Source organism: Ichthyophthirius multifiliis, assembly GCF_000220395.1.
Source record: "Ichthyophthirius multifiliis unplaced genomic scaffold scaff_1120509250386, whole genome shotgun sequence".
Classification (NCBI taxonomy): Eukaryota; Ciliophora; class Oligohymenophorea; order Hymenostomatida; genus Ichthyophthirius; species Ichthyophthirius multifiliis.
Genome location: NW_004086788.1, coordinates 54,780 through 112,446, shown reverse-complemented (window position 1 = coordinate 112,446; position 57,667 = coordinate 54,780). Strand labels below are relative to the sequence as shown.

Sequence of the window (57,667 nt, the reverse complement as noted above, 5' to 3'; positions counted from 1 at the left end):
ATTAAAAATATAGATGAAATTATAAATCTATAAAAAATTTGTATTAGTTTATTAATATATTAACTAGTTCTACTATTGAAAGTAAATATAATTATTATTATTTTAGGGAATATATGATTTAATTTATAATATGCCCATCTAAATTATCATTATTTTAAAATTTTCCTCGAACATACTGATATTTATAATAGTTCTTGAAATAAAAGCATTTTTAATATTATAAATTTATATTATATTTGTTTCTTGAAAAAAAAATAATACTTTTTTTGATTAAAAAAAGCAATTATAAAATAAATAATACTTAATAACAAAATACTCCACAACAATTAATATTTTATTTTATAAATTTAAAATAAAACATTAATTTAAATAAAATAACATAAATTTATATTTAAAAATATTAAAAAAAAATATATTTATTTTATTAATAAAATGTCGCAAACTAAAATGTAGCACACTATAGAAGAATATAAATAAGCATCAAAAATATTAAAGAAAAAGATTATCTAAATAGTTAATGAAAATGATTAAATAAAAAAACAAATAAAAATTATAAAATAATAAACATAATCAATAAATAAAAATGAATTTACATAATTAATAAGTGAAGCAATGATCCAAAACAATAGAATATTAAAACAAATATAAAATAAAAAAGAAATAAATATATAAATTGAAGAAAATAAAGATTTAATAAATGTATAAAAAAAGGATTAAGAATATAAACCAATAAAAAATGAATAACTATTAAAATAATTCCATTAAAAATTATAAAACAGAGGTTTAAATTATGAAATGTTATTTAGATGTACGGATAAATAAAATAAAAAATAAATTGAATTTGAGAAATTTTATTAATTATTGATTTAATTAAAAACAAATTTCACAAATGAATAATTAAATTAAATTGTTTAAGTTTTCGATGAAAATTGTAATGGTATTATTGAAAAAGAAGAATATTTAAGGTGTTTAGCTTTATATAATTTAAATAGTGAGTCTAGATAGAAATTAACAATCCAAAGAAATTAAGAAAAAACTGTTTTCATGAATCTTGTTTTACGTTTAAAAGAAATTTATAAAAACTAAAATACAAATTTTTAGCAGATATTTAATTCAATATGTAAAAAAGAAGATTAATAAATTATTAAAGTATAAGATCTTGAAGAATTTTTAACTAAAAGGAATATATTTTTACAAGAAATGGAGCTTTATTGTATTATAAGAGCTTTAGATCCATAAAATTAAGGTGAAATTAAAAGGAGTAATTTCTTAAGGGAATTTAATAAGTATTAAGAATTAATGAAAGAAGGAGAAAATTCAAAAGAAAATTAAATGAAAGAATTTTTAGATTTTTTATTAAAATTCAAAATTGATCCTATCAATTGGTTCAAAATTTCAGACGAAAAAAATTTGAAAGAATCCTCTAAAGAAAAATTAATTGAAAATGCAAAAATTTTAGCTCCAAATATTGATTTGGAAAAAATTTAACATTTTTTGAATGTTATTGACGATAATAATAATGGATTAATTGAAGAAGCTGAATTTTATACTTTCCTTACTGTAGATGAGACTCATGATTATTTAAATATATTGATTAGTGAAGGATTAAAAGTAGAAGAGAAAGAAAAAAGGAAATTTTGGAAAGGTTTTAAGATTTCATGTAAAAAAATGAGCTCAGCCCAGAAGAACTTTTCAATAGAATAGATAGAAACGGTAATGGAAATATTCAAATTATAGAATTAAAATTTGGATTAAATGATTTAGGACTAGAGATGAAATAAATTTCATAAGTTATTAAGCTTTTCGATAGTAATTAAAATGGAATTATTGATATTGAAGAATTTTTGTAATTTTTTAAAAATAGTTAGAAAAAATAACAGGTAAAATTTTAAATAAGCACTAAATAAGAAGAAGATTAAATTAATATTATAGATGATAAAAATAAAATAAATTCTAATTAATCTATTTCTAAATAGGTTAATAAAAATAAAAAAAAAGAAAACTCTAAATAAAATTAATTATAAGATAATGAATAATAAGATGACGAGGAAAATTAGTTTTAAAAAAATGGCGATTATGATTCAAATATGCAAGATAATTAAGATAATTAAGGTAATTAAGAATACTAAGATAATAAAGATAATTAAGATAATTAAGATAATTAAAATAATTAAAATAATTAAGATAATTAAGACAATTAGGATAATTAAGATTAATAAGTCAATATAGATAATAAAAATAACTAAGATAATATAGATAATTAAGATTATTAAGATAATATAGATAATTAAGACAATTAAGATAATTAGGAATATTAAGATAATACAAATAATATAGATAATATAGATAATATAGATAATTAAAATAATTAAGATAATTAAGATAATTAAAATAATTAAAATAATTAAGATAATTAAGATAATTAAAATAATTAAGATAATTAAGATAATTAAGATAATTAAGATAATTAAGATAATTAAGATAATTAAGATAATTAAGATAATTAAGATAATTAAGAATGTTAAGAATACTAAGATAGTTAAGATAATTAAGATATTTAAGATAATTAAAATAATCAAGATAATCAAGATAATCAAGATAATCAAGATAATCAAGATAATCAAGATAATCAAGATAATCAAGATAATCAAGATAATTAAGATAATCAAGATAATTAAGATAATCAAGATAATTAATATAATCAAGATAATTAAGATAATGAATATGATCAAAACTTTGATGAAGAAAATAATTCTTAAAATTAAGATGAAGTATAAAATAATTTTGAAAAAAATGATGATGATTAAAATGATTATGACTAACATGATATTTCCTAAAACAATTATTAAGAAAAAGAGGAAAAAAATAGTGATAATTCAATATAAGAAGATGAAAATAAAATAAAAGAAGATAATAGAATAAGAGTATAAAATAATATTTATATATATATATATTAAATAAAAAAATATAGAAATAGACACTAACTAAACCTATAATAAAAGATATAAAGTAAAAAACAAAGTAAATATAATTCAATTAATATTAAAAAAAGTTAATAAACATTAAATCTATTAGACGAAAACGAAGTTAATCCCAATAAATAAAAAAGTGTTAAATTTAATCTTTAATTTCCTAATGCAGATATTTAAGACAAAATATTAAATGAAATAGATACAGATTTCAATAAATATTATTAAAGTCTTACCTCAGCATACACTGATACATAATTTCCACCACAATTAGATTCATTAACAAAAAATATTAAAGCCTTTCCAAAAGCAAGTTAATATGTATGGCTAAGAGCTAGATAATTCTGTGAATAAACTCCTTAAATATTTTATTAAGAAATTTCACCTAATGATATTAAATAAGGTATTTAATAAAATAAAAAATTTTAATAAAAAATTAAAAAGGAGAATTAGGTGATTGTTATTTTTTAAGTAGCTTAAGTGTTTTGGCAGAAAATCCAAATTTAGTTAAACGCCTTTTTGTTACGCAAGAGTATAATGATAAAGGCTGTTATTCATTGTGGATGTGTGTAGATGGAGAATGGTAATAAATAATAATTGATGATTACTTTCCATGTGATAAATAATCAAAATAGCCTGTATTTTCACGCACAAACGGACCTGAGTTATGGGTATTAATAATGGAAAAAGTTTATGCAAAGATCCATGGTTCATATGATAAAATTGAAGCAGGTTAAACAATAGAAGCAATAAGAGATTTAACAGGGGCTCCAGGGAAGACTATAAAAAATGAAAATGTGGAAGAAGTTTGGGATTTTATATTAAAAAATGAGCGTAAAAAATATTTATTAACATGTGGTTCTTAATCTGATGATAGAGGAATGGAAACTAAAAAGGAATCAGGTATAGTATCTTCACATGCTTATGGAATTCTAGATGCCTAAGATATTGGAATTGCAAGACTTATTTAAGTCAGAAACCCTTGGGGGACTATGGAATGGAAAGGTGATTGGAGTGATAAAAGTAATAAATGGACTCCTGAGCTGAAAAAAAAAGTCGGGTTTTAAGACAATGATGATGGAATTTTCTGGATTGATGTGAAGGATTATATTAAAGAGTTTTCAGAAACTAGTGTAAACTTTTTAAATGAAAATTATTTTTATTCTTCAAGGAAATTTTAAGATGTATAAAAAGTGATCTTTTGTTTTAATGTTAATAAAAAATGTCATGCTTATTTTTCTTTATAATAAAAAAGCGAAAGGCATTTTGCAAAAATACAGAATTCAAATTATAAATATTCTATTATTAGACTTATTATTTGTTAACTTGATAATAATAAATAACCTTTTAGTTATTTAGGAGATTCATATAGTTGCTTTAAAGATGTTCTTTTATACATATATTTTTAGTTAATTATTTCTTATTTTTTTAATTTATAAATAGACTTTCTTTGATCATGAAGTTCAGCCAGGTATATATGCTGCTTTTATAGAAGTAGATTGGCAGTAAAAGTAATGCTAAGATTTTGTTTTTAGTATATACTCAAGTTCTGAAGTAAATTAAAATTAAATTTGTTTGTATTTTTTTTTTAAAGATTGATTTAATGAATGGGTATATAGAATAAGGTTAAGGCTATTATGAATTTATGAATAATTGTGTAGCTTTAAAAGAATTTAATTCGATGAAAGAAAATAAAAGAACAGTTTATGAAGAGTGCAATTAAATAATTAGAGATTGTGCTTCGTTTGGAGGTTATTTGTTTTTTTGTTATAGAAATTAATCTAAAGATTTTGTTTTGGATGAAGAAATAAATCTATAAGGAGAAAATTTGCAAATTTTAGAAGATAATAATCGAGATGTATTATAAGTTGATAAAAAAAAAAATTCTTTTAAAATTAATTTAAAACCTGGTTAAGTTCAAATAATTAAATATTTAATACAAAGCAAAGGAAACGGTGCTTATAGTTATGGTTTTGATTAAGGATATATTATTAATTAAAATATTAGTATCGATAAGATTATTTAAGATGCAAGAATTAGTAAAGAAAAGGGACAATAAAGAGATGATAAAAATATCTTTTTTAAAAGCATTAAATATTAAGAGGGAATTATTCTTTTTTATATTAATGAAACTAAAAATATTATATATAAGGAAGAGCTTGAATTGAATTTAAATAATTTGGTTGTAGACAACAAGCCTAATAATTAAATTCCAATATAAATAGAAGTAAAACCAGGATAAGTTGACTATGTTATTTTAAAAAATATTGATAAAACATAACCTTCATCTTATTCTATGAGTTTTGGATATTAATTTAATAAAATTTGATACTTTTAATAAATATATTATTTTTAGTTTTTTATAGAAATATTTTAATAATATATAATTTTTTTTTATTTTATTTTAGAAAATTAAAAAAATAATATTTGTACCAAAAATAAATTAAATATTTTTTTTTTATTTAAGTAAAACGAAAATAAATAATAGAAAAAATGAATTCTCTATATTTTAATTCGATATTCTCTTTAAATAATAAAATTTAAAAAATATAATTTAGTTTTTATTTTTATTGTAAATTCATTTAATTTCCTTAAATTTTATTATTTCATATTTCTAATTGATTATTTAAATTTTCAAATTAGTTAATATTATATAACTCACTACTGATATCCCTTGTTTGTTAGTTTTAGTTAATTCTTTAAATAATATTATCTTATAAGTAATTAACTTATGTACTATTTTTAATTATAAATCTATTTAATATTCTTAATTCTTTTACTCTTTATAAAATAAATACTTATTATATTATTTATAATTAATTTAATACTTAAATAATCTTTTGTTCCTTTTTTTATATCTATTTTATATATATTTTTATATATAAATTAATTTTATTATATACATTTATTTTTTATTATTTAAATCTTTTCTAAGAGAATTTTAATTTTTCATTTAATCTTCTAAACTAAATTATTATAAAACTTAATAGTTTTAATTTTAAAATTATTGTGTTAACTGTTAAAACATAATTTCAATTTGCTTGATTTACTTACTTTTCTTCTTTTAAAATTTATGAAGATTTTTAATTTTATTTTATTATTATTCATATGATTAAATTTCAAATTGATTTTAATTTGAAGTTTCAATCTAATTATTTTAAATTATATTAAATTTTATGTTTTTTAATTTCCTCATAATTTATTATTTTTCTAATTAAAATAATATCTATTATTACTATTATAAAATGCTAATTTAATTGATAATGTTTTAATGAAATTATTAATCGTTTTATTATTTATTTTTAATGATGTTTTAAAAAAATTGCCCCATTTTTAATTAAACTTATAATATTTGATTTATATTTTTTATATTATTTATAAATATAATGTAAGTACTTTTATTTATTGATTAATCAAAAATTTAGCAAGATTTAGTCATTAATTATATTATTTTATACATATAATTATTCATAAAAATTGATTTACAAATTATAAGAAATTAAAATATATAAAGTTTATTAAAAATTATAATTGAATAATGATAATTATTTAAAATATTTGATTAAAGAAATATTCATTTTATATTAAGAAAAACTTAAGACAAAACAAATAAAAATATTCTTTAGTATTTATAAATATATATTTAATTGTAATTTACTTTATAAAAATTATATTTTATATTTATAAAAATTAATTATTTTATTTAATTATTAAATAAATTTATGAAATTATAAAGAGCTTAATAAATAATAATTAAATAATTTATTGAAATAAAAGTTAGATAAAATAGTTAGTATAAATAATACAATTTACATTTACTATTCTTCATAATATAATTATAATATTAATAAATCATTTATTCATTTTAATATATTATTGTTTTCATCTGAATTTTTATTTTACTAATTAGAATTAAACTTTAAATTTAAATATTTTACATTTAAAATCTAACCTTGTTAATTATAAAAACAATATATTTTATTTTTATTTATTTTAAAAAAAAAAAACTTAACCTAACCTAAATTTATAATAAAAATATATAAAATTAATCTGTAATATTTATATTTAAATAAATAAGATAAATATTAACAACAATAATGATTTTAAAGTGCTCTTTTGAATTATTTTTTTATATATTTTTGTTTATATTTACCTTAACAATATCACTTTTACAGTAAAAATTATACTTATCATTTCCTTAAATTCCTAAAGATCATGCTTATGTAGTATAAAATTGGCTAAAAGAGCCGATAATAGACATAATAGCAAGTAACTAAGATTGTGATGAATATTTAGTAAATTATAATTATGCGGGAACAATTGAAGGTTGTGATTGTTAATAATCTTCAAGCAGTCTTTATGTTTTAAAAATGTTCAAAACTAAATGCACGACTCATTAGTTAATAAATTAATGCTAGTAAATACCAGCAGTACCAGGTTCAAAATTTAACTATTGGAATATAGAAGGTGAAAAAATGCATTTTTGTATAGTTAGGGCAAAAGGATTTACTTATGCAATGAGTAATTGTGAGAATCCACAATATAAAAAATGCGGAAAAGAAAAATAAATATGTCTTCCTGCAAATTACAAATGTCCTATAAATTAAATTTTTTATGGAAAAGACAAGCCTTCAGAAAGTTATATTTAAATAATTTAATTAAAAAATAATTTTATATTTATAAGCCGTGAAGAAGAGAAATAACTTTCAATTGTTTTTGGAATTGTAAATGAAGGAAAAGGTGTGTGTAAGTATTTTTAACAATAAGAAAATGTAAGTGTAGATAGGAATGAATATTTTTTAAATTAAAAATTCAAATCAGGTTGTGAAAACGAAAAATCAAATAGATTTTTTTTATTTTCTGAATCAAATGAAAAGGATTTCTTTGAAGTAAATAATTATTCTTCATTTATTTTAAAGTTACCTAATTATGGTAATAACGATAAAATTTTTTATGGATTATATTTATAACGATATATTGAATGGAATTCTAATATTTTAAATTGTAAAGATATTATGATCGATTTTATTAATTTGTAAAAAAACTAAATGAAATTAAAAATTTATGGATTTTTTGTTGCATTATTAATTGGTTTTTATTTGTTTTTTATACTATTATTTTTAGTATATTCCGAATGTTTTTTTATTAGAAAATTATTAAAAATTAATATATCTCAGCATATATTTGTTTTATTTACTTTATTCTTTTATTGTCTTTTGTTGTTAATATTTCTACATTTAGTCTTGTTATTATACAGGGAAATATTTTAAAAATATTAAATGATAACTTATGCTCTGATGATGAAACAAATAAATATATTAATAGTTATTTTTATGATTACATGGAAACTATTTTTATATTTTAAATTATAATCTTTACTTTTTCTATTATTTTAATATTGTTGAGTATTTTTATGTATAAAAAATATTTTGTTCAATTTAAAAATAAGTTTTTAGTTGTTAATGATATTAAAATACGATAATAAGATAATAATAAAGAAAAAATATTTAAGATAATAAATAATAAATTAATGTATAAAACATAGAAGAAATTGATAATAACATATAATAGAAATAAATTATAATTGGTTAGAATTCTGATTAAATAAATTAACCATAATTTTAAGTTTAAAAAAGTAAATTTTTTTATTTTTCTTTATTGAAAAAATAAAAAATAGTTTAATTAAATTCAACAACATAATATGAAAAACAATAATAAGTAAATTTACAATAAAGCATTAATCCAAATAGTCTAATAAATAATAGTCTACAGAAAAATTAAAATAATGCTGATTATTATTAAGCTCATAATAATTCAAATAACCAATAAAATACAAAAATACAATAAAATCCTTTAAATAAAATAGATGCTTAAAATTCACATAATGCAAATCAAAATATTTATGATAAAAGCTACTATGAAAATGAAATTCTTAATTTAGAAAAAGAAGACAATGAAATAAATAATTAACTTAAATATTAAAACTAAAGTAAAAATAAAAATATCTTCTAATAAAGCTAATTATAAAAAGATATTATTAATGCTAATTTATATGAAAATTAATAATAAATAAATTAAATTTAAAATCCTTTAAATAATTAAGTTTCTGTGTCTACTTTACCTCAATAGTTTAATTTAGAATAAAAAGTATAAGAAATTTAAAAAAAATTTGAAGTAATTAATGCTAATAAAAGCAAATAAGATTAATACTAACTTAATGATGATGATGATAATTATTATAATATAGATTTAAATAGAACCAAAAAATAACACAATAGAATCGGAGGAGGATATAAAGTTAATAAAAAAAAATGAAAAACTATTTTTTTAAATTTAATATTTTTAAAAATTTATTTAATAAACAAGCTATTATTTACAACTAATTAATTTATTCTATAAATTTGTTTTAAATGCATAATATATTGTCTATTTATTTATTTTGATTTTTTTTATATATAAATAATGAATTTATTTATTAATAAATCATTAAATAAAATTCATTTTGTCTGCTATATTTATTTTATTTCAATAAAATAAAAATCTATATATTTTTTTTTTTTTTTAAATTTAGAAGGAATTTATTTTATAAGATATTTGTAAATCATTTGTTTAGTTTAATTAAATTAAATTTCATTTATTGATTAGTCAATTTATTTTTCAATAATTTTTTAATTTTAAAGAAATTATAAAATATTTAACAATACTATAATTTTCTATTAAAGTTTATGATTATTAGGAAAACTATTAACTTATGTTTTCGGATAATTTTCGTTAATATTATTTGTTATATAAAAATTCAAAATTTAGACTAATTAATAAATCTTTTATTAATTACATTTTAAATTTCATAATTTGTATTATTTAAAGTATTATTCATTAAGTTTTCACTTAGATTCTTTATTTTCAATTTTATTTTCTTATTATATAATTGCATTTTTATAATTTATTTAACTTTTATTATTATTAGAATTGTTATTTCGATCTAGTTATACATTTCTTCTTTTATATTAAATTATATAATTTATATTCATTTTTTTAATAATATTTTTAAATATAAATATAATAAATAATTATTATGAAAAAAATATCATTATAATTACAAAAAGATCATTTAATAATAATTTTTAGATAAAATTTATATATTGTCAATTTTTTTATTTAAAATTTTAAGTATAATAAAAAAATATTTAAGTAAATTTTTATAAATTTTATTTATTTGGATATACTTTTCCTATTATTTATATTTATAAAATATTCTCTATATCTTAAAAAGTTTCTTAATTTTATTTAATTTCATTTTTTTCTTTTTTGTATTAATTTACATTTATATATTTCTAATTATTTTGTATAATTTTTTTTAAATCTTAATGTCAATACTATTTTATATTTTCTTTAATTTTTGTTCTTCTAATTTTAAAATATACTTTGATCTAAATTAATTTTTATTTGTTTCATCTTTTCTTCATTTTTCTAAAATATATTTTTTTAAATTAGCTTAAATATTATATATTTTAATTGCTATTATTAAATTTTTTAATTTATCCAAATATTCGTTTATCAATATATAATTATTTACTAATATTTATCATTATTTGAAAATGAACATAATCTAAATTATTTTTATTATTAATTTGTTTACGATGAGTCAAATAAATTTTTATTTTTTTTGGAGGATATATTAAACTATAATAAATATTATAGAAAAACATAAACAATTTTAATAAAAAAGTATTTAATAATATTAAGATTATTAAAAATTAGTTTTTATTTCATATAAAAACATTATATATATAGATATGTATATATATATATATATATATATATATATATATATATATATATTAATAATTCATTATTTTTAATTAATATTATTATACATTATTTTAAAAAAGAATATATTTATCATAATTCAAAATCAGAGTCAGAATTATGAGCACTAAAAAGTTAATTTTTTTTAAATAATTTAGATTTTTATAAATTCTTATTTAAACTTAAGCATTATGATATAAAAAGAGTTTCTTAATTTTACACATTTTAAAAGCATTGTTTTAAAGAAATTTTATTTTCTATTTCTTATAATTTTATTTATTTTAACAATTTTATGCTTTTCCTTTTTTTTTCAAATAATTACGAATTATTTGTAAAAAAAGGAGTATCCTTTTATATTTGTAAACTTTTAATAGAGTTTGTTATTTACTCAATATATAATTCATTTTATATATTTTTTTTTTAATTTAAAATCAAAGTAAACTTAAATTTATATAAAAATAATTAATAAAATATATTTTTTTTACTTTTTATAATAACTAGTTTTCTTTGGTTTATTATTAATCTAATATTTTTTCCAATTAATTTTATAAATCGTTTATTTTATCGTTTTGATTTTTAGTTTTTACTGTAAATTTTTCAATATCAATCTTTTTTTATGTTTTTTAATTTTTATAGTTAAAATTTAAATTTTAAATTTGAATTTAAAATATAAAAATTAAATAATTAAACACATTGAAAAAATATATTTACATTTTTTGTTCTAATGATATTTTAAAAATTATCGAATAAATATTCTAATGCACATTTATTTAAATTTTCTATACTTATATCTGTTTCAATTAAAAGATACTTTAAAAAAAAAATATTTTATTTTTAACTATATATACAATACTTAAGCATTATTATTTATTTTCTCAAATATTTTTAATTTTTTTTAGTTTGTATATTCATCAATTTCTATACTAACTATTATATTATCATTATATTCTGTAAATATTTGCTTTATTTTATTAAAATAGCTTTAGTTCCATATAATTTAACTATTTAAGTTTTCTTAACTTACTTTTTTAAAAAATAAAAATTTATGTTATTTTTTTATGTTATTAGTATCTATTTTAATATATATACATCTAGCTTTTAAAACTTAAATTCCTTTATTCTATATATTTTAAAAAATTTTAACTTCTCCTATTTAAAAATATAAAATTTAGGTTTTTTTGATGTTATAAATTATAAATTAAGATTAATTACCGAATGCTTTCAATTATTACTAGAAGTTTATAATAAACTTACTCAAAATACATATTTTATACCCTTTAAATAAATATTTGTTTTATAGATTAGAAAATATTATTTTTATAGATTTATGATTGTATAATTACCATTTTTTGATTAAAATTTATTTGTTAAAAATTCGAATTTCTTATCCATTTTTAAATTATATATTTTTTTATTTTTTTCAAATTAAATTAAAGTTAAAAAACTAAATTAATATTACATTACATAAAATTATTATAAAATAATAATGTTTTTTTTTTTTTTTCATAAGATAATCTTAAGAAATTTATAAAATGTTAAACTACATTTTATTAAATGAAAGCAAAAAAATTATATAAATTTTTCTTAAAAAATTATTAATTAAAATATATTTATGTAAGTAAATAAGTATAATTTTTTTTATTAATTTTATGAATTATTTTTAATTGAATAATATTAATTCATCTAAACAAATATGCAGGGGTTATATATTTTTTAATTTGAAAAGTGTTTATAGTTTTCGTTTAAAAAGGAGAGTTGAATTCCAAAATTTTCTTCATTAAAAAATAATATAAGTATATTTGTTTATTATAATAATAATATGAAATTAAATATAAACTTTAAAATTATGTATATTATTATAATTTAAATATTCTATTTTTTTTTACTTTTATTCCTTAATATTTGCTAGTAATTTAAGAAAATTAACTAATTTCCCTAAACGGAGTTCTTTATTTATCAAATTTGTTATAATTAGAACTATTAGAGTTATTTAAAATATATCTAATGTTTTTTGTTCTATTACTACTTATAATTAATCTGCTATTTTTATTCAAATGAATTCCTCCATTTTATTAAATAGCTTCAGGATTTAAATTCTCTTTATTTTCATCAAGGTTAGTAAAAGAATCTAAAGAAGTATTTTCTAAATTAGATTAAAAATCATAAAAATCTTATACTCCCTAATGTTAATTCAAATTATTTCCTTACCCATCAAACTAAACTTCTTATATTTACTTTTCGATTTTTTGTAGTCTCTTTAGAGAAAGAGTGCTTTAGCAAGATGTCCATTGAATTTTGGATTTTTTGACTTTCTAAGGGGTTTTTACTATATTAAAAGCATCATAAATTTATTAAAAACTCATATAATTATAAGACATTTTTTTTTAATATTTATATTATTTTATTTCAAATATTATTTAGATTTTATTAAATTAATAATATATTTATTATAATTTTAGTTAAACACACTATTTTTTGTAATATATTTATATTAAACTTTTAGCATTTTAATGCAATTTATATTTTATTTTTATAATATAATATATGATATATATTAAATATTATTTAAGTATATTATATTCAAAAAATAGTTAGATTTATTATTTAAAATTAAAGAACTTTATAATTATATACTTTTTATTTTTTCGAATAAATATTAGATAAATGAATACATAAATTTTCATTTTAAATTGAATATTATAAAAAGTAATAATTAATATTTAAATTAATTAAATTAAATAAATATTTTATATTGAGTTCAATTTTATTTTATTAAATAATATATTTATAAAATAATATATATTTAAGATATTTAATACAAATGAAATAATTCTTTAAAGGAGTTTTAATTATAAATCATACATAAAACTAAGATAGATTAGATTTTTAATCTTTACAAGAATTAGCCTAAGAAAAAAATTTAATAAAAGATGAAAACGGTATTATATTATTTTATTAAAAATTAAAAAAATAGAATTTAAAGATATTATATAGCAATTAAATGAATTATGTATCTAATTAATCAAATAAAACCCTTAAAGCTTAGATTAATTCAATGAAATTTTAAACTACTATGTAATAAATAATTCGTTTATTACTATAACAAAAATATATATATTAAAAAGGGTTTTAAAGACGAAAAAACCTAAAAAGAAATAAATTAAATTTGGGAGAACGAAAAGGAAGTTGTTTTAGATTACTTATTAAAAAAACTAATAATTTTAGAGTTTTAGAAAAAATAGAATGGTCTTTAAATAATAGATTTTATTCTAAAAAGGCAAAAAATATAAATTAAATGACTACTATTATTGCTCTTAAAGTATATTTTTTTTATACTTAAATAAATATTTAATTTATTTATTAATATATATTATTATATTTTACAAAAGACATAATTATATAATGGGTAAATTCCTAATTTTGTTAGTTTTGAATTAAATTAAGATGAACTAGGATAATTTTATTAAAAAATTAATTAAATAGATGAAGAAATTTGTTAATTACTAAAATGAAAAATAATTTAATTTATATATTTATAGAATTAAATTTAAAAATCTAAAAATCATATTTATATAGACATAATTACTACTTTAATATCTATATATTTTATTTAATAATTATTCTATTTTAAAAATTATTTTTTATAATTTGTTAATATTATTTATCTAATTTAATTATATTTTATTTATAAATCTTAGATTAAAATCTTTAATTGAAAATATCTTTATTTATTGCTTCTAATATATTATTTAGTTGAGATTTAAACATATACATTTAAAGCATATAACATAAAAGTTTTTAAAAACAATAATTTTTATAATTAGGTTAATAAATAATATAGTGATTAATTTCAGGTTTAAGTAAAACATAATTTTAATTATTAAATTATTTTGATGCTTTATATTTTAAATAAAAATATAATAAATATTAAAATTAAAATTAAATAAAATTATTTACAACTATTATATTTATTAATTAGAAAAAATAATTTAATATTAATATAATAAATGGATTAATATAAAATAAATTAAAATAAATTAAAATCAAATCAAATCAAATAAGTTATATATTTAATATTAATTTTAACTTATCAAGTTATATATAAAAATTGTTAAAATATATTATAATATTTATTTCACGTATCAGCTACAATTACTTATTTCATATTCAATTTTCATGTTTTTAGATTAATCTCCTAAATGTTAGAATACTAGTACTGTTAACTAGGATGCTTAATAATTGTTAACTTAAAAATTAATCTTATATAAAATGCCAGCCACGATTTATATTTAAGCTGACAAAATATTTTCTAATTAAATATTTTTATTCAAATTACATTTTTAATGAAAATTTAATTTTGCGAATTCTAATGCATCTTTAAATCCTTATGGTGGATTTTCTAGATTAATATCCCTATAACTACCTAATAAAGGCTTTTTTCTAAAATTTAGACATTTTGTAGAAATAATAAAAATAGAGAATACAGTCATCAATATAATTTTCATTTTATTTTAAAATATTTTTTTTTGTTAATAATAATAATAAAAAAAAATGAAAAATAATATTGTCAAAATTTATATTATTATATAATTTAAACTAATTAAATACAATAATATTAGTTTATAAAACTAAAATAATTATATATATTTATTTTTTATTGATTTATTTATTATTTATCATTTTAATTTATACAGTTTTATTATTATATAATGATTGATTTATATTTTTTAATAATAGATATACAACAGAAAATACATATTTTTTTTATTAAACAGGCTAATGATAATTATAATGAGATTTTAGTAATAATTAAATACAAATATTAACATATAAGTTTATTTAAAAAAAAATATTCATAGTTTATAAGATCATATATATAATAATATTATTATATTTAAAATATTTACATTATTTATATTTTATATATATATATATATTTATTTTAAAAAATATTCTGAATAATATAATTGTTCATATTTTTTTATTTTAAATAAAAAAAATCTTAATAAAAATATATATGAGTGTATAACAATAAAACATTATACTTTTTTTTTATACATTAAATTTAATTCAAAAGTCAAGTGTTTTATTAATAGGGTTCTTTTAAGTAAGGAATTTTTGTGAAGTCAAAGTGTGAATATTTATTTATACTTTATTTTATGTAGTAACTTTAAAGAAAAATTAAACTATTTTAATAATTATTTAATTTAAAATAATAAATAATTTGTTATTAATATAAATAATTATTTTAAATAATATAATTTCTATCTATATATAAAAATTAAATAAACAAAATAATAGAAAAGCAATAAAATATATTTTTTAAATATTAAATTAAAACTATATTTTATATATATATAAAAAAAAAGTTAATTAAAATATATTGCACTATATTAAAAATATAAATAAAATAATTATATAAATATTGTTTAAAAAAAAAAAATATATATATATATAATTATATTACATTTCTTATAATTTTTATAATTTTAATAAGATAGTAGATTTTTATTTCAAATGTATTAAATATATTAAATATATTTAAATGTAAATTTTTTTGAATTTAAAAATATTAGAAATTAAAAAATTAAAGAAAGATGTAAAAACAATAAGTAATAAATGAGAATAAAAATAATTTTTTAAATGCTAATTCATTGAGAGAAAAAAAGAAAGAGAAATTAAATTCAATTAATAAGAAATTTTTATAAGTAAACTTCGAGACAATATATATTCTTTTAAAATTAAAAGTAAATTCATATGAGATGTGTATTTTTCAATTAATATTCAGTTTTTTATTTTTGATTATTTCTAATTTGTATGATTAATCTGAATTACTAATTAAAAACTATGATTTAAGTTCAAATTCAAGAATTCTTTATTTACTAAATTCCATAAAATATATAAATGTAAACTATTTAATGTAATTATCTGAATTCGGCTTTTCCGTAATATCAATTGGAACTATTTTTTATATTTTGTCTGTTAATTTTTTGTATTGGGTTTGTATTTTCGTCAGAATTATAAATAAAAAGATTAAACAAAGAAAATATTTTTATGGAAAATTATTTTGTAATTTAATCCATTATTATACTTTTGTTTTATTTAGACCTTTTTGTTAAATATTATTTACAATAGTATTATGTAGTAAAAGTGTAATGAGTAACATGGATATTAAATGTTCATAAGAAGACATTTTATATGTATCTTTATTTCTTTTATCGTGTTTTTGCTTAATTTTAATTTTAATTAATTAATGGTGGATTTGTGTGTACTTTGTTAATAATAAATAATAAAAGAAAGATGTTATGTGTATAGGAAAAGATCCTTATTTTGTATTTAAATATATATTTTTTTAGTTTTTAACAGTTTTAACTAATACAATAAATATAAGTGATTATGAATTTATGATTTTTGATTTATGTTTTAAGTTAATTTTTTCTTCTGTTCTATATTATTCTCTTTGTTTTAGATTATCTCGTTTTTGCTTTGCTAATTAAAATGTTTAGTAGTTATTTAATATAGGATTTTCTATAGTTCTTTCTTAGTATTATGCTTTTGCAACTGATGAATTAGCTAGAGTGTTAAATGTTTTTCCTTAAAAAGATGAATATATCCTTGAGTGGATTTTCTTTTATTTTTTTCTTTTTAACTTTATAAATTCTAAATTCAGGTTCTACTTTATTGAAAAGAAAGTTTTAAACCCTTTAATATAAAATTTATCAAGAAATTAACTTTTATTAAAAATATGCTTTTTGTAAACTTTAGTTAAAGAAAATTTAGATGTTTTAACCGACGCATTTTTTAAAGGAATAATACATAATCATTTATAAGGAAATTGTTTGCATGATAATTAAAGTGAAGTATGTTTTTGTTAATTGTAGTAACTTTATATTGCTAAAAATAAGAAAAGTTGTGGAATAGATAAGGCATTTAAAAAAAGTAATACTATTTTTTTTACTAAATTTTTGATTAAAAGTTGGTTTGAAATTAATTTGTAAAAAAATCAAAATAAAAATTTTGATTTATATTTAGATTATGCAGAACTCATTTTTTTTAAATTTTAAAATATTTAATTTTGTCTCAAAATATTGGTTTTGCTCTAAAATAAATTCCTTTTTCCAAGAAGTTAGTTTAGATTCTTCATTTTATATTAATAAATCCTTAAATATAATCGAAAAAAGAATAAAGAAAGCTATAAAAGCAATTTAGAGATAGAGTCAGTTGTTTAAGTTGAATAATCAATGGAATATATTTAATTTAAAATAAGATCTACAGTTTTGAATAATATTTAATTTTGGTAATATTTAGAAAGAGCAAATATTAATTATAATGAAATTAATTAAATTATTGAATTCACATTTTATTAATTGCTAGAACTAAAATAAAAATGGGTTGAAATTAGAAAGTATTTAAGATTTAGAAAAAAATGGATTTTTTATTTTGCTTGGTATTATTTCTATATCCTAAATAAAAAAGTAGCGTAAAAAACATTTATTAATTTATTTATTTTTTTTTAAAAAAAAGCTCAAAATCTATATGTTGGAGAAATTTTAAGGGACAAAAATTAATGAAAACGATATTTTTTCAGAAGAAATTTAAAATGATTTATAAGATGATATTTAAAGTATTGGCTCAAACTTAAAATTTGAAGAAGTAGAAAATGTTAATATCAAAAATTCTATTGTTGCTTTTGATAAAAACTCTTTAATTATTAATATTGATTAAGATTATAAAGGAAATATTAAAAAAGTTAATAGAACAAGTATTAATATTATTGGCTATTCTTAGAAAGAATTAGAAGGAAAAGTAAATATTCTTTAATTAATGCCAAGAATTTTCGCTGAATATCACTATTAACAAATGTAAGTTTTCACAATTACAGGTATATAATTAATTATATTTAAAAAATGGATTATTTTAATGTTAATATTTTTTTTTAAAAAAAAAAAAAGGAAAAACTAAATCACTTTATTCTTAAAAAAAAATCTTTTGTTTAAATAAATTAGGATATATATTTCCAGTTTGGAAATTCGTGAAGTAATATGTAACTTTAAATTGTAAATGTGACTATATAACTATGATAAGACCGGTAAACTCATATACAGGAAGATAATTAAATTATATTATTTTAAATGAAAATTGGGAAATAGATTCTATGTCTTAGATATTTTATGAAATTTTAGGTTTTTATTTATATTTTTTATATTAAAAAACAATATAAAATTACAGGAATTAATCCATTACAATATTAAAACCCAGATAATAAAATCTGCTTAAACCTACTTATTTTAGCACCAAAACTAATTTAATTTACTAAGTTTTAAAAGCTTTAGACAAAATCAGATGATAAAATATTCGCAGCAAATGATGTTAATAGAGAATAATAATAAAGCAATCCTATATTTAATAAAAGAAGAAATAATTTAGCAAGTTAAGTAAACAAAATTGATACTTAAAAAGGCTTTAGCAAAGAATAAGTTTTAGATTAAAGTATAAAAAAATAATTCGATGATAAACTATAAGTAATAGAAGAAATTTAATAAGAAGTTGATAATAATTCAACAATCTTTTTATCTCCACAATTATAATTAAAAGATACAAATTTTAACTAAGGTAAATCAAGTTTATTAGCAAACAAATCTGAAAATACAGAAAACTATAAACAAATAGATAATACTATTTAAAACTAATCTTTCGGATTACTAATTAATTAGAATAAAAATGGTTTGAATGCATTTAAAAAAGGGATATAAAATAATAATAAAGCGAAATAATTATAATATGTAATGAGCTAAAGTATTGGAAATCATGATGAAAATAATTTTAATGAAAATAATAAAAATAATGAATAGAAAATCTTTAGTTATGATAATGAGGAAAATGTTAGTTTTAAAATTATTAAATCTTAACATATTAATAATATTTCTAAAGAATATTATAATTTAATATCTAAATTAAACAAAAGTATTAATGATGATAATTTTTTTTATAAAAATATACAAATACTAAATAGTTAATATGAAATTTCTATTTATAATATTATAAAGCAATTATTTACTAAATATTAAAAATAATAAAATAATATCCTTTATCTTTGTTAATGTAAAATAAAACTTAAAAAAATAGGTATTAGTTTTTATTATTTTTTAAAAATTTTAAATATTTTTATATAATTTTAAAATAGGAAGCAAAGATATCTTTATTTTAAAGTTTTCCAAAATAGAATAAATTAAAAATAAAAAATAAGTGATTTTAGATAATTTGAAATATTTAATAAATAATAGTAGCATTAATAATGAAGAAAGTACAAAAATAAATTTTATTTTTTTAAAATTTTAATTATTAAAAAATAACAAAAGATAAAGATAGTAAACATTAAAATTATTTTTCTTAAATATCATGTAAAAAAGAAAATGATGAATAAAATATTAAATCAATGAGAAGTTTAGATAATGAAGAACCCATATATAACTAAAAAAAATAAAAATACAGTGGATATTAAATAAAATAATATAAAGAAAAAGATTAGGAAGAATATGAAAATAATTCGGATTAAAAATTAAAAGAATTTCAAAATGATTTTCGTAGTAAATAAGGCGCAAAAAATTTTAATCTACATCAAACTAATAATATATATATAAAAGAAGATAACCATAAGCCTAATAAATAAATACAGTCTATTAAGATTATGAAGATATTTTTAAGGTCCTTTATTTTTTTTATAATTAGTTTGAATTTTTTTGTTTTTTTTTATATACCACATAAAGAATTTCCAACATTAAAAAAAAATAGTTAAAAAATATTTGTAATTTAAGAATTTATATTGAATCTTATAATTATTAATAATAATATAATAGATTTGGCTAATTTAAATGAAAAGTTTTATGAGAAAAGCTTAAATAATAATAAATTTTATAATAATGTAACCTATTTTAATTTAAAATATTAAAGATTTAAATCATTAGTTAATTATTTTTAAACTATTAAATAAACTATAGATTTTAAAGAAATTATTTATTCAAATAAACTTAATTAATATCAAAATATAGTTTATTAAGTTTAAGGTAATAACTTATCTGAAAATTAAAATACTATAGATAATTATGATTTATTAAATAAATTTATTAATTTAATGTATAATCTAAGTATTTAAAATGAAAAAGTTATTAAATATAGTAAATACGAGGTTAAATTTATGAGAGAAAATACATTTCCTCATATATATGGAATGTTCGAATCAATTTAAAACAATATAATTAGTTAGTTAAACAGCACAGCAAATTATTTGTATAACTTTTTAATTATAACTATTATTTTTTAAACATGTGTTATTTTAGTTTCTTTTGTTTTTCTTTATTCTAATATTATTAGAATTTTTAATACTTTTTAGTCCATTATTGATGTAAATACATATTATTATTATTTTTTAAAAAATTAAAATAAAAGGTTTTTCCTAAAATAAACTAAATAGATCTTAAAAAAATATAAAACTATAATATGAATATAATATATAATTTCGATTATATATTATAAAAGGATAGCTTAATTTGCGGACTTGAAATAAATTAAAATGAATAAAAGCAATAATAATAATAAAAATTGAATGCATCATAATGCAATAAAACTCTGTCAAAGATAAAAATTAAAAAAAGGGATACACTTTAGTTTGATTTAGAAGTACCATTAGATGGTAATCAAAATATAGCAAATAAATCAAAAGAAATAACTTATGGAAAATTTCTCTATAGTTTTAAATTAAATGTTTTTATTTTGTATTCAATCTTCATTATTTTTCTAGTTGGTTCAACTACTTTTTTTTTATTAAGTAGTTTAGAAGGTTCTTAAAACTTATTAATATTATTAAGAAATGGAGATATATTTATGGGTAATTTAAGTAATAATTTAATCATAATGCTAGGTATAAAAGAAAAGTTAACTGATCCTATAAACTATACAAATGTATTTAAAAATAAAATTTAACATTAAATAGATTATTTTATTAATAATAACAAATAATTAAACGTTTAAAAAATTAAAAACTCTAATTTTGATTAAATTTGTTAAGAAATTTATTATGGGGATGCTTGCTATTATTTTAGCATTATTCATGTCAATGCTACTGCAGACTTAGAGGAATGTTAATAAGTTGCTATGTAAAGCTTATAAAAAGGAATAGCTAGTTTTTCTTAATTCTATAGAAGTTTATATTAAAAGTATATTAATAATTAAGAAGAAAACAATGAAAAATTTAGTATTAGATAAATGATTGAGTATGATAGAGGCATTTACTTTTCTGATGAAGTGACTGTTTATTTAATTAAAGAATGGAGTTTGGATACTATAAATTATTTAAATAGTAATTTGAGTTTTCTTATTTTTTATATATCATTGATGCAATTATTTTTAATTATTTCTTATGTCATTATTATTGAAACTCTAGTTATTGGTAAATTTAGTAAAAAATATTAATATTTTAGAAATGTTTATAAAATGTTTATGCCTGATATTATAATTTTTAAAGAAAAAAGGATTAAATTTTGGTTAGTTAAACATAATGTCTTAAATAACAATTGAAAAATTTAAAATAATATATAATTTTATAATAAAAAAATGCAAATAATATTTTTGTCTTTGAATTTCATTTGAATATATTAAAACATTTAAATAAATATTTTTAAACTTTAAGATTTAAAAAAATTATAAATAATAATTTATATAAAAAGTTATTGTATTTCAGCATGTTTTTAATTTCATTTTATATGATTTGTTTAATTTTATATCAAATATTTTTTTTATATAATATAAACATGATTTTTATTATAATAACTTATATTTTTTATATTAATTATAAAATTATACCTTAAATTTTTAATAAAAATAGAAAGAATAATCGAAATAGTTGATGACTGTATAAAAAGTTCTGTTACTAATTGTAGTTTAAATATTTGAATATTTTTTTATGCACTAGTTATAATAATATTTTAGAATAAAATTTATAATTAATGTTTATAAATACTTCTTGAAAATTTATTATGAAATAATATATTTTTATCGGAATTGTATATTATATTAAGATTATAATATAATTGATAAATTATTTTAATTGAAGATATAAGAATATTATATATTAGACTATATATATATTAATATTATCATATTTAGAATAATTTTTTAAAAATAACTTTATATAAAATGATATAAATATTTTTATATAAATTTGTTTAATTGGTATGAAAATTATATATCAAATTTGATTTTATTATTTGTAATATACATTCATTATTTACTTATGCTTTTTTTTGAAGTATCTAATTAATATCATATTTTTTGTTTAATTGCAATTATTTAATTATTCGTAAATATATATAATTTAATTATTAATTAAAATTGCATCTTTTAAATGATTTTTCAATTATTATTTTAATTTTAATTAATATAAAATTACTATTTAAATATAATTCATTATTTATTTATTTTCTAGAAATCAATAATTATTGAATTAATTAAATAAACTAAGATAATCATAATAATATATAATATTTCAATATAGTTTATTGATATTAATTTTTTAAATTATCTAAAACATTTCTTGTGATACTATCAAAATATTTTTTTATCTTATTTAAAAGGTTTAATTTAATCATATTGACTACATTCTATTTTTAAAAATAAAAAATGGCAATGGTACTTACAAAAAAATCTAAATTAAAATTATAAAAAATAAATAAACTCTAATATAAGAAAGTAAATAATTTTCTATTATATATATATATATATATTTTTTTCTACAAATATTTAGTAATTTTTAATGTGATTTGTATATAAAAAATAAAGTTATATAATCTCCAAAATTTTTCATATCAAACGCATAAAAACCTAAATAAATATTATTAAAAGTTTTTTGTTGCTATACAAATAATATAAATCTAAAATAATTATTCACTATTAAACGTAATTATAAATTTATATATATGAAAGCTTTATTATAAGTAAAATATCTAATGTTTTAGTTCCAATTTATATTTCATATTATATAATTTCTTTAAAAAATTAATATTGGATTTTATAGAAAATAATTAGTTTTTTATTATTCTTTTAGGCTGTTTTTATCAAATAATTATATATTAGTTAAAATAATAGATTGCTAATATTGAAATATTAAATCAGTTTCATTAAAAAAATTAAATTTTAATCAGTTTAGAAAAATCTACTTTACTAAATTTTATAGTTATCTTCATATTAATATTTTTCATATATTTGTTTGTTAATTATTATTTTAATTTGACTAGGATAGTTTTTTTTAACATATAGTTTTATTTTCAAAAGAATTTACAAACTTTCTATAATTTTAATTGCGAAATTTATTTTTATTTATTAAATAATCTAAAATGAAGATATTTTCTTTATTTTTTTTTAAGGATTAATTAATAAAATGATTTATTTATATATATTTATCATATTTTAATATAATTTTTCTTAAACACTTCAAATATATATTGTTGTTTATGTGGATATGTAAAAATTTATATTTGAAATAAATAATAATAGTACAATTACTACTTTAAATTATACATGGATATTTTAAAAATTGTCACTATAATTAATTATAGACAAAATATTTTAAATGTAATATTATATCATAAAATTTTATTATAAATAAATATTTTAATTGAAATAGGTTAATTACATAAACAGATAATATATATATAAAAAATTAATCTGTAAACTTTATATGAATATAAATAAGATTTCTTATATATTAAAATATTCTTCCAAAAAATTAATAAACGAGATATTTTTATTAAAAAAAAATATGTTTTAAAGTTAAACAATAAAAAATAAATTTTAATAAATAGTATAAATAAAAAATAAAAAACACTTCATATAAATAAAAATTTATTTCGTATAAATTACTAAATAATTATTATTTTTATATAAGATAAAAAGAAAAAAAAACAATAAAATAAAAATAAAATATAAAATAAAAATGTAAATATATTCATAAAGATAATTTATTATGAAAAGATAAAATTAAAAATTATAATATGATTATTTTTAATCGGTAATCGGTATTAAATAGTAGAATAAAATTGACTACTAAAAATAGAAAGTAAGATAATAAAATAATTATTTTAGTTGTTGTTGTTGATATTATTATTATTATTATTATTATTATTATTATTAATATAATTTTTTAATTTATAATTAAAATATTAAGTATATTTTATATTTTATCTATATATCGAATAAATAACAAAATTATATTAATATTTATAAATAAAAAATATAATTTTTGAAATATTATACTTTTTATATGGATTTATTAACTAATAATATAAATTAATAATTTTAAAATAGTGTTTCAATAGTAAATACTAATGATATTAATATTTCTAATTAATTTATACATGATTTTTTATTAGAATTTGATTAAATTAATTTATAAATTTAATTTTAAAACATATAAATAATTAATTTAAATTTTAATCCTTCATAAATAAAAGAATTTATTTAACAGGAATTTTAATAAAATCTACTACAATTTAATGATAATAGGTTATTTAGCTTTGACTTTCAATAAATTTATATTTATTAAAAAATAATTGAAAACTAAAAAAAATTCAACATTAAGATATTTAAAATATTAGATTCTAACAAATAAAATAATTATTAAATTTTAAATCTAATATAACTAAAAAATCTTAATATATATTAATTTTAATAAGAATAGTATATTATAGTAAGTATATAATTTAAAATACCTTAATATATAAAAGAAATATAAGAAAATAAAATAAATTTAAAAGATCTTGTTTAATTTTTAATATAAAGTATTTTAAATTTACATAATCAATATATTGTTCATAAAAACATAAATAAATAAAATATTTGCATCATATAATAAGAAAATTTTTATTTATTAGATTTTTAACTGTCTAGTTATTAATTAGAAAAACATTTATTATAATATGTTAAAGATTCAGATTCTTTAATATATTCCGATGGTAAAGATTACTTTAAACAAGATATTTTTGATTTAGGTTTACTTTTGAGGGAATTTATAGGAAATATAGAAAACATTAATGATTATATTTTGAATTATTAATTCTATATAGGTATATTAGCTGGATAAATAATAAAATATGAGATAGAAAACATTTTATTTTTAATGCTTTAAGAAGATTATAATAAGCGTATTTCTTCTTTAAATCTTGCCATGATAACTCAATAAAATTAAATATTTTTAAAAAATATAAGTTATTCTTATTCAAAAGAGTTTCCTCCTGAATTTAATTTAGATGAAATTACACATATAAAAACCCTTAAATTTACTTTTAAAGGAGTCATACAAACTGAAAATGTTGAAAATAAATCAAAAATATATAAAATATGTGAAAATGTTTTAGTCTTTGAAGGGTATCTAGATTATTTAAGAAGACCTACATAAAATTGTAAATTAAATTTATTTTAAGATTTTTGGATTTAAGGTGAGTTTATATAAGGATAACCATATGGAAATTGTATTTTATATTAATAATAAGAAGAAGTATTATAAGAAGTATTTTATAATTTTTTACGTAGAGATTATTTAAAAGAAAAATAACATCTATAAGAAATATTGATAGAAGGAATGTTTTAAATACATAGAAATTAAAGGAATTATTAATATCAGAGTCAAAATATTATATTGGCTGGAAAAGAGTATTCAGTTATAAAATTGGCTGATAAATTTAAAGTCAGTAATTTTTTGTTCCAAAGTCTTTTACTTATCGTGGGAGAAGTTATGATATTGAATTTAAATAATCTTATAGATGAAAAATAAATTAAAATTGATTAACTTTAAAAAATTTAACATTTAATTTTTACTATTGATAATAATTATAAAAGTATGTTTTTAACTAAGTTCTTAAATAGTGATTTTTCATAGAATTTAAAGATTTTAGATTTGTCGAATTCGAGTAATTTAAATGAATAACTTTAAGGAAAATATTTGAGTTCAATTGAAAAAATTATACTTAATAATTGTAATTCGAATTCCTATTATAATTGGATTAATTTATTCTAATATTGTTCTAATTTAGAATACTTATCTATCGAATATAGTTTTGTAGAATTTGATTTTTTTGAAAAATATTTTAATTCTTTTTCATTTGTTTAATCTATTGAAGAGTTTTCTGTTGCTGAAACTATTAATTTAAACGAAAGTTAAGTTAACATTTTAGCTGATAATATTAGTAAATTTTAAGTATTTAAAATAAAAAATTTTAAATAAATTAATTTTATTTTTCAAAGAACTTAAAAATATTAAACTTAAGTGGTTTATTAAAAAAATACATTAGTAAAAATTTGTTTTATGATTCAAGTATTTCTGCTTATAAAAAGTTATCAAACAATTTCTATTTATTATAAAATTTGGAAAAACTAATTTTAGACGAAGGAAATTTAAATGATTCTATAATAGAAAATATTTCAAGATAACCTTTTAATTCATTAAAAGTTTTATCAATTAAGAATTGTGCAAAATTAACATAAAAATCTTTAATAAATATATTGTTTTATAATAATTTAAAAGGATTAACAGATATAATATTTGATAGTTGTTCTTAATTTATTCTTCCTAAAAATGTTTAAACAAAAATAAATTTGTCTATTTATAATTGCTAATCTATAATGGCTTAGTAGATATAAGTAAAATTTATTAAATGAGTTTATAGTTTTTAAATATTAAAAATAAATAGGATTATTTGAAATATAATATAGATTGTTTGAGTCTATAATTTGATGCAAAACATTTAGTATAAGAAGTCATAGAAATAATATCATAACATAATTTTCTAAGAGATATTAGTTTATTAATATAGGATTAAACAGATATCAATAAATTATTTAGTTTACTGAGTTATGAAAACACAAAAATAAATATCAATTTAAACTTTTTAGATAACAATAATAAACTTTATGATTATTATATATAAAAAAGAAGCAATTTTAAATAGTAATTATAAGAGAATAAAATAAAAATAAATCAACAGTTCATTTTTGATAATTAGTAAATATAAAAAGTATAAAAAATTAAGCCTTAATAGTTTATAACTTTTCCCCTTTAAGAAAATGAGTAAGAAACTTTATAATATAATAAAAGAATGTTCTTATATGATCTTAAATAATTTTTATTTAAATAATAATCTTAAGAAAAATTAGATTTATCTTCATTTAAAATAACAGAAGACGAATTATAAATAATTTGTTTCTCCTCTTATTGCTAATAGTATTTGAAGTATTTAATTATATAGAATTCTTAAATATAAAAAGAAAGTTGCAAATTGTTAAATAAATTGAACAGTTTAACAAATTTAGATGTTTAGAATTCTAACTATGAGTTTTTTGAAGGTATTATTAAAAATTTAAGGACTTTAAATAATTTAAAAAGTGTAAACTTTGGTAAATTAGAGCCTAAATATATATTATAAATGGCTTTCGAAAATTAATATGAAAAAATATAAGTTATTTTTTTTGATTTAGAAGATAAAAATGAAAATCTAAAAATAAAAAATGAAAAAAATGTTACCAAAATAACAATAGAATTAAATGATTAATAAAAAAGATATTAAAATCAATTATTCTTTATTTTAGAAAATAAGGATCATAAAGAAAATAATAATTTAAATAAAAAGTATTTTCTAACAATAAAATTGAATTATTTTTAAAAAATTAAAATAAATCATGATTAAATAAACAACACTTTTTAGTAAATGCAAGAATAAATTTATAACTTTTTACGTTTTTCTCATTTTATTAAAGAAAAAAATTCATAAGAAACCCAATAAATAGATTCTTTACCTATAAATATGTGTGTTTATGGATAAGAAATGTCTGGAAAGAAAAAATTAATTGAAACTTTCTGTTAATAATAAAAAGAAGGATAAAAATACATTAAAAATTTACTTAAGTATTATTATACTGAAACAGCTAATATTTATATTTTGGAAGGCCATGTACTTTTTAGATAATTAAGATAAAGATTAATTAATGAATGTGATGCAGTTGTTATTATTTATGATTGTTCAAGTAAAGATGCTGCTTATGAACTAAGTTTTTATTTTGAAGAAATTATTAAGGACAATAAAATTGCGTAACCAATTTATTTAATTGGGGTTTTAAGAAAAAATAAGGAAAATTTAAATATATTAAATGAAGAAAATAATTAAAATTTTTTCAAAAATATAATTTTAAATGAAGATGATTAAGAAGATATCAATAAAGTTTTTAATAATATACTAATTGATGCCAAAAAGTATTTTGTTTTGTTTTTTCTAAATTCTGTTTTTTAATTTTTAGATTTAAAAGTTAAAAGTTTTTATTTAATGAAGATATTCTTTTCGAATTTTCTAATGAAATAAATAATAATTTATGTGTAGAATGTGAAATTTAATTTGACTTTAAAAAGTATTTATTTTTATTTTTATTTTTATTTTTTATTTTTTATTTTTATTTTTTATTTTCATCTATTTATATATAATATTAGAGTTAGAAATGTGTTTAATTAATAATAAATTAGATATTTTATTTTAAGTTTATTTAAAAATGAAAAGAAAAAAAAAGTTAATGTTACTCTCAAAAAGTATTTTTTATTTTTTAATAATATTATATTTTATATTTAATAGCTTCTATAATTCGAATAAAGTTTTCGAAGAAAATATTAATAAGTAATTTTCGGACTAAATAGTTTTTAAAGTAATTAATAATAAATGATTGTGTCAAAATTAAGAATTTTTATTTTTGTTTATTTAATTTAAATTCTTATTTATAAATAAATTTATTTTTTATAAAAGAATTTAATTTATTTAATATAAATAATAAAAATGTTCAAATAAATAATTTAAATTTACTAAATATAAAATTAAAAAAAAATTATTATATAATTTTATAAATATATATATATATTTTAAACACAAGTTATAATAAAATAATTATAAATTATAATAAAATTAACCTAAAATATAACTAAACTATAATAATTGTTAAAAAAGATTATGTATATTGCATAAAATAAAATTGAAGATTTAATCTAAGAAAAATAAGCATTAAAAAATCTCATTAATTAAAACTTTAGTCTATCGAAATCAAATGAAAATTCATTTTTAGATATTTAAAAATAACTTCATAAAATAAATAGAAAACTTTCAAATATTTAAACTAGTTCAACAAATGTTTAACAAGTAAAAACTTAAGCATCAAATCATTAAGACAAATAAAAACTAATTGATTAATTATAATATTTATAGGTATGTTATTTAAAAAAGCAATTTATTTTTATAATTTAAAAAAAAGAAAAAAATGAAAAAATTAAAAATATCTAAAAGCTAAATTTAAATATAGCAGTAAGAAGAATGTTTTTGTTAAGGCAGTATTTGTTAAGATTGTGAATATATAATTAAAAAAAATTAACATAAAAAGCGATAAATGAGTCATCATTTATAAATAAAAAATAAATTTTCAGAAATTTATTAAGAAGCAGCTAATTTACTTTCAATAATTTAAAAAAATCCTCATTTGAAATAAATATTTGAAAATAAATTTGGAAACGAATATGAATTTTTAAATAATTTACACCAATAAAATAGTAAATAATTTTTTATAAAAGCTCTTTAATTAATGGTTGAATTGTTAACCGAATAAAATTTAGAAAATAGATAAAATTTTTGTAGCCTTTAAAATTCTTTTTATAAATAAAAAGTACCTATCTATACTGGAGAAACTCTCAAAAAAATAATAAATAATAATAAATTTTAAATTGAAAATTATACAACGCCTAAGAGTAATTCAACGCAATTAAACTTTTTTAAAAGTCCTTAAAATTATTCATATAATATTTCTTAAAATTTAATTGAAATGAAAAATAGGGAAAACAAAATAAAATAATTAGAATATTAAAATGAAATTTACACACTAAAATAAGAATTTTAAAATAATTAATTTAAAGTTGAAAATCAATCCGATTTAAAATTTAAATATTATAAAGAATAAGAAAATTTAATTAATTTTTAATAAAAATTTATTAATTAATACTAAAATTAATCAAAAATTAAAAATTTAAGTGCTAACGAATTAAAAAAATTAAGTTTTTTTGATAACTAGTATTTAAATTCAAAATATTAAATAGCTTATAATAATATAGGAGGCTTAAATTAATAATAAAATAATTCTTATAATAATTTAAAGTTCTTTCATAATAATAATTCATATTTTCAAACTAATTTAGACTCTTCAATAAATGATAAATCAAATAAATTTACTAATTTTTTCTGTATTAAAAATTTTATCAAAATTATATATATATATATATATATTATATATAGAAACAGATATAAATTAAATATAATAATAAGATGATTATGAATAAAAACTTTATAGAATGAATATTTAAGATAGATAATTAAAATAAAAAATATTTAAAACTAAGTTTGTAATTAAAAGTAAATTTTTATTAATATAATTTTATATAATTTATTTATTAAAAAGAAATAAAATATAATCAACAAATACAGATTCTAATAAAAATTAAAATAAATTTTTATAATAATAGAATCATTAATAATAAAAATAGTTATTATAAAAAAAGATTAAGAATAAAAATATATTTTAATAACTGAATTAGACTTAGGAGGTGTTGATGAAGAAATAATGAAACAAAAGCAATTTTAATAATTAGAAAATATATAAAAATTTAATGAATAGCGTAAATAAATATCAGAAAGTATAGTTTCAGATTAAGTAAGAAAATCATATTAAATATCAAAGTCCTAAAATACTATTAATAATTAAAATAATTCATAAGATAGCAATTCAATAGATTAAGAAATTAAAAATTTAAAAAAAAGTGTACTTTATAGTCTGGATCAGAGAAAACAAGAAAAAAGATATAATTAAAAAATGTTAAAAACAAAATTATTTTAGGATGAAAGTTAAAGAAATTATTCATATAATAAAGAATAAATAAATGAAAATTTAAAAAATAAATAATATTTTAATTAATTATAAAAAAACGAAATATAAAATAGTTAGGAAATATAAAATAATAATAAAGAAGAAATTTAAGTTCTAAATATGATAAATTAAAAAGAATAAATAGATTAAAAAAAAATATTATAGAAAAAAATAATTAGCCATAAAATAGCTAAATATAATACAATTAAATATAAAAAAAAATAAATAACTAAATTTAAGAATTGGAGAATGAAATAGAAAATTTATAAAAAGAAAATATTAAAAAACATTAAAAATAACATAAAAATTAAAACATAGAAATATAAAATAATAATAATAATAATATTATCTAAATTTAAAATTAAGAAATGAGTTAAAATAAAAATAATTCAAAAATTCAAAATATAAAATAAAATAATATGATTTAAGTAAATGATAATTAATTAAAATAAAATTAAAAATAAAAATAAAAATAAGAATAAAGTAGAAATGAAATAAAAAAACAAAACAATAATAATAATAATCATGATAATAATAATAAATAAAAAAATGATAAAGATAATTATATTAAAAAATAAAATAATGACAAATATAAAATTTTTTATAATAATAGCAATAACGAAAATGAAAATTAAGTTGATAAAATTAATAATATTAATATTAATAATAATAATAATAATAATAATAATAATAATAATAATAATAATAATAATAATAATAATGATTATAATGAAAATAATAATAATAATGATAATTATAATGATAATGATGATTAAATTGATTATCTTAAAAGTAATGATATTTAAAATAATAATCATATTAATAATAATAATTATAATGATAATTTTTATAATATAGATAATTATAATAATAATGAAAATTATAATATTAATGATAATAATAATAATATTGATACTGATATAAATTATAATAATGAATATTTTAAATTTAACAATAATAATAATTATATTAATAATAATAAAGTTGATGATAAATATAATGATATTAATAATTATAATGAAATAATTATTGATAATTAAAATCATAATGATAATGATAATTATAATGACTATGATAATGATAATATAAATGATGATGATAATTATAATGATAATGATAATGATAATGATAATGATAATGATAATGATAATGATAATGATAATGATAATGATAATGATAATGATAATGATAATGATAATGATAATGATAATGATAATGATAATGATAATGATAATGATAATGATAATGATAATGATAATGATAATGATAATGATAATGATAATGATTGTAATATATACACAAAATTTAATGATAATAATTTCAAATATAATAGTTCATAGTATTAGATTGAATATAATAATTAAAATAATAATAGTACTATAAATAAATATAAATTTAATTAAATTAATTTAAAATAATAAGTAAAATATTAATATAAATTTCTTGATAATATATAAGATAATTTAAACATTAATAATTATAATTACAATAATAATAATGTTTAAAATCCTCATGTTTTACATTAATATTTGTAAAATTTCAATAAATATATAGATGAATGTAAAGTCTAAGAAAATTTATGATTTTTTTACCTATATAAATAATAATTATTTAAAAAGTAATTAATTTATTTATTTAATTTCTTAAACTAAACTTTTTTATTATATTATAAATTTAAAATAATTTATTGATTTATGTATAATTAAAAAAAAATATATAAATAATAATCTCTCGCAATATATTATAAATTTAAATAAAAATTCTAAATTTATTTGAAAATAATAAAAACTATATTATAATTAATTATTTTTAAAAAATATAATTAATTAAATGAATTTAGAATCTCTTCTTTTATTTGAAGACGGCAGAATTCATTCATATTTTTAAGACAAATCATCTATTATACTTCATAAACAAAATAGTACATATATAAAAAAAAGATTATTTATATAAATTAAAATCAAAACAAAACAATAGTATGTTGCACATATTTTACACGATCAGCTAATAAATTAAGATTCTTAACAAAATCAATACCATAAACCGAAAATTTAGACTAAAAATTAGATTTAGTATATAAAGTAAACAAATCCTACCCAAAAAAAAAAAAAAAAAAATTAATAAAAAAAGCATATAAATCCAATAACTGATATTCCTTAAATCCCATCTGAAAATTTATACAAAGATAATTTAAAAAAGCATTAATCAAAAATAGAAACTACCAAATGGTTTTTAAAAGAAGATTTAATAGAAATAATAGAAACTGAACAAGGAGATTTCTAAATGAGCTCAATTGATAATTATTCGACTATAATTTTGCAAAAAAACCTTCATTTTTTTACAGTTTCGTACTTATAAATTCTCCCTAAATAAAAAACAAGAACCCAGACATATGATTTTTCTGAATTTTTTAATAAATATAATATAAAAAGTACTTCTTAGAGTATTAAAATACCCTACGTTTATACATAAATCACTAAAATATTTCCACTAAAAAATCATCCAAAAAGATGGTCAGTCCCTTTATACATTTTATTAAAAAAAAAATATAATTAATTTATAAGAAGTATTTGAATTAGAATTTATTCAATATATGGAAGAAAACTAAAACGAAACATTATAATAAGTTCAGGAATCTGAGAAAATTTAACAAGAATATAATTCATATAAAATAAATGAAAATGAGGGAATTTCAGAATTCCCAAAAATAGAAGAAGATTTGAATTTTCAATAATAATAAATATAAAGTGAAAATATATGGAGAAATGATGAAACTATGCCGCTTTTTTATTCCCCTAAATATCCTTTTTCGAAAGTTTTTTATTTTTTTGACTAAGGAATTTAAGGATGGATTATATAGAATGAAGCAATAGTTTTAAAAGATAAAAAAAAGTGTTTTTGTCGAGTTAAAAAGGAAAATATTTCCATGAAAAAGAAAAGGTATTTAATACTATATAGGTTTGGTAAAAAACAGGAAAATAGTATGTTTTTTGGGAATGTGCTTAATTAATAGAATTTAATTCTTAAAATGAAGAAAAAATCAATAATAATTTTTTATTATAAAAAAATAAAAACAAGAAAACTCTTTCACATAAAAAGACTTTATTTTAATACATGAATGTGAAAATTAAGATGGAAAATTTTAAGCATTTCAAAACGGATATATTAAAATTATCTTTTCTGACAGAACTATTCTTAAATGGAATTAATATGATGATTTTATATATATTATTAATAGATTTGGGGATGAAATCTAGCTATTAATTCAAAAATCGGGTGATTTTTAGCCTTATGTTTATTAGGCAGTCAATTATAGAGATTTTTGTTTTTTGAGTGATAAAGAAAAAGTTGAAAGAGATATGTTTAAATAAGAATTAGAATATAATATTAATGCCGAAATCGAAAGAAGTTAATAGTTCCTTAATATCCTAAAAGGTGAAAAATAAGAGTAATAAGAATCATCTAATAAATAAAAATAATTATAAGTTAAAGAAATTTTCTAAGAATAAGATATTGATAATAATTTAATTTAAAAGTAGTTTTTATTTTTACTTTTATAAAAAAAAATAATAAATAAATAAAAATATATAAAAAAAGGATGTTAAAATAAAACGAAGAAATGCTTTAAAAGTTAAAAAAATGTTTATGAAATTATTTATATTGTGTTATATATTTTTATTTAACTTTTTATTTATAATTTTAAAGTATTTTTATAAAATAAATTTTTTGTTTTTTTTGTTTTTTTTTTAAAAAAATATAATTAATAATTTAAAAAATTGTTTTTAATTTAAAAAAATGATAAGAACTTTCTCTTTAACATAATCAAATAAAAATAATAAAAAAACTAAGGAGTATCCTAAAATAGGCGAACTTATAATTATTTATTTGATCTTCTTGATAAATGTTTATGTAAATAAATAAAAAAATAAATTTTCATTTTAAAATAAATTTAGAAATATCAAAAGACGATAGAATAATAATAAGAAATAAATTAAAAGAAGGAACATAGTAAGAAATATAAGAAATAGTATTAATATTTGATTAAAATAAAAATCCAAAACGTAACAATAAAAAAAACCCAAAATAAAAAATTATAAAAATAAAAAATTAGATCAATAAAATCTATAAATATAATTAAGAAAATACTTAAACAAACTAAAAGGAAAATCTTAAATTTAAATAATTTAAAAATAATAATTTAAAAGTTCAAATTCAACATATTTTACTAATAATACAAAAAATAATAATAGTTAAAAAAAAATTTCATTAAATTAAAATATATAAGAAGTATTCTTTTTTTTTAAAAAAAAAAAAAACAGCAATTTTATATTTTTGTTTATAAATAAAAAATTAAATAGCTTTAATAAAATTTTAATCATTTATAATAAAAATATGAGATAATACAATAAAAAGTAGAAGATGATATATAAAATTAAAAAAACGGCTTTTTTTAAAAGGCTTCGAATTTTACTTAATATTTTTAACAATAATAATTTTATGAAGATGAAGTTGAAAACATAAATGAAAATTAATAAAATATGGAAATTAGTAAAATTTCTAATAAATAAAAATCAGAAGGAAGTGAATAAAAAAGTCAAAATTTAAATTAAAATAATAACTTTTATTAAAATACACATAACTCCTTTTATGGAGAATAAAATATTAGCAATAATATCTAAATATAAGAAATAGTTAATAAAATGAGGATTTTAATTAGAAAGGTTAATACTCTTAAAAAGAATAACAATAATTTTTTTATGAAAATTCATTTTAAGAAAATAATCTTAGAGAATAAGAAACTGAGAGTCTTGAATAATTTAAAAAAATAGAAGAAAATATGAATATATTATATAAAAGTGAAGAAAAAATACCAGAAATAGAAGAAAAAAATCATAATTAAAATAAGAATAATTTAATATAAAATCTAAATAATAAATTCTATTAATAATAATAGTAAAATATAAATTCTTATTATTAATAGATATATAAATAAAATTCTAATATATTTAATTAAAATACACAAAATAATAATAATAAATAAGGAAATTAAAAAATCTAATAAGAATAAAAATATAATTTATAAACATAAATAAATCGTACAGAATATGAAAATCTATAATAATAATAAATAACACATAATTATTAATAAACATAAGAATATTAATAAAAACAAAAAATAAATAATAATAGATAACAAAAAGAATCAAATATTAATTAATAATAAAAACAATAACATATTAATTAAATATATCAATAAAAAGAATAAGAACAAGGGAATAAAAAGAAGAAGACGATTATGAATAATAAGAACAATTATATTAATATGAAGATGATGAAAACTAATAGTAAGGAGAAGAATAACATTATTAATACTACTAATAATAATAGTTCTTAAAATATTAATAATAGTAAGATTAACACTAATATTAAAATTAGGACTAAGATTAAAATTAAGACTAAGATTAAAATTAAGACTAAGATTAAAATTAAGATTAAAATTAAGACTAAGATTAAAATTAAGAATAAGATTAAGATTAAGATTAAGATTAAGATTAAGATTAAGATTAAGATTAAGATTAAGATTAAGATTAAGATTAAGATTAAGATTAAGATTAAGATTAAGATTAAGATTAAGATTAAGATTAAGATTAAGATTAAGATTAAGATTAAGATTAAGATTAAGATTAAGATTAAGATTAAGATTAAGATTAAGATTAAAATTAAGATTAAGATTAAAATTAAGATTAAGATCTAGATTAAGAAGATGAGGAATAATAATAAGATGTAGACTATGAATATTAATTATAATAATAATAATAGCAAGAAGAATATTAATAACTAAAATAATAATATTTATAATAAAAATAATATAATAATTAAATTTAAGATGAAGATAAATATAGTTAAGAATATCTTTAATAAAATGAATATTATGATTAACAAAATGAACTATAAAATCAATAAAATGAAAGTTATAATAAACAAAATGAAGAATATGATTAATAAGATGAAGTATATGATTTATAATAAGAACAAGACAATTAATAAAATGACTAATGTGACTAATAATAATAATATGTTTAGAATAAAGAATGCTAGGTAGAAGATGATAATTAAAAATATGAAAAAAAATAATATTAAAATAACGAAGAAAAAAAGACTTAAAAAATAAATAAACTAAGAGAAATAAAAAGATAATAAAGGTGAAAAAACTAAAAACAAAAATTCTTAAATAAATTTAAAAGTCGAATAAGATTAGGAACTTTATTAATATAGAAATTCTTTTAAAAGTATGCATAAAAGTGGAAGAAAAGATAATAATAATATAAATGAAAGTAAAAAAAAGAAGAAAATAACTTAATAAACTATATAAATACAGAATTTTCATAAGATTTAACTGTTGAATAATAAAAATAAATACTTATAAATTTAGAAACTAATAATGAAAAATAACCATTTTCTTAATAATTAATGCAAATTATAAACCGAAAATTTGATTAAGGAATTATTACTTCATTAAATAATTCAATAAAAATATAAGAATCACCGAAAAAAATAGATAAAAAAAATAATATTAATTAAATAAAAGACAAAAAATATATATAGAATCTTGTAATATAAAAAAAAGTTAAGGAGAAATTATAGAGACAATATAAGATAATTTAGAAAAACATATTTAAAAAGAAAAATAATAATAATAATAAATAAATCAAAAAGAAAATATATAATTTTATGAAGTGTAGAAAACTGAAAAAAAAAGCAAAACATTAAATAAAATATAATAAGTAAGAAAAATATAAAATAAAAATTATAATATAAAATTATAAAAAAAAGTACAAAAATTGTGTTTCATAGGCAAATAATTAAAAAATAATGTAATAATAATAATAATATAATAATAATAATAATAATAATAATAATAATAATAAAATTTATAATTATAACAATTTTCATTTGTTAGTCCTTAAAAAGATAATACTTTTAATAATATTGAAATAATTCCAAATAAGGTAGAATAAATTCCGAATTTAAATAGTTCTTAAAATTTACTAAATTTTAGATATAGACCTGATATTGCCTTTAAAAATAATTTTATTTTACGTAGTTTATAAAAATGTGAAAATTAATAATAAACTAATTAAGATTAATATAATCGTTCTTATTTTATTTCTCTTTTTAATTTATATAATTTAACTGCTTAAGAAATTTTTGATATTATTTTTATAAATTAATAAAAAGTTGATATAAGTACTTTTACATCAAATCTTTTAATTTTTTATAAAAATCTTAATAACTAATAAATTAAGGCTTTTTTTGATTTTTTGAACGTGGTAATATATATTTATATTTATCCTGTTTATAATAAATAAAAAAAGAATTAATAATAGTTTCTTGAGGTTAATGTAGTTGGCCCTATTCTTATGGATCTTTGCAATTTTAAATCAAAAGATTAAGGACATCTTATATATATTTTTAATTATTTAGATAATGAATAAAAAGGATTTACTACTAAATTGGAAGTCGAAATACTTATTTAGCCTATTTTAGAAAAAAAAAATTTAATTTTTCTGCAAAAGATTTTTCTGAAAAGTTAATTTTTTTTCTTTTTATAAAATAAAAAATAAAATATAAATTTAAAATTTAGATTATTTGATAATATTGATATTAATTAAAATGGATTTTTTACTTATTGGAATTTATATAATTGGTAATTTATATAATATTACATTTTTTTATTTTTAAAATAGTAAAAACCTTGAATCAGTTATATAATTAATATAAATTATCTATTGATATTAATAACAAAAAATTTTTATATAGAAATAAAAAAACCATTATATAATTATTTATTTATGACATTTTAAATATATATATAAATATATATATATATATATATATATATATATAATTTAATATTAAATATTTTAAGATATTAAATTTAAATATTTTATAAAAATATTATTTTTATTTAATAATTTGAAATAGTATCACTTATATTAAATATATCAATTAATTATTTTTAATTTAATTTTATAATAAATTATTATAATTACTAATTATCTTAATAATACTATATTTATTAACAATTTTAATGAATTACTACATTCATTTTAAGTATAAATTATTATTATTATAATTGTTAATATTTGTTTATATGATTTACTATATGCTAATATATAATAAAATTAATTATTTAAAAAATGCTTTTGATTTTTTTAATCGTGAATTTTTCTTTTAATATTTTTTTTGTTTAAAGGTTAGTTATAATGTTTCGGTTTTTTTATTTATTTTACATAATTTTTAAAAAGATATATAATAATTAAAATTAAATACGTTTAATGAAAAATACAAAATAATTTTTTATATAAATTAAAAATAAAATCATTAATAATCATATAATATAGATTTTGATTTTCCGTTATTTCAACCGTTTAATTTTATATATAGAAAAAAGAAAGAAAAAAAAAGCAAAAAAAAAAAAAAGCATTAATAAAAAAAATAACTAAAAAAACATAGTCAAATCAAAATAAAAAAACATTTAAATAAAAAAAAAACAATAAATTGAAATGAAAACACTAATATTTTTAATTTTAGTTTTACCTTATTAATAAAACTTATAATACACAATAATTTACCCTAGCAATTGAAGATTTAGTCTAATCTCCAATAAATACATTAACATGGTCAGAACCTTTCGTATTAAAATGTGGCGACTACGAATTATTAGGTTACGATTCATAATCATAAGCAAAAAAGCTTCAAAAAGTATTCATAAATTTACCTCCTCATTACGAACTACTTCTTAAATTTGACATAGTAATAATAGGTAAAAAAATAAAAAAAATATTTATAAAATAAAATAAAAAAAAAAATAGACTAAGACTATATAATGTAATTTAACCTAAACGGACTATAAGATCTCATATAAATACCTTTAGATTAAGGATAAACCGAATAAAAATGCGGACTTCCTGAAAAACTTGAAAAAATATACTCTTTTTCCCAAACTTTTATTCATAACGATGATTTTTTCGAGTTTTCTCTTGAAAAAACTTCACCCTAAATCTCTTCTACAATCTGGGGTATTCGTAATATTCAAATAAGTATAAAAAAATGTATTTTCGAAGACAATATATTATGTAAAAGATGTTTAATAGACACCTGTTTAGAATGTTTTAAATCTGAATTTTTAACCAGTGGTGGTAGATGTGAATGTAAATAGAATTTTTCTAGAGATTAAAATTCATTAAAATGTCTTCCAGATTAAATAAACGAGAAATTTTGCAATTCAGAAATTTAAAATTAAATAAATCAAATAGTTATTAATGCTTAAAATACTTCCGATTTATTAAATATAAATGTCAATTTAAACTTCTCATTACTATTGTCTTCTATTCCAGATGAATGTGCATAATATATTATTACTAAAGTACAAGTTTTTAACTTAAAAACTTAAAACTTCGAAAACGTTCAAATATATCTGTAAACTAATAATATAGGACTCTTTAAGCTCTCATTAGATCAATTAAATGATTTCCTTAGTGATAATAAAATATAAGCAAAAATTAAACTCGGGACTTCATCTTAAGTAGACATAAGAGAACATAATTTCTTAATTTATGTACTAAGAAATGCATAAAACTAAATAATAACATACTCTATTAACTCTGATTCTAATATAAACGATGGATGTAACCCTTTATATGATAATTGTGCTGTAATTACTGATATGGAAATATAAGCTACTTTATGTAGTGATAAAAACTGTACCTAGAAAAGACAAAATGGAGTCTATAAATTGGGAGACATGATGTATATTTTCGTTAATTTCTTAGACCCGAGTTATACTAAATTTCTTTCTTTAAGACACGTTATTCTTTAAAATCATTAAAAAATTTTAGAATATAATTAAAATTCTCATACTATATCTTAAAGTAATAAAGGAACTATTCTTGGAATTGAACTTACTATTGTTTCTACAATTTAGACTTATTTATAAATTTTTATGGAAATTAAATTTGAAACGGATTAAATTAAAAAAGAAATTTATAAAAAATTGAAGATTCTAATATAGATTAGAGAGTCATTAAAATCGAAAATCTAATTATTTTGGAAAATAAAGATGTATCTTAATTAAGTTAAGCTAATAATAATAATAATGTGTCTTCAGCAGGACTTTTTTATGCTAGTTTTTATATTTTAGTACTCTTTTTGTTCAGTATTTGATATAAATATTTTATTATAATTTTTTATTTTAAATTAATGTTTTTAATTATTATTTTTTTAAAATTTGTTTTTAAATTAATTAATTAGTTGCATTATTGTTTAAATATTATATATATATGTATGTTTTATGCAATTTATTTAAAAACTTATTTCAATTTATTATTTAATTAATATATAGAGTAATGTTTAATTTAATAAAATAAAAAATGAATTAAATTTTTTTTTTTTGTATTTATCTAAGGAATATATATATATATATATGTAAAAACAATTCTAAAACTAATAATATTTTATTTAAAATAAAATCATATTTTAAATGGAATATTAATTATGGAAAGTATCATATTATTAATTTTCTCAGTCTTTTTTAATGGCCTATGCTATTTTTTTATAATATGAATTTAATATTATATAATTCCATTTTTTAAAAGTTGTTAATATTTAAAGCTATTTGAATATATATTATATATTAATATTTTTTATGAAATATAGATATTACTTTTTTAAATAATTTATTTTATTTAAATATATATATATATACATATATACATATAATTATTAATTTTTTGAATAAAAAAAAAAGATGGATTATTATGTGTGTAAAATAATCATATTTTAAATAATTATATGTGTTTATTAATTTCAAATTTAGAGTTATAAATGCTTATATTTTCATTTTTCCTATTTCTAAAAAAAAACATAAATCAAGTAATTTTATTTAAATTAAATAGTTTCTAAGAACACTAATTCTTTAATCATTAATCGATTTTAAAATAATTAAATTTAATTCTAATTTTTGTCAATTGTTTTTATAATGATACTATTGAGTTACTATTAAAATTGCATTAAAAAATAACAATTTATTAGTTTTGGTATATAATCAGTTATCAATTCCACATCTTTAAAAATAAATATCTGCCACCTTAGTTATTTACCACAGCGGCGAATATATAATACAGTTTATCATTTAAAGAATTATTAAAATATTCCTTTGAATTAAACACATAATTATTATCGTAAAAAACCTATTTTTAACCTCCTCAACATCTATTCTTTTCTAAGAAACATATTCAAACATTCAGGATACTATTTCTTATATATGAAAACTCTCGAATACACTAGTTTCTTATTTTAAATTAGAAATATAATAATATTTATAAGGCTCAAACTCTATATCAAAATATTTCGCTTAAAGCTACCCATCTGTTCTTGTAAAAATAGCCTATTGGCATTTAAAAAATTTTATATTTTATGTATGTAATGACTGTTAAAAATATAAACTTTTTAAAGTTTAAATATCTTTTACATATTTTTGGCTATAATTTTATATAAACTTATTGATTGCTTATAAATTAAATAATACTAAATTTAAAAAATAATAGTGAAATTATATCTAAAAGTAAGTTTGAAAGTAAAATTCATTTAATCCAGTTGGACTCTGAATATGTATAGCTATTTTGGGAAATGCATTTAGTTGTTTTAACTTGATTATTTTTATTTTTAGTTTTATGATTATATAAATAATAAATATTATATTTTAAGTTAAGTTTAAAAATAAAACTAAATATGAATTTTTGTAATAAATATATATTGAATTTTAGGTTTTAAAGTTTATTAATTATAATAAATAAAAAAAGATAAACATAAAAATATAAAAAAATTATATTTTTAAAATCAAAAGTTTTATAAAAGAAATAAAATAATGTAATTATTTAAATAATAAAAGAATGTTTTATATAAAAATATTATATTATAAAATTAAAAAAAAAAAATGATAGAAATTTATATGAGTAAAAATATAAAAATAAAAAGAAAATATTGATATATAACTTAATTTAATAATTTTTATTTTATTTTAAATTATATATTTAAAAATTTTACTTTTTTAATTTTTAAGTTTTTAAATAATTTTAAAATACTAATATTACTGTAATTATAAGTTTTATTATTAAAATTATATCTATATATCTTTTTTTAATTTTATTTATTTTAAAAGTTTCTAAAATCTCAATATTTTTTTTATTAAATAAATAAAGAGTATAATGAGATAATTAATATAATAAATATTTATAAATTTTATAGCAATATTTTTATTTTAAAAATTATAAATTAATTTTTTTTTTTTAAGAAAACAAAAAACTTCTTTTTTAAAAACGATTACAAATAAATAAAAAAAAAAATCGTAAAAATAATGTTTTAAATATTAATACTTCTATTTATAATATTAATAACTCCAATATTAAATATACAAAGTTAATTCAGTGTTTAAAATTAATAAAATACGAGCGATAAAATGCATTTAACAGGTAAAACAACTATAAATTAAATTGAATACGAAACTGTATGCGATTGCGCAGAAGTAAACAATTCTTAAATATTAGATCCAGATTCAGAATCATGTAATCCGAATAAATTAAAATTATAAATCGATAAATAAGTCGAAGGAGGTTTATAATAGGAAGAAATTCGTGACATAATAGGAGATTTGCACGCATTGAAATTCGTGAACCCAAAAGAGTATCATTTTATGTCTTTAGATGGTAGAAATACTGACCCTTGCTTATCCACTTTAGGAGGGGATGCTGGCGAGTTCATTTTAGCATTATTTATATATGAGGGGATGTTATCAAAACGATAACTAGACTAAGAATCGGTTGATACTTTTTTAAAAAGCTACTTATAATATATCAAATAGGAAAAATTTTATTTTGCTACTGACGATGATGCGATTTTCCATTTAGAAAGGGAAACCGGAATAACATTAAATATAGAAACTTTAAGAAACCCAAATGAAAATGACAAACCGGAATTATTAAAAGCATTAATAAAAGCAGAGAACTAAGGGGACAGACATATTAAAAACTTGCTAAAAAATTCTGATTTATATAGTATAAGGCCTGAAATAATTCAAATGTTCATAAAAGCATTTTTCGGAATACTTTGGAATAAATAAAATCCATTAAAAAGTAAACTTTTTTTAGATTCTTTAATCGGATAACCATAAGAATAAGCTTTTTTGGAAATAAAATCAAATGAAATTTGCATCGATAAACATTTATCACCTCTTATTTTACCAAGAAAAAAAATAAATAATGAATGGAAAATGGCTTTTGTAAATCATTTTGATGCAGCAGAATAAAAAAGAAAATAATTAGCAAGCTTTTTTGCAGATGAAATAAACCATCATTAAGAACCTATTAATGCAGAAATTATGTATAATAGACTTAGAAAACATGGACTTAGTTTTTTAGAAGTAAGTGGTAGTAGATTGGCTAAGTCTTTACCATTTTATACTCTAGATATGGTATGATAATATTATTTTTATCTTTAAAAAAAAAAAAATATATATATATATAAAATATTGTATTATTATAAATTAATTCTTGTTAGAGATTTTTAAAGGTTACAAAATAAAAAAATACAATATATTTTTTATTTTTAACTATTAGAAAAATATGAAAAAGACTAATATTTTATAATATAATATAAGAATATATATAAATATTTATAAATATATATTAATATATATAATTATATGTAAATATTTATGTATTTATATAAATATAAAATATAATATATATATATTATTACTTATACTATTTTATATTTATATACATATAAATATATATAACAATATCCATATAAATATAAATAGATTTTTCTTTTTATATATTATTTATATTATTAATCATTTTTTTCTATAATATTTTTGTTTTATATTTTTAAAAACATGAAAAAAAAAATAATTACAAAGAAAAACATAATTTATGATATTTTTTTTTCAAATATCTTCTTTCTTTTCTTATTATTATTCTTTTTTTTATTCTTCTTATTAAGGTTCTACCCAAGGATAACTAAATATAAATTATATATATAAACTATTAAATAAAATATTTACGTCGTATGCTTTTTAATAAATTCAATAATATCTTTTTCTTCCCTGTTTCCTTCATGATCAATTGGCGTTTTTTTTTTACCTTTAGCATAAAATTTAATAGAAGGATATCCATTAATTTGAATTCCAGCGATTTCATTATTAGTAGCATCGATTTTAGCTAATACTAAATTACTATTATCCTTTAATTTTCTTGCTAACTCCTCATAAATAGGTTCTAATTTTTTACAATGACCACACCAAGGTGCATAGAATTCAACAAGAACGTCTTTTTCACTTTTAATTACCATATCTTCAAATGTATTTCCTACTAAAGTGACTACATTTTCGTTATTTTTTTCGGGGATAGGTTAAGACTTGATATATTTTTTAAGTTTTCCTTATTTAAACTACACAATAAAGTCTAATATATTTTCTTTAGTAAACTCTTAACTGAACTAGTATTTATCTAAATCTTTTTATTAATTAACAAGTATTAAATTGGGTATTTTCAAAGGATCTACTCCTACATAATTACTTAATTTTTCATGTATTTCTTCCCCAGGTTAACAAACTGAGAAAAGTACATTATTATTTTTAGTTTTATTTTCTTCAGCAGCCTATCTAAAAATAAGAGCAACTTCAGAGTTCAAATCATTAGTGAAAAGAATAAGAGCAGGGTTTTTTTTAGCAAAGACTTTATCAATACCCCTATCATTATACTTAAGTAAAAGAGGTGTTGAAGAATTTTCAAGGAAATCCTTAAAATTAGAATTCAAAAAAGGTCTTGAGGATAAAAAATCGTCTCTTTTATTATCGAATTATTTGTATAAAACAACTCTAAAGTTTTAAGCATTTTCATTTTTTCTAATTTCTTCATTATCTATATAAGCAAAAATAAAATCGTCGTAATTTTAGGCTGCATTTTTAAATACACTCCATTAAGTTTATTCTTATTCAGGATTTCCGAAATAAACGAACATAACTTCGCTTTTTTCTTTCAATTCATCTAATTATTATTGACTCTCTACTTTTAGTGAATGTTTCTCAGTCTTTTTTTCTAAAGAAGCTAATATTTTGTCTTCTGTTCTAGCAGAAAAATTAATTAAGTTATTTAAATCTCCATTATTTACTAATTTTAATGTTGGGAAACCTTATACTTTGAATAATTGTGCTATTTTCTTCTATTCAGTAGCATCAACTTTTGCTAAAACTATTGTTGAGTTCTTATTTGCTAATGCTTGAGCTGCCTTTGCATATTCAGGGGCTAATTATTTACAATGTCCACACCAAGGAGCATATAATTCAATTAATACATACTCATGTTTTTATATAAATTCTTAATAATTCATATCAGTCAATACATATACACCATCTTCAACTGTAGGAGGCATAGATTAAGTTTATGAGTTCTTTTTTACATCTTTAGCTGAATATTTGGCATCTTGCTTCTAGTTAGGTTTGGATTCTTCCTTTTAGGTAGTTTAAGTTTATTCTTAAGTAGTTTTATTTTAGGAAGATTGGGGTTGATTATGGAAATATAAAATTGAGACAGCTATTGATACTATAAAGATATTTAATAGAATTTATAGTTTTGTCATTTTTTTTATTTTAATTTAGAAAATAGGATATTAATTATGTAATTATAATTTTTTTTTATATATATATATATATTTTCTAATGTATATGTGTGTTTTTTGTTTTTTAATTAATAAATTTAATTTATATTTTTTTTTAATATAAATAATATATTTATATAGATGAAATTATATAAATTTATTAAAAAATTAATTTGTACACGTATTTTTATAAAAATATATTATTAATATTTTTTTGATATTTTTATTATTTTTCTTTTTTATATTTTCATAAAAATACAATTTTAAAATTTAATCTTTAAGGCTAAATAGGAAATATTAAATAAAATAATCATTTTTTTGAAAATATAATATAATTTAGTAATTATAAAATGAATAAAAAAATAATTTTAAAATTGTTTATTTTTTTTTTATTTTTTTATAAATAACATTTCTTATTTTAATATAAATATATTAAAAAAGGAAAGTATTTTGAAAAAAATATAAAAAATTAATTATTAATATATTAAAAATATAATAATATCTAAATTTATTAATATAAATAATATTTTTGTAGTTTATCAAATTATATTAATTTTTTTTTGTTAAAAAAAAAAAATAGATAAGCTTTTAAAATTATAATTAAAAAGCAAATATAAATTTAAAACTTTTGTTAAAAATATTTTAGTCCGAAAAAAAAAAAAGTTTGGATATATATTAGATTTTATAAATATGTAACTTTTAAAACATAAAAAAAAAACAAAAAAATTAATTAAATTAAGAAAAAAAAGAGATTATTCATTAATTTAATCTCTCTAATTCTTTTTATAAATTAAAATATTCGCATTATAGTTCTTCTTTATCTAAAGCTATTTAAGCACATTTAAGTTTTGCTTCAATAGTTTAGCTTTCCGCATAATCCAGATTATTTTCCAATTCTTTAATTTATTTCAAAAACTCTTTTTCTTTCTCATACACTAAAGAATTTAAAGACTAATATTTATCTTATAAAATTTTAAACTGTAATTTTAAATTAATATCTTCTTTAATTTCCTCATCATTATTTTTTTTCAATTAAGAAAAATCTTAAATTTAATTTAATAATGCTTCATTTTTAAGTATTAGTTAGTCGTTTTTATTTCTTAAATTTAACATTTTCTATTATAAATTGAAGATTTTTTAATTTTTCTCTTAAATTTCTTTATTCTTTTATTTATTTTCTTATATTAAATTTTCATTTTTTTCCTATAAAATTTTTACATTTTCTTCCTATAATTTATTTTATTTGATTTTTTTCTCATTTTCTTTTTCAAATAAAGATATTTTTTCTTTCAAAAATCCATTTTCCTTCTCCAAATTTTAAAATTCATGAATTTTTTCTAAATTAATATTTTAATTTTACAAAAGTCTATTATTTTTTTGAGTATTCATTTCTAATTCAATATTTGTTTTTTCTAATTATTCAATTTTTTCATTTAAACATAAAATTTTCTCCTATAATCTTTCATTAATTTCAATCTTTTCTTAAAATTATTATTTTAATTCATTTAAATCTTCATTTTAATCAGTAGAAAATATGGAAGACGACCTTTTGTCTCTAATAAAACATTTCAAATCATTACCAAGACTTTCAACGATTTAATGCTCTTATTAATTTTTTTCTTTGTACATTCTTTCGAAAGTTTTAAGTTCGTCAATCTAATCTTAAAGTTTTTTGTTTTCTTAGCATTTCTTCATTTCTATTTCTTTTATTTTTCCAAGTGCATCTTAAATTTCCTTATCTTTAAAAGTAACTAATTAATTTAAAGAATCCAATTTTAGATTTAATTAATCTATTTAAAAATTTAACTAGCTATTTTTTTTCTCAGATTATTTTAACAAAAGTATATTTTAATTTTTTTCCTAATTAAATTTCTAGTTTATTTTTTTTATATTATCTTGATTATTAGTCTTAAATTCTTCAAATACTTTCTCCAAATCACTTTATTTTTCTTCGTCTTTATTTTTAATTTCCTCCTCTAATTTTCTTATAAGTTTATTTTATTCGAAAATTTCATTTTCCTTAATTTTAATTTCAATCTAATATTAATCTTTTATTTCTTCTTCATTTTTTTTCCATTTATCTTCTAAAAAAATTACTAAATTTTCCTTTTCTCTTAATTTTTATTCACAAATTTTTAAATCTTCTAAAATTTGATTTTAAAAATATTTCTATTAATGTTCATTTTCCTTATATTTTTCTTCCCAATTTTCATTCATTTATTCTAAAATTTCCTTTTCCCTTCTTTTACTGTTTTCTTCCAAAAAACATAATTTTTCATTTAATTCTTCTATTTAATATTCAAAGTCATTCTTTATTTCTGCACATTTACTTTCTAATAAATCCTTCTCTTTCATTAATTATATCACTTATTCTTCTAAATATGTACAGACTTATATTTTCTCTTCTTTTTATTAATATATCTGATTTAATTCTAATTCTGCTTCCCCCAAAAGAGTTTATAATTACAGATTTTATTCTACTTATTCTTCATATTATTTAGCTTTTATATACAATAATTCCATTTCTTAATCTTTTTGGCTATTCTATATAATTTATTAAGGAGGATTTTGCATTTTTTGGATAGATTATTGCTCTTATTATTCCTTTTAAAGTTAATCTTTTTAAAGATTAATTTTATCGATTTCCATTTAAAAACGTGACTATTCTTTTTGTGCTTTTTTTTCATTTAAAAGGGACTTTTTTTCTAGATCTTAAAGTTTTTTTTCAGTTTATTTTAGTTGCTTTTTTAACTTTTTTTGTTTTATTTTTATAACTTTTTTTGTTTTTTTTTGGGAATTTTTTTTATTTACATTTGCAATTTCATTTTCTTCCATTTTTCCTTTTCTTTTTTTGTTTCTTAAAATAAAATATTATTTTTTTATTTTAATTTTATATTTTAAATAAATATAATGTAATTTTAAAATCTTTAACTAAATAATAAATAATTAATAATCTCTTATTTTTTTAATAACAAAAATAAAAATTAATTAGGAATTATTTACTTGTCACCAAACATTTTTTCATAATCAAAAAGATAAAAAAAAATTTAAAATCGATTCCATTTTAAATAAAAAACTCTTTATTTTTTTAATCAGTATTTAAAAGCCGTCCTAAACAAACACAAAAAACCATTATTTATTATTTAATTTAAATTTTGGCTAAAATAATTTTTTATATAAGCATTTATTAAATATTACTTTCAGCAAAAGGAGAAAAATTACGAAATTATATGTAAAAAAAACAAAAAATAATAAAAATTATAAATATATATATTCATATATATATATATTTAAATTTTTATTTAAAATTCATTTTAAAATAAATTATTTTATTTAAACTATTTCCTTAACCCTTAAATATTTAATAAACTTCCAATTAAATGCAATTTTATATATTTAAGGGATATTCTTGAGGGCATAATAATAAGCATATTCAAATGATTTTATATGATAAGAACAATAAACGTAAAGAAATTAACTTGAAAAATATAAAAAATTATTAATTATTTGTATTTTAACAAAATACATCACGTAAAAATTTATTATTAATAGCAAAATCAAAAACCGGAACATAAAATTGAACAAATATATAAAATTTCTAATACTTGTATTAATTTTGGAATTCCTAATATTTGATTTAATATTGAAATATATATAATAAAAAATTATTATACTAAAAGCAAAATTTTTTTTTTACATAATTTCTTTCTTTTGATTTATCTCATAATGTTAAAATTAAAACAATTAGATATTTTTTAGAAAGTATATATTTTTAATAATGTCTTGTCAAAAACATGAAATAATTACAATTACAATTAATTAATTTAAAGAAATTAAAATAATATATATTTATTATTTAATAAAAAGTAGTTTAATTAATATAAATATATATTTAATTATAAATATATATATATATATATATATATATATATATATATATATATTATATTTATAAATATCTATATTTTAATAATTATTTATTAATTAAATTATTTTATCTTCAAAAATATAAATTCTCATATTTTTGTTAATAAATATCTTAAATTTATAGATATATCTTTTTTAAATAATAAAATAAAATAAAAAGTTACCAAATTTTTTTATGAACTTTAATAAAATTTTTTTTATATAATTTGATTTTTCATATTGATTTTTATTTTTTTTTTTTTAATTATTTATTTATTTTTTATTTTTATTTAAAAAAATTACAAAATATTAGTGAAATAAAATTTTTAAAAGGGAAGTTTGATTATATTATTTTGTATCGAATTTTTAAAGGAGAGGTGAACCTGGGGGGGAAAAACTGATTTTACTTAATCTTATAAAAAATATAGTTTACTTTTTTAATATTCATATTAATTAATGTCTTCCATTACTTTTTGAACATTATAAAATACACTTTAGTTTCTAATTATAATAAAAATCGCTCGAAAGTATATTAAGGATTTAATAGAATAATTTTATTTTATTAGTTTAAAAAAAAAATTGTATAAAGAGTTTTTTTTCAAAATAAATTTAAAAAAATAAAATAAATAAATAAAAAAACTACTTAAAGTATATTTTTAATAATAAATTTAAATTTTTGATAAAATAATATATATATATATGATTTCTTTCCATAAACCATATATTATTAAAGGAAAATAAGATTTAAGCCTAATTCCGAATTCTGATCCTTCATTTGATAAAAAAGTTGAAAAAAAAGTGAGTTTTACATAATCTACAAATGCCCTGATAACTGTAAAAAAATAATATTAAAAGTTTAATTATTAAATATTAGTTAAGTCTTATTTATGAAAGCTTAAAAAACTTTTATTATGTTATTCATTTTTCTGATAAATGCCAAGATTATACAAATCTAATTATTTTTTATGTATCCTTGAATTTACTTTGGGCTATTATTTCAGTTATTGGTTTCTCTTTTATAAGAAGTAGAGTTTCAAGGAAAATCAAGTTATTTTCATGGATGCTTTGTTTAATTTTTTTTACTCGAATACTTCTGTATATTATTGTTTTTATTAAAATGCATTATATAGATGATTCTATTAATTGCTATTGTAAGAACATTTACATATAAAATTTATTTATGTTTCAGGCTATTTTAGAATGTATTATATTGATTATTTTAATTAATTTTGTTAATATTATTCATAATTATATTTTAGGTATTCTTTATATTTTTTGGGAAATAATATATTTTTAATTTATTTTATTATAATTATTAGAATGGGAAAACAAAAAAGTATTCAATTTTTTGGTAAAAGAATTTAATTTTTATTTCATATTTTTTTTCTTTTTTATAATTCATAATTATAAATAATGAAATAAAAAATAACTTTTTTATATAATACTAATTAAAATAGAACTTATTATGCATAATTCCGCCTTAACTAATTAATTAATATAACATTAAGATTAAATGGAAACCAAATAATAAAATTAAGGTTGAAAATAAATATATTTTTCTTTTTAAAAAAATAAAATTAAAATCATGTGTACACATTAAAATAAATTAATTATAAATAAAATATATATATATATATATATATATATATAACTATTAACATTAATTGTCTTAAAAATTTTGAATAAAAGTTATACAAATAGCTAGAATTTTTACAAATATAAACAAATAAATAAATAATATATAATTTTTTATATGTAAAATAAAAAGAAAATATATATAATATAAGCTTTTATATAATAAATAAATATATAAAAGTCACTAAACGAAGAAATTGTCTTTCATTTTTTCCCTTTAGATTATTTTACGATTTATTCATGATGTTTTTTTCTTAATTTAGCATCGTTTCTTTATAATTACTCACCAATTTCTTTTTCCAACTAAGCTTTCTTAATGTTCCCTTTCGAAAGATGAAACATATCTTATCTCTTTTAATGATCACTTAATAATTAACAATTAATCACATTCATTTACAAAGGTAAAATTTCTCTAAAATCCCAATATCTGACCCCATCAAATTCAATAAACCCTAAATAACTTCCATAGCAAGTTGAAACAACTTTTCCATTAACTTTAATTTCTCCCGAAATATAATCTGAGGGTTTTTTTTTTACTTTTCCTGTATTAATAATCGCCTCGATTTTGTTTTCGAAATCAGTGAAAGTAACTGAACCCAAAGTTTCGGTTTTCATAGTTCCCATAAAAGTCCCACTATAATATTCATATCCAAAATTATAATTAATTTTTTATCCATCTTTAAAAGACAAAAATCTTTTACCTTTATTTTTCAAAGTCAAAGAATTCCACCCAGCCTTAGCCTCATAAAGATAATAACCATAAAATTTATATGATTTCTAAGGTCCACATGCATAAAAATAAGAAATCTTAAATAAAATAAAAATATATTATTATTAAATATAATTTTTAATACAGGTGGATGATGAGAAATTTACTCAGCGAAAATCGAAGTCCCATCAATATAATTCCCTTAAAAAGTTTCCCCCAAAATCGGATTTAAAGGTTTCAAAAAAGTATTTGAGATTGAAAAACTTCCAAAGCTAGCTGTAATAACAAGTTTAAACCTTTCTACTAAATCCTTAATTTATGCCGCTTTATTAATATAAATAGGAAAAAGACAAGTCCCATATAGAATAGTTTACAAAGCACTTTTAGGTATCATAGCTTTAATAGGGAAACTAACTTACGTTAAATTGAAATCTCCTGAAATAATTTTTCTTCCAATTTCTCCAATAATAAATTTCCCTACACTCCTAGTAGTCTAAATAATTCCCTTATCCCCACAAAATTTCCCTCCTCCAGAATGAGCGTCCTAAACTCTTTATTCATCTTTATTTTTATGTAATTATTAAATATAGTTATTTTAAAGTTTCTCCAAATCATTTTTATTTCCTTTAAAATAAATATTCGAGTCTTTTGCTTTTGAAATTTAATTTTCATCTTCATCTTCTTCTTCTTCTTGTTCTTATTCCTATTATTTTTCTTCATCTTGATTATTTTATCCTTTATTTTCTTATTCCTATTCTTTTTTACCCCCTTCTTCTTCTAAATTAACTCCCAATTTATAATTTTAAAACTAGGAGGTCCTTCCCTATTAAGCAGGTGTCTATAATTTAATAAACGAATTGATTTCTGGATTATTAAATTCTGTATTTGCATTAAAAGAATGGAATTACAAGCTATCATCTTCATCAATAAGTTATTCATTCGAAGAAAAAAAAGACGTCCTAATAACTGGAACAGCAAGATTTTATTCTTATTTAGAAATTTATAAAGCATTATTAAAAGTATTTTTATCATTTTTATGATAATCACTGATATAAGGAGTTTTTTTTTCATTCGAATTTTCTACTGCAACATCCTATATTTATTTAATTATTTCACTTTAATATTACTTTTATTCTTATAAAAAAGGTGACTAATTTATTGAATTTTATTTTTTTTAGTTAATTATAGGTTAAAAAATTATATATTCGCACATTTCTTCCTAATACTATTCGTTTTTTTCCCTATTTTTTATATAATAATCAAGTAATTTATTCATTTCTTCTTTCTAACTTTTCGAAAAAAACTCTTGTTTTTATGTATTATCTATACTTTCTAGATTTAAACTCTAAGACATAGTCTATAATTAGACAATATCTTTCTTAGTGAGTCCTAGTACATTACTTTTATTAATAAAAAGTATTTCTTCTTCAGTTTCAATTACTTTTTCCATCACTTAGTCATCTATTTTTAATGCTAATTCTGTTTTAATTATTTCTTATTCATCTTTTTTTTACTTTTCTTTTTTAATTTATATACCATGAATATATTTCCATGGATTACCTATTCATTTTATGACTAAGTGCTTTTTCCTATTAAATCAATAGTACCAAATATTGGTTTAAATATTAATCCAATAAGGAAGTTTTTATTTTAAAAAGAAGTCATAGACTCGTTTAATCTATCTTTTTAAAAAGGATTAACTATAAACCCACTTATTGCCCCTAAAATTACCTTCAAAAGTTCACTTTAATTAAAAAATAAACCACTTAAAGATATTAAATATTATTATTAAGGCTTTTTCTAGTGTTTTTTGCACTTTTAATTTACAATAATTCCACTTGTAATATTAAATGGATGATTTACTATATTAAATGTACTTCTTCCTAAATTAGCATAAAATCCTTTATTTTAATCTAATATTTTAATATAAAAATTTTAAATTTCATTTTATTTTTATTAAATTTACTTTTTACAATCAATTCAAAGCATTTACTTAATAATTCTTTTATTTTTTCAGGATCCTTATCTTAATATAATTATAATCTAAATTTTCTTCCTTTTTTATTTTGAATTCTAATTAAATCTTCAGTATCACCCTTTTCTTTATTATCGAATTTCCCCTTTATCAATACATAATATGTAGAAGGTTTCTTTTAATCTATTTTCTTGTAATTTAATAATCTTCCTTTAATTATATCTAAACCAAAATAATAATTATAGTTTTTTCGCCATTTTGTATAATTCACTATTCCTAAAATATTGTTTGTTGATACTTATATATTTTCTACCAATAAGTTTATTTCTTCTTCCATTTCTTATTCCTCGCCTTCATTATCTTATCCGTCATCTAATGATTATTCACTTTATTATATTTAATGACTCTTATCTGTAAAATTATTCTTTTGATTAGTTTGATTTAACATTTTATTTTATATACAAATATAAATGTATGTAATAATAATAAGTAAATATTAATTTAATTTTATATTTATAAATGAAATTTAACATATATACTATATAAAAAGTAAAAAATATATTGATTGGGCAATAAATATAATATAACTTATCATAAAAATTAAAATTAATTTATAATATTATAAGAATAAAAAAACACCATTTTAATTAAAAAAAATAACTATTATTTTCATAGATTATATAATTATTAAACAAGATCAGGATTTTTTGTTTATTAATATAAAATATAAAACCCTTTTTTTGTTAAAAATTAAAAAATAAAACTTATTGATAATTAATTTAAATTTTATTTTACAAAATTTGATATTAAAATATTATATTCTTATATAATTTTAAATATCGCATTTCAGTTAATTATATATTAAAGAAAGTGCGATTAAACAATATTTTACAAAAATAAATTATATATTGTCCTTATTAAATTTATTTATTCTTCCTATATTAAGGCATGATATCATATTATTTTTAATTTTCCCCACATAAAAATATTTTAAATTGTATTTATATATAAAATTCTTTTTTTTTTTCTAAATACTGTTCTATATTTTATTAATACTTCTTACTTTTTATATAATTTCTAATTAAATAATTATTTTTCATTATTTTGATATTTAGAATAAATTAATATGTTAATTTTTTTTTGCTTAAAACTTAAGAAACTAATTTATAAAAAAGAGGTATTAATTTTTTTTAAAATTATTAAAAATGAAATAAAAAAAATTTGATATACAAATTAAATCCACTAAAAATAAAATATTACAGATTAAAAATAAATTGTATATATAACTATTAAAAATGAAAAATTAAAAGTTAATAATAATTTGACTAAAGACACTATTTGATATAAAATACCTATAGTAAGATTAAAATATAGCCATGTAAAAAAAAGAAATAAAAAAAATTAAAAATAAAGAAAGAATTTTACAAATAATTATAAATAAAAAATAATTATAAATATTAGACATAAATAAGAATGATAATACTATATTTATATATATGATAATATATTTAAATAATAAAATAAAGCTACATGTATTTAAAGAAAATATATAAAAATAAATAAAAAAAACACAAGACACAAAAAAAAAAAAAATTTAAAAAAAAATATATATAAAAAAATAAATATAATATACGTATACAATTTATATTTTTATAAAAAACAAAAATAAAATAAATATAAAAAAAATATATATATTTATGAATTATTAATTTAAAAATAAAAAGATTATCATAAATTTAATTAATAAATAATAGAAAAAATATATTTATTAATTAGAAATATATCATTAAAAGATAATAATTGTATATAAATAAATTAAAAAAAAATATAAAATATAAATTAATAATATAATTAATATTAAAAAATTAGAAAAAAGTAATATTATATTTATTAATGATATATTTATCAAAAAAAAAAAAAAATTATATTAATTAATAAAAAAATAAATAAAAATAA

General features: G+C 16.0%; 8 protein-coding genes across 8 annotated transcripts, besides 51 other annotated features; 4 read left to right on the top strand and 4 right to left on the bottom strand. All coding sequences in view use genetic code 6, as the record gives it.

Moving 5' to 3' along the window:
• Positions 1-341: 341 nt before the first annotated feature.
• Positions 342-388: a microsatellite.
• Positions 389-2,087: 1,699 nt separating this feature from the next.
• IMG5_070690 (hypothetical protein) lies at positions 2,088-5,298 on the top strand (the record flags this gene model as incomplete). Its single annotated transcript, XM_004036725.1, has 4 exons — positions 2,088-3,372; positions 3,414-4,354; positions 4,413-4,542; positions 4,589-5,298. 4 exons carry the CDS (start codon positions 2,088-2,090, stop codon positions 5,296-5,298), a joined length of 3,066 nt encoding a protein of 1,021 aa, XP_004036773.1.
• Positions 2,092-2,720: a microsatellite.
• Positions 5,299-5,301: 3 nt separating the features above from the next.
• Positions 5,302-5,380: a microsatellite.
• A 438-nt stretch (positions 5,381-5,818) lies between these two features.
• Positions 5,819-5,853: a microsatellite.
• Positions 5,820-5,853: a microsatellite.
• Positions 5,840-5,885: a microsatellite.
• A 729-nt stretch (positions 5,886-6,614) lies between these two features.
• Positions 6,615-6,661: a microsatellite.
• Positions 6,623-6,675: a microsatellite.
• A 4,077-nt stretch (positions 6,676-10,752) lies between these two features.
• Positions 10,753-10,811: a microsatellite.
• Positions 10,812-13,107: 2,296 nt separating this feature from the next.
• Positions 13,108-13,147: a microsatellite.
• Positions 13,148-13,546: 399 nt separating this feature from the next.
• Positions 13,547-13,579: a microsatellite.
• A 1,217-nt stretch (positions 13,580-14,796) lies between these two features.
• Positions 14,797-14,827: a microsatellite.
• A 1,260-nt stretch (positions 14,828-16,087) lies between these two features.
• Positions 16,088-16,140: a microsatellite.
• A 235-nt stretch (positions 16,141-16,375) lies between these two features.
• IMG5_070680 (hypothetical protein) lies at positions 16,376-21,406 on the top strand (the record flags this gene model as incomplete). Its single annotated transcript, XM_004036724.1, has 6 exons — positions 16,376-18,253; positions 18,303-18,660; positions 18,731-18,961; positions 19,008-19,904; positions 20,084-21,180; positions 21,225-21,406. Coding segments are annotated over 6 exons (4,643 nt in total), but the record flags the coding sequence as incomplete, so codon positions are not given.
• A 1,148-nt stretch (positions 21,407-22,554) lies between these two features.
• Positions 22,555-22,600: a microsatellite.
• Positions 22,601-24,408: 1,808 nt separating this feature from the next.
• Positions 24,409-24,446: a microsatellite.
• A 481-nt stretch (positions 24,447-24,927) lies between these two features.
• Positions 24,928-24,962: a microsatellite.
• Positions 24,963-29,228: 4,266 nt separating this feature from the next.
• Positions 29,229-29,281: a microsatellite.
• A 1,827-nt stretch (positions 29,282-31,108) lies between these two features.
• Positions 31,109-31,137: a microsatellite.
• Positions 31,138-32,210: 1,073 nt separating this feature from the next.
• Positions 32,211-32,267: a microsatellite.
• Positions 32,212-32,249: a microsatellite.
• On the top strand, positions 32,256-37,876 carry IMG5_070670 (hypothetical protein; the record flags this gene model as incomplete). The annotated part of the gene is made up of 4 exons (XM_004036723.1): positions 32,256-33,140; positions 35,364-35,430; positions 37,028-37,550; positions 37,858-37,876. 4 exons carry the CDS (start codon positions 32,256-32,258, stop codon positions 37,874-37,876), a joined length of 1,494 nt encoding a protein of 497 aa, XP_004036771.1.
• Positions 32,413-33,049: a microsatellite.
• Positions 32,430-33,052: a microsatellite.
• Positions 35,323-35,358: a microsatellite.
• Positions 35,849-35,887: a microsatellite.
• Positions 36,693-36,766: a microsatellite.
• Positions 36,926-37,011: a microsatellite.
• Positions 37,176-37,528: a microsatellite.
• Positions 37,561-37,643: a microsatellite.
• Positions 37,594-37,636: a microsatellite.
• Positions 37,672-37,788: a microsatellite.
• Positions 37,682-37,793: a microsatellite.
• Positions 37,877-38,556: 680 nt separating the features above from the next.
• Positions 38,557-38,593: a microsatellite.
• Positions 38,557-38,599: a microsatellite.
• Positions 38,600-38,642: 43 nt separating this feature from the next.
• Positions 38,643-38,695: a microsatellite.
• Positions 38,696-39,455: 760 nt separating this feature from the next.
• Positions 39,456-39,488: a microsatellite.
• A 143-nt stretch (positions 39,489-39,631) lies between these two features.
• Positions 39,632-39,674: a microsatellite.
• Positions 39,675-40,212: 538 nt separating this feature from the next.
• Positions 40,213-40,250: a microsatellite.
• Positions 40,215-40,249: a microsatellite.
• Positions 40,251-44,286: 4,036 nt separating the features above from the next.
• IMG5_070660 (hypothetical protein) lies at positions 44,287-45,303 on the top strand (the record flags this gene model as incomplete). The annotated part of the gene is made up of 1 exon (XM_004036722.1): positions 44,287-45,303. One exon carries the CDS (start codon positions 44,287-44,289, stop codon positions 45,301-45,303), a length of 1,017 nt encoding a protein of 338 aa, XP_004036770.1.
• A 157-nt stretch (positions 45,304-45,460) lies between these two features.
• Positions 45,461-45,558: a microsatellite.
• Positions 45,466-45,579: a microsatellite.
• Positions 45,468-45,577: a microsatellite.
• Positions 45,484-45,575: a microsatellite.
• Positions 45,562-45,623: a microsatellite.
• Positions 45,624-45,774: 151 nt separating this feature from the next.
• On the bottom strand, positions 45,775-47,468 carry IMG5_070650 (prolyl 4- beta polypeptide, putative; the record flags this gene model as incomplete). The annotated part of the gene is made up of 2 exons (XM_004036721.1): positions 45,775-45,847; positions 45,892-47,468. The coding sequence occupies 2 exons, from the start codon at positions 47,466-47,468 to the stop codon at positions 45,775-45,777; spliced, it is 1,650 nt and encodes a 549-aa protein (XP_004036769.1).
• Positions 45,788-45,824: a microsatellite.
• A 1,191-nt stretch (positions 47,469-48,659) lies between the features above and the next one.
• Positions 48,660-48,719: a microsatellite.
• Positions 48,720-49,177: 458 nt separating this feature from the next.
• Positions 49,178-49,699, bottom strand: IMG5_070640 (hypothetical protein; the record flags this gene model as incomplete). The annotated part of the gene is made up of 1 exon (XM_004036720.1): positions 49,178-49,699. One exon carries the CDS (start codon positions 49,697-49,699, stop codon positions 49,178-49,180), a length of 522 nt encoding a protein of 173 aa, XP_004036768.1.
• A 530-nt stretch (positions 49,700-50,229) lies between these two features.
• Positions 50,230-50,278: a microsatellite.
• Positions 50,230-50,291: a microsatellite.
• A 1,073-nt stretch (positions 50,292-51,364) lies between these two features.
• Positions 51,365-51,451: a microsatellite.
• Positions 51,452-53,013: 1,562 nt separating this feature from the next.
• Positions 53,014-53,042: a microsatellite.
• Positions 53,043-53,231: 189 nt separating this feature from the next.
• On the bottom strand, positions 53,232-54,949 carry IMG5_070630 (oxysterol binding, putative; the record flags this gene model as incomplete). Its single annotated transcript, XM_004036719.1, has 2 exons — positions 53,232-53,834; positions 53,882-54,949. The coding sequence occupies 2 exons, from the start codon at positions 54,947-54,949 to the stop codon at positions 53,232-53,234; spliced, it is 1,671 nt and encodes a 556-aa protein (XP_004036767.1).
• A 6-nt stretch (positions 54,950-54,955) lies between these two features.
• IMG5_070620 (hypothetical protein) lies at positions 54,956-56,189 on the bottom strand. The gene is made up of 2 exons (XM_004036718.1): positions 55,703-56,189; positions 54,956-55,649 (listed from the first exon to the last, which is right to left on the bottom strand). Exons 1-2 carry the CDS (start codon positions 56,157-56,159, stop codon positions 55,186-55,188), a joined length of 921 nt encoding a protein of 306 aa, XP_004036766.1. The 5' UTR covers positions 56,160-56,189; the 3' UTR covers positions 54,956-55,185.
• A 1,102-nt stretch (positions 56,190-57,291) lies between these two features.
• Positions 57,292-57,343: a microsatellite.
• Positions 57,298-57,339: a microsatellite.
• Positions 57,344-57,667: the final 324 nt, after the last annotated feature.